The sequence below is a fragment of the Perissodus microlepis genome, chromosome 11 (assembly GCF_051167445.1).
Source record: "Perissodus microlepis isolate ML-2025 ecotype Zambia chromosome 11, ASM5116744v1, whole genome shotgun sequence".
NCBI classification, from domain to species: domain Eukaryota; kingdom Metazoa; phylum Chordata; class Actinopteri; order Cichliformes; family Cichlidae; genus Perissodus; species Perissodus microlepis.
Genome location: NC_140471.1, coordinates 30,465,555 through 30,532,210, shown reverse-complemented (window position 1 = coordinate 30,532,210; position 66,656 = coordinate 30,465,555). Strand labels below are relative to the sequence as shown.

Sequence of the window (66,656 nt, the reverse complement as noted above, 5' to 3'; positions counted from 1 at the left end):
GATATTATTTATTTATTTCTATTTTTTTATATTTATTTCTATTTTTCCCCTCAGTTAGTGAAGTGACTCATATAACTACATATTCACTAAAAGGGCCTCCTGGTTCTGCACATATACTTGAAATTATATTGGGGGGGGGGGGGGGAAGCACAACCTTTGACAAAATCATGACATTAATAAATGAAAATAGCATTAATAATAATTTCAAAAACAAAAGGCTCGCGTGTTAGCTAGCGTGGTCTCTTTCCGTCTTCGTGATATATTATTTCATACTGACAAAAGGAGCAACAGCATGACTTGTTACATAAAAAGGACAGAATGACATTAGCTGCAGCCAGTGAAATCAATTGATCAGACGCGATAAACAGGCGAGCGCAGCAGAATGACCAGGCTGTGCGCACATAATTCATAAGTTGTTCTTGCAATCAGCTGAAGAAGGCTTAACCTGTGGGGTTATGAGAAAGAGAGCATCTCCACCTCAACGCTTCCCCCGCCTCGTCACACCCACACCCTCTCCCCTCCTCCCCCCGGAGAGAAAGGGTTAATTGGAGTAGGAATTTCATCGCACATCTGTCAGATTTTTAAGGCCGTGACGCACTGAAAGCAGAGAGTCAATGTGAGCAAGGGGGAGGAGGAGGAGGAGGAGAAGGAGAAAGAGTTGGTGGTGAGATCGATGAAGTGGCAGGCAGAGGGAAGAGGAGGAGGAGGAGGAAAATCTCACGAGATAATGAAAGAACAAGAAGAGAGCTGCTAGTGTAGAGCAACAAACGAGGCTAGAACGGGACATTTTTTGGAGTGAAAACCAAAGACTGGGAGAAAAACAGGGACGGAAAGACCGAGAGAGGCTCGTTTGTGACCGCAGATGGTTTGTGCTGTCGGGTTTTAGTGAATGTTGCACCCCGGGGCGCAGCGGACCAATTGTGTGAATCTGCAGGCTGCTCGCTGACAGAGTCGGAGAGATGCACAGGACGGACAAGAGTCGCGGACGCGCTCTGAGAAGTGGATAATAAAGGTAGGATTTTGCACGTTTTTGTAAAACCAATACGTGGTGGTGATATATTTTCTGAATCGCCACCATGTGTGATAGTTAGTTTACGTGTCCTACATGTGGAGCGAAAATGCAAAGGAACTGGTCATTTACAGCGCTTCGCATGCGCGCTGTGGGCTGCTTCTGTATCATAACTTTGCATAAGATTAAAAAAATATTACATTCCAAGAGGATATTAGGTTGGAGTGAAAAGTGATATCTGTGTTTTCTGGCGCTTTCCGAGGAGTGTGTGTGGCAGAAAAACAAAAGTGCTTTTTAATTAATTTTTTTTAATTATTTGTTGCACTTGTTGTTGTTTGGGCTACATTTTATTTTCTCTCACTGGGCTGCTTTATTTTTTCTCTGTAACGACTGAAGTTTAAATAAAGCGAATAACAGCGCCTGTCTTGTCTCACGCAGGCACAAAAGCGAGGCTTTTGCCGAGGAACCCAGCTGAGCACCAAAGAGACAAGCAGAGCGCTGATGCACAAGCGAGAATAAAATCTCAGTTAGAGCTCCTAATGTTGTTGCAATCTCGTTTTCCGGGAGTTTGAGGAAGTACTTAACGTTATCAGATAATTAATTAGACACCCTATAAGCCCGGAAATCAATTAATTCACAAATCAATAAATCTATAGTCTGGTGTAACAAGAGACCTTACAGACTGTTGGCCCAGTTGTCCAACAACAATAACAAGAGGAGACCAGCCACACATCACGGCAAGAAATACAACTTTATTTGTTGAAATTAACGATGGATGGGAGTCTAGGGGAGATGTCCCTCCACAGCCACTCTGATCTGGCTCACAGCCAGGATGGCAGGGCTATGCTGCACTCCCGGGACCTTTCAGCTGCTTTCCCCAGGCCTTCCCTTGGGGGCTCCTCCATGTCTCTGGAACCTGAGCCCCGTCCACCAGGCTTCGATCACTCCATGTCAGCACTGGGCTACAGCGGCGACTCCCCATCCAGCTCTGGCAGCACATACACTACCCTGACCCCCCTGCAGCCCTTTGACGACAAGTTCCACCACCACCATCACCATCACCCCTGTCTCCCTGTCAGCAATGTTATTGGTAGCTTTACCCTTATGCGTGAGGATCGAGGCCTCAGCACCAACTTCTACAACCCTTATGGCAAGGAACTGGCCATGTCCCAAAGCCTGTCGCCTCCATCCACAGGATCAGGCCTGGGTTCCTCCATGCATGGCTATGGAAGTCTGGGCAACAGCCCTAATGGTAACGGCAGTCAGATGCTCCCTGGTGGTTATGATGTACATGGAGGGAGCCTTTTCTGCCGAACATCGGATTTTGGCCGAGAGATGTCACCACCAGGCCTAGGAGGAGGTGATGTTTCAGTGGGGCATCAGCTAAATAAAATGGAGACTCACCAGCATGCCCCAGGCCATCACCCACACATCTATAGCCAGCACTACCAGCCTCACCATCACCCGAGCCAGCAGGCCACCAAGATGGGTGACCACCTGCACTCTTCATCGTCTGCTTCATCCTCACCCAGCGAGGGCATGCTGCTGGGCTCACAGGGCAGTGGAGGCAGCACTGGAGAGGAGATCAACACCAGGGATGTGGCCCAAAGGATCATCACTGAGCTGAAGAGGTACAGCATCCCCCAGGCCATCTTTGCTGAGAGGGTTTTGTGTAGGTCACAGGGCACACTGTCTGACCTCCTGAGGAACCCTAAGCCCTGGGGCAAGCTCAAGTCTGGCCGTGAGACCTTTAAAAGGATGTCCCGCTGGCTCCAGGAACCGGAGTTTCAAAGAATGGCCTCGCTCAGGCTGGAGGGTAAGATCTGGCTTTACTCTGTATTTTTTCCACACATACACACATGTATGTTCACACACACACACACACACACACACACACACACACACACACACACACACACACACACACACACACACACACAGGCTCAAACAGAAACCACAACAACAGACACGCTCACTCTCCTTGTTTTCCCCAAACGCCTCCCTTCTCCGTGTCTTCCAAAAAAAATCTCCTCTCCAGCAATCAGTATGCAGCTCAGGTTGATACATGAGTAAAAGCAAAAGCATCATACTGATGTTTCCCTCTTTCCCACTGCTGTGAATGTACAACCGCTGTGTCTGTTGTCTCATCAGCCTGGGTAATAAGAACTTAGCAGCACATTAAGGTCAGTTTGATCAAGAACAGGCCATATGTGCCGTTCCTTTGTTTACTTTGCTCCCAAACAGTTCCTATTGATTTGTACAGTAGCTACAATAAAAAAAAAACCCACAGACATTTGCCCTCCTCTTAAATGAACCATGAAGATCAGTGTGAGCAGCAATTGGCAATTTAATCGCTTTTGAGCCCACAAAATAATTTGCACAGATATGCCATTCTGAAGCGATTGATTAATTTCAGCAGTGATTTATATCTGCTCAGCGCCTGACTCAAGTTGAGTTGGCAAGGTAACTGATGCAAATTAGACTTGAGCTTTTGCCAGACACCTTTTATCAACGTTGTCACTGAGGCAATTACTGCGGAGCTAAATACGAATGTTGTTCAGCTCTAAGGCAGCTCCTTCCAGGTTTCTCACATGTGGAAAAGAAGATGTTGCTGCTTAAGTGAGGTGCATGTAGTCATTAGTGCAGAATCACTCAGTCATATGGAAAATTTGACAACAGTTTTGAAAGTTAATAGAATTTAGTTACAAAGTAAAAAAAAATGTTTTTTCCAATGTAGAACACCAGCTTTCTTCTTTTCCATGATTTGCTACATCTTTTCAGTTAAATAAATATCATAATAATAATATTTCATTGTAATTATTTCTTGCTTTTTATACAGATTTCATGGCAAATTTTAATTATTACTAGTATTATTTTTTAAAGGCACATTACAGTGTGCTGCTTGCCATTTAATATTCTTTGGGGATGTGGATTCAAGACGTGACAGCACGCCGTACAGTGCCGTGTTACAGCGTTGTCCCTCCACAGGGACCTAAGGCCCATCTGATACACGCAGCACAGAAAGAGATCCAAGTGAACGCGGTAATATGAGATGAGCGTAGACGAGTGTGTATCTGCAAGTGGTCGGCTCACTGCGGGGGTCTGTGAGCTGTACGTGTGTGTGAGCCTCCCCACTTGATCACCGCTTCTTTCGTTTCTGTTGGCAGCTCGACTGATTAAGCCGAGCAACACAATAGGGTTCATAGGTAATGATTGTGCGCTCTTGCAATCCCTTCACAATTATTGATCTTTGATTGTTCAACTCTGAGAGCACATGTGTACATCCTCCATTCAGCAAAACGTTAGCGCAATAACAACCAAACCTCTTTTCTAAAGATTAGTTATCTTGGGTTTTGCTCTGTAATTTGACCCAAACGCCGTTTGATTAATCCCATCCCGTGATGTGTGAATGCTTTGTACGCAAAACACCTATTATCTCCCCCACGAAAAGGCAAATCTTCATCATGATAAATCAGCCCTTTGTTCTTTGGAGTAGATTTAATCATCGTTCTTTCTTTATGTGCAGCATCCTTGTTTCTTCATTGTCACAAACACAAACATTATTTTTAACGAGTCAGACCGCCAAGTCCGAGCAGCCGATCAATCAGACTCATAAAAAATTAAAGTCCCTACACAGAGAAGCGTACTAATGTTTGACAATGCTCCTACTCTCTCTCTCTCTCTGCTCTCACACTCTCTGAAATTGCATATTTAGTTCTTGGCAAAGCCACAATTTGGACAGCTCGGCACTTTTCTACATAACCTACTTTCCGAAGGGGGTTGTTGTGTTTTTCCCCCCCTGGCCAACCCCCTTTTGTTTAATTACAAGCCTCTATTGATTTCCATGGGAAAGAGCATCACGCTTTGCCCACACACACCTCGGCCGCATCGGCAAATCGAGACTGGAATTAGAATGCGCGGTGCCTTGTGCTCCCCAGTCTGAAGATAGCTCAAGTGCTCTCTGCTTCACGCCTCAAGTTTTAAGATGATCCTCCTTAATGCAGCACTTGCTTAAATACATAGAAGGCCCTTTAGTGTCAGCCAGAAGCACTATGTTATTTCCATAACGTCTCTTCTATAGAGGGCTGCAGAGCTCTCTCCAAAGCTTGACGCACCGTAATTATAGAATTTAATTGCTGCCATTTTGTATTTTCATATGTCTTTTTTGCAGAAACCTTTTGGTAAAAATGCTGTGATCCCTGGGATTTATCTGCAGTATCTTGTGTGTGTGTGTGTGTGCTGTATGGATTACTGCACTGTATATGAGATGCATCTCCAGCCCAACCTCAGGCTGTGGAGGAGGCAATCAGGATTTAGTCAGAGAAGAAGGCAGGATAAAGACCACACAGCCTTGCTCTGACACTTAAAGTCAAGGAGGGGGGATCAGAGACTATAACTTTAAAGATGATGGCCGAAGCCCTTGACTAAAGGTCTAAATGAATAAGAAAGGTCAATGCGGTTTACGTGTCAGCTCCAGTGCCTGCACCACCCCCACAGTAATGAAAGCCACAAAGCCTTGTCCACCGCTCGCTGCGTACAGTTCACGTTTTGCTAGCGAGGCTCAAAGGTCAAACCCAATGCCATTTGCATATCAGGAATTGCAAACAGGCCGGCGTGACCTTAGCTGTGCAACATCAAACAAACAGGGTTGTTGTTTTTGTTGTGTTGTTTTTTTTTTTTTTTATCTGACTCTTGCAGCTCCCCCCACTCTGGCGCTGAAGGGGTTAACCAGCCTCTGTGGGTCGAGGAGTCTGAGCTGCACAGATTTAATCAATAATTTCTATCAGCCCCTGGCCCAAGAAATCAGCAGGGGGTGGGCTGGGGCTGGGTGGGGGGTGGAGGGGGTGTGGAGGGAGAGGACAGGGAGGGGAGTGGTGGTGGTTGTGAGGGGGGGGGCTGAGACGCCGGGGGGTAGGGAAAGGGCTTTCGATCACGTTTCAGCAACACGAGACAGGGGCATACATCATGATTAGGGGCTGTTCCCACGATCATAAGAAGCCTATAGGGGAATATTTATGTCTCCAAGAGTAGCCCCGGTGCTGGGGATTTATAGCATGGTAATTGTGAGCCTTTTACACATGATTACAGCATAAGGAAGCATTTACTTAATGGTCGGCGTTATGATCGTCAGTAAGGGAGAGAGCTGAGGATAGGATGGCGGCGAGGAGGAGGAGAGCGGCAGGACACGGCAGCTCCTCCAACGAGCCATAAATCCACGCTACAAGCGAGCTAGCCAGCACTATCATGTCATTCCTTTCATTACTACATGAGCTCAGAGTGCACCACTGTATATACATTCCATAGCTGCAGCTCACATCCCAACACCCCCAACCCAGAAATATTGACCGTGGTGATGGTATAACTCATATGAAGAATGCAGCACAAATACTATATGTACATATATATATATATATATATATATATATATATATATATATATATATATATATATATATATATATATATATATATATATAATTTCACTTGTGGTGATATTGACATGTTGCTGACATCTCGGCCTGTTCAGATTTTAATGAGACGTGGTTCGATAACTCTCAGAAATGCAAACGAGCTCTGGATGCCTAAAAGCTAACAGGCCCCTGTAATCTCAAGTTGACAAGAGTGCATCCCTGAGTCAAAACACTTCCTTCAGATAATGATTTTAGAGGAGAATGTTCACAGGGAATTCATGGGGAGATTTATTCATGTCCAGTTGAGTACTTAAGTTTCAGAAACTCAGCTGGATGTTAGAGCAATCAAAGCCAGACGGTGCGAAGTACATACACACACACACACACACCCTTTAGACCTGCGTCTAATTCTGCTGTTGTGATTGCACTCTGTGAAAAAAAAGATGGCGGTGAGGTCACACTTTTTCCTAAAGCGCTCTGCTAATGAGAGAAATTTGCCACTGTGCGTTTGAAGAGTGAAAAGACAGTCATACAGTTAACATCAGCAGCACCCCTCAGTATGTGAGATGTTTCTCAATGGGAAACTGTGAGCCAATCAATTGGACGCGTCAGTGCTGTTGTGAGAGCAAAAGGCAGCATCTGTGTTTTATATAATGTATGTTTGCAGCGTGAGTTGGGTTGTGTTTCTCCGTGTGTTCGGGTGTGAAATATTGGATCTCAAGGTTATTGCAGCTGAAATCTCCATATAATCACATATTTTTTTTTGTCAATAATAGAACTCCATACATATTTCTCTGTGTTTTCTTAATATAATAAAAAAAATCTGCCTGTGCAGCAGGATTATTTCAACCAGCTTCAACACGAATACAGCTTATTCCTCTCTTGCTTGAAAAATGGTGCGTGTTAAATCTCGAAAAGAAAGAAAGAGTTTCTCTTTTCTTGCCAAAAAAATGACACATTTGTTACACTGAGGGCTGTTTTGGTTGGCTAAATGCTCAAAAAGCCCAAAGAGCATGTGTAACCCCGGCATCTTATCTTTCTGAGATCGAGAAAGCTTCTGAAACAGCATGCCAAATAACATGCATATCTAATATCATACCTATTAGAAGAATTCATATTTTATACCCCCCCTGAAAAAAACCCCACTCTCTATATAGGCACTAATCCATCTGTCCTTGCTCATTTGTGTGTGTGTGTATTTGTGTCTTTGTGTTTTTTGTGCACGTACACCAGTGTGCTTACACTTAGAAATGCATTTGATACCATCAGCAAAATAGTCGCCCAGCAACCGCACAGTGCTGATTGAAACCTCTTAAAAGTGTGCATTTAGGTAATTGCACGACTCCCCCAAATATGTTTTAGCCCACTTAAGGCTTCTAAATGCCCTGGGCAATGCCGACTCTGCTTGTTTCACTCACCCCTGACGTAACCTGCCTTTAATAGAAAATAAATTAGTTCCCTCTAAAGTGATTATTACTCACTCACTGCCGCCACATGTAAATGACTTTTATGAGAAACTAATGATGTTGAAGTGTCCACTAAGGGAAAGGAAAGAGTGGAAGTGGAAGGAGATGGTTAGAGAAAAAGAGCGGGATGGAGGGTGGGAGGGAAGGGAGGAGAAGTTGGCTCGGTACACAAAGGCAGAGGTTGGTGTTGTGTTTCCTGTAAATACAGAATTACAGCGTGTTAGAGGTGAAAGGTTCAGCGATGGATATGCAGAGGAACATGCAGCCTGAATTCAAAATGCTCGTCTGATTCTCAAAATGGATCTGAGCTCAGCCCACACGCATCAGGCTATTTTTCTCTCTCACTAAACAAAACTGTTCTTTGCACTCTTTTTTTTTTTTCAAAATAAATTTCAGACTTTTTCGCGAGAAAATATTGATTATATAATTGGGCGGGCTGCCGCAGCTACAGTGGTGTTTAACCCAGACCCCGGGATTTTATTTTGTGGTTGGTGTACGCAAGACTTAGATTAAAAAAAGAATCACCAGAAGACTTAACTGTTACTGTAGATTGGAACTTTGATACTGGACAAATGCTGCTAAAGCTTTTTATCTTCTGAGGACTAAAGATGCAGAAATATACGGATGTTAAGTAAGGGAGAGTCTAGGAGGGACAAAACGTGACATTTGATGTGATAAAAGGTTATATTTCAAATTTTAAGGGAAGAAATTTGATATACATCTATTTTTGTGTTTGAATTCAATTTTTGTTTGGAAGATATTGCCATTATCAGTGCAACACCAGATTTAGTTTGTCTCCAGGCCATATCTATGTAAAAAAATTAGACCATTTTCCAAAATGTAATTAAAGAGAATAATGAAAAACATCATGGAAGACTTCAGGACTTTGGTCTGGATGTAGTTATATGTTTTTTTCTCCCTAGCAGCTTACAGCAGCTCACTGGTAATAAGATGTGATAGGTTGAACATCTTGATTCCTTTACTGCGCAATGAAACAAGTTGCTGATTCATCTCTTTTAACTAATCAAAGTTGCTTAGCTAATCTGTTTTCTTTCAACAAATCCACTTTCCCTCAGCTTAATCCATTTGTCCTAGTTAGCCAGCCAGTCTGTTAGCTAACCTGCTTCCCCTTTCCTTTTTTTAATTTATCTTTTATCCATCTGCCTGCAGCCTGCAAGCGTAAGGAACAGGAGCAGAACAAGCTGGAGCGCAACCAGGGCCCGAAGCGCACCAGGCTGGTGTTCACAGACCTGCAGCGGCGTACGCTTCTGGCCATCTTCAGGGAGAACCACCGCCCAACCAAAGAGCTCCAGGTCACCATTGCCCAGCAGCTGGGCCTGGAGCTCTCCACTGTCAGCAATTTCTTCATGAATGCCCGCCGACGCAACCTCAACAAGTGGGCAGACGAGGGCCGTCCTTCTTCCACCGGTTCCTCGGGCTCCAGCATTTCCTCCTCCGCAGTGTCCTGCAGCACGGCGTGATGCTAGACCGTCGCGGAGGTGCAGTGAGGAGGGCGCTGAGGGAGCAAGGGGGCACATAGACTGGTCTAGGCAGAGATCAGCCGTAATAAATGTCCTCCTCGTTATCAGAAGGAGAGATGGAGCCAGCTATTATAGATGAGTTTATGAAGATGAAGCATTTTTCCCAAACCAAAGTTAATTGCTCCCTTGAAAAGGAAGGGGCAATGCTTAGTGATATGATTGCAAGATGTGAAGTCTTGCCTGTATAGTCAAGGGTGCAAAGATGATTTGACTCAAAGAAGAGTCACACCCTTACATAGACACCATCTCATTGCATTATTTTGATTATGTAGATTAGAGATAATGAGGGTATTGCAAATCAGGAGGAAGCATATTTTGGTGTACCTTCAAATCTTTTCTCATCTCTCCAAACGTGAAGAATCAAGAGGTGTCGTTCGCTCACATCTGGAGAGCTTCATTGTGTAACTTCCTAATCAAGTGATCGCCATCATCCAAAGACATTAATCCTTCCCTGATGTTATTATAGTCCCTTTATTCCTCCAGAATCAAGGTGAACGAGGAAGAAGAGGCATTTTTTTTAAGTCCTCATTTTTTTTTCTTGGAGAACTGAATGCCCTTTTCTTAGCATGTTTCCATGGTAATGGTTCCCAGGACTGTATGGTGTTGTTCCAAGCTTGGAGCCTGGAATAATCAGGAGGGTTCTGTAGCGTCTGTGACTCCCAATTGTCAATCATTTCCCATCAACAGGAGCCTCTTCTGTATTGTGTCAAGACGGTCCCACCTCGAATGAATCAGAGTTTTCAAGGGGGAATCGCGGCACATCTCACCGTATGCCAGGACAGAATCGATAAACACAAGTAGGACACAGAAACAGACTTGTTGGTGCAACCGTCTAGCTTTAAGACTCTCACTGAGCTTCCAAATTAAAGCTCCACAGCCATTTTTTTGGACTCAAAATCAAAAAGAAAAAAAAAACAAAAATACACACACAAAAAAAACGAAAACAAAAACAATTTGAACACAAAGGCTCTCTGGAGAAGGGGTACACCTGACACAATGTATAGTGACATTGTAGTATTTTTTCCACTCATTTCCAAACAACTGTATACTCCTCCATTACAAAATCTTTTTTTTACAGATGTCTAGAAAATGGAGGAATGTGATTCTTTCCAATGTTTTTGTACAGATTTCAAGCACATCGCTCTATTTATAGTAACACGTTGGAAGTGTGGGGCAGTTTGTTTCAGCCCTGCTGACGTACAAGGTCATTTTTTTGGTCCACAAAGGAATGGCTTTAACCATGCCTCCTTATAGCCAATAGATGAATCAAACCAAGAACTTTTCAAATGCAATTAATGATCTGATCAACATATTTATTACTGCATTTGTGTATTTATTGGTTTCCCTTTTTCTTTCCTTTATTTATTTGGTTATTTATTTATGCTATCTATATACTGTAAGTATTTATTTAACAATGCTCTGTATGTCTGTGTGAAACTGAAAACTTTTTGTGATGGGCACTTTTAGCTGTAGAATCCCATCGTAATACCAAAGATTAACATTGCCTCCCTGAATGTACGGCCTGAATCCCTAAACCCAGTACCCGATCCACCCGGATCCAGCTCGACCCACCCAGTGATGTTATGTATCTCTCTATCTTTAAGGCCTGGCCCTTTTTGTTTTCTTTGTTTTGTTGTAGAATTATGGGGAATTCTTTACTCTTGCAAATGTCTCTGCTGTCAGCTCTTAACGCCAAGGCCAAAGCTTGTTTGAATGTTGTGATAATATTTATAATTAATAATACTATCAATAATGACAATAACAATAATAACAAAGATGATGTGGCATCCCATAGGCTCACAAGTTGCTTGTAAAGTTGTGTTCAGACCAATGCCATCTGGCAGAGTGCGTAATGTGTCTGGGGACCCACTTAAAGCACTGTCTAATGTTACGTGAGTCCTTCAGGGTCACGCGCAAACATGCGTACTGTGCATCTGCCTGGGGAAATGCATGGTTATGACCCCCCACCCCGCCCAATCTCCCTCACCTAACCCCTTCCCCAGTGCAGTGCAGACACTACTGTCTATGTCCTTCTCAGTGTGATCTCACCGTCCACCACACGCAAAGGCTTCTGCTAGTTGTCTCAGTTCCAAGACGTTTAGTAGGGTTCACTCCTGACTCCTCCCGTGTTTTCCTCAACTTGAATTGAGATACTGGAGTTTTTTTCTGGGTTTGTTTGCTGTCCAATGTGATTCTTAAAGGGTGTTCCTCATCTTCCGGGGAATTGGATTTATGTACCCGTGGTTTTTAAGGTCTTTTGAAGATTTTTCCTATTCTCGTTTTCTGGGAATCTTTAATTTCTTTTGTAAGATTATTTCGTTTTATGACCTATGCCCTCTGCCATCCAAAGTTCAGTGTTTGAGAAGTCTTAGATTTTGTTGTAAGGCTTGTGGGGCTTGTCCCTGACCCTGTAAGAGCTCCATGGATCTTTCCTAATCATTTGGAGTTTTGGCGTTTGTTCTAGGTCCTCCTTCCTTACCTGGATTTTCCATTCTGAGTAGCGGGTGCTGAAATCAGGAGAAGTCACCCAAGATTTAATTTTGTCACTCTCGACTAAATGCTGCCCAAGTGTGGCAAAGCTAGATTTGCCGTTTTCAACATTGACTCTTTCCCTGTCTCATTTTCTCTCCCTTTTTCTGTCTTTAACGTTGTAAGAGGCGGATTGCCGGGGCCCCCTTCACAGCGTGCACTTGAAAGACGGGTGGTCATGAAAGAGGCCATCGACTTTTTCGTGGACTTCAAAGGGGAGGCTTTTTTCATCCCGTCTCCTCTCTGGGTATCTGGTCTGGGGTCTGCTCTTGGCCAGACCTGTGGGCTTTAGGGGGCATTCAAAAAGGGGTGGGGGGAGATCAGAGAGGAGGCTGAATCATCCAGAATGAGGATGGTGGTAGCAGTGTGTGTGGAGAAGTAGGAGGGGGGTTGTTTGAGGAACAGGAGGTGTTGGAGTAGTGGGGCATAGAGCTAAATTAAACTTTAATGAGCAACAATTGTAAGCATGCTGAAAGCTGCGGGGGGTGGCGGTGGGGTTGTGTGGCTGTGTCTGTACAGCGGTGAAAAAATTAGAAATAAAAGAGCTTGAAGGCTCTTCTGCTGATCTCTGCCCACTGCTGTCATTGTATCAAAGCTGAGGTGACACCTTTCAGGTTTTTCTTTGTCTCTCTGACTGAGAGTCTAAAATGGAGACAGTGCTTTTTGTATTGAGCCACCCTCTGCTCCGTGTCAAGCAGGGAAGCTCTTCCCTTTCTGTACAGAGGGTAGGCGGGAGGGAGGAGTGAATCCAGTTGGCTGCTGCAGGTGATCCGCATTGCCATTTTAGCCTGCGGCACCCCCTAGTGACTTTTCTAGAAACTTGACCCTGAGACAAGCCTGGCAGCCGAGGCCATTGCAGAGCAATTCTTAGGAGCGCGTTAATAATGAAATAGCAGAACTGAAAGCTGACATATACTTTCAGAATAAAAAATTTAAAAAGACCAAAAAAGTACTGTTTTTGATAACGTTTGAACGAAAAAACAACCAAAGATCAATGAGTAACTGCTGAATCATTATGTAATGTAGGTAGTTTTAGCAGTTCCTCATCAGAGCTACCGTAGCACTCAGAGGATTCAAAAAAGCACCAGTGGGGTTCCGTGTGCTGGTTATTTATGTTGCATAAATCAGTATTATGTTGAGCTGGAACTGAGAAACTGACATGAAGCAGTGTCTTCAGATGAAAGTCTTTTGACCCCAGTGTCTCCCCCTCTGTCCCTGTCTTCTCCCGTGTGCGTACATGAAGACTTTACCCATCTACCTCAACTGTGTGAGATGTTGTGTGGCAAAAATGTTCCTTAACCAAAGAATCCATTCTGTCAGGGTGTCTGTCTATCTATCTATCTATCTTGTCTGTTCATCCGTCTCTTCTTCTTCATGCCTTTTACTTCTTCAAACCAAATGTGCTGGAATCAATCTGTGAAGGGGCTGAAGGAACCCCCTGTCCAGCCAAAGCTCAAGTCGAGTATGCTAGTGTCCCATTGATCCATGTTCTGTATATAAATAAAATCATTCTCAAGACCAAAAAAGAAGGAGGTGACAATCCAAGCAAGGAGGATCTTGCTGTAATCAACGTTGTCTGTTCCTTGTTTTCCAAAAGCTAGAATTATGCGAATTGCTGTAATAGAAAAAAAAAAACCCAAATCAAGCACTCATCCTAACATAAAAAAAGATCAGAGGAGACAGAAGCTATTTTTCCACATTTGTAAGCCACCCCTCCCACCTGTTTTTTTTTTTTTTCAAAATGTTTAGTGTAGTTGAAATACTGTTCAATCCCACTGTTGTAAGTAGGAATTAATAAGATCCATACAAAAAGCTTTAAACGGGAAAGAGCTGAGGGAAATATCTGACTGAGTCTGACTTTCCCCAGCTTGGACTCGACCCACCATGCTTTATTGTGCCATTCTTGTCCATGTGTTAGACTTACTAATGAATGTGGCTAACCAACCAAAGGCTTTAAAAAAAGATATACAAAACTTTAAACGTCAATCATGGTGGGACATTTTGTATCAACAACTAAAGAAAATCCCTTTGAATACCTCATGTGAAAATTGTTTGTTGTGATGTTGCACTAAAAAAAATAAAAATGACTCATTTGTAACCCAACACTGCAGTCTGTTGGCTTTATTCTGACCTTGTTCAAGGTGTTAGCAGGAAAGATATCTGGGTTTTAAAGGCCAACACCAATAGCTGCTCTGAAATCTGATTTATTTTTTATTTTGTCCAAAAACAAGAAAATGGCCTGCATTTAAATGGTAAATGGCCTGCATTTGTATAGCGCTTTTCTAGTCCTTAAGGACCCCAAAGCGCTTTACACTACATTCAGTCATTCACCCATTCACACACACATTCACACACTGGCGATAGCAAGCTACATTGTAGCCACAGCTGCCCTGGGGCGCACTGACAGAGGCGAGGCTGCCGGACACAGGCGCCACCGGGCCCTCTGACCACCACCAGTAGGCAAACATGGGGTTAGTATCTTGCCCAAGGATATTTGGCATGCAGCCAGGAGGCAGCCTGGGATCGAACCACCGACCTTCTGATTAGTGGCTGACCTGCTCTGCCACCTGAGCTACAGCCAAGAAAACGCACTTACGAAACCAAGGCTTCCTTTTAAACGTCCTTTTTGTTTAACGAAAATGCTGTATAACATGCACAATTCAGTACCTGATCAGTTAAAACCCTCAACATCCCAGGCATGTTTACATAAATACATATCCCCCTTTTGTCAGGTCTGTGATGGCAGACTGTGTGGGGAGAAGAGAGTGTGGACCCAAATGCAGACTAAAGGCACGGTACTGGACTGCAGTCAAAAATGAAAGTGAGCTTTTTATTTTTGACTGCACAAAATACAACCAAAGCAAAAGGGAGACTAAGATTAAACCAATGAAAACTAAACTGTGAAAAACAACTAAACACAAGATACCTGGAACAAGAAAACCTGAGACTTGAAACATGACGGATGATGAACATGACAAGGATCTGAAGAGGGACAAAGGGACAAACTCACACAATAAAGACACACAAAGGCAGACGAAACAGAACTAACTAAAAGTAATTAAGAACCAGAAATCTAAATGATTAAACCAGGAAACTAAGTAATACCAGAAAAGGACTAAGAAACATAAATCACTACCATCATAAGAAAACAAGGCCAGAAGTCCAAATACATAAACGCAGTAACAGACACAGCACCATGACACCCTTAAATTTAAATATTATAATTCCGTGTTCATTATTTTGTGAATAAGGAACCAGATTTTTGGAAAATGTTTTATTTTTACATTGAGTCTGATTGCATAATATAAGTGTCAACAACAAAGCAGCAGTACATGTTATGTTGTGAATTTAATCTTAATCTCACTCATGTCATAAAATATACAGTAGTCCAGCGCTAAACATGCAGTAAATTCACAACTTTTTACCACAGATATAGAAAGATTTTAATTAAACCTTGTAGCCTTGAACAGATGTCTATACTTCTGGTAACCCCCTGATTTAGTAGTTAACGCTAACCAAAGTAAACATTGGGGGATAAATATTTTTCTTTAACTTGTGAAAAATCAAATCTTTTAAAGCAATTGCTGAACCTTACCTTTCAAGGAGAAAAGTAGTTTGAACTTTGATAAGCGGGTATACCAAAAAACTTTTTGTTCTTATACAAGCACTCACACACAGAGATACACACATTAGCATGTCCACAATGTCGCACGCCAAAGAAAGTCAGTGATTCCTCCTCAAGATATAATTCTTCAAGAGAAGCACCAAAAAGTGTTAGTTTGAAGCTGTAGTTTTTGAAGACTTAATAAAACAAGTCATAAATGATATATTCATTTATATTCATTTTGCAAGAGATTCATTTCAGTTCCCTCTGCAGTTACATGACGGGGTAGCAGGCATCCAGAGCAATGCCACACTGATCATTCTGGTTGCGTGCCATCCGGATGTATCCCTGATCTCCGAAGGAAGTTCCCCAGCTGGAGAGTACAAAATAAATAAATAAAATCTTCTGAGATAATGAATTATCAGCTAAATGTAATTAAATGTTTTAAAACTTCACATTTTGTTATTGATGTATTAAGTCATTCTTATCTTGTTTTTTTGATGTTTTTATTAAAAAAGAAAACAAAAGAAGATAAAACCAGGTCCAGTGGATGATTAAATGCTTGTTCATATGAATTCTAAAAATGAACTGACTTCAGCAGCTGGTACATTTGTTTTTTCATCTTTGAATAAACATTAACAAAACTGTCTTTCTTCCTACTTTTACATCTAACTTAGTATAGTTTATGTTTAAGTATTAACAAAGGACAGGGATGTCATATGAATGGATGTGTCCATTAGTCGAACCTCAGATACAGGAGGAACAATGCATTTTTTGTCCTGGTCGTGGAACACTTGACTCTTGGTCTGCAAAGTCCAATAAGTTGGATTTGTTCCTGGTGGGTGATGGGCTTCGCCAGGGCAGCCCTTAGTCACCTATTCTGTTCATAATTTTTATGGACAGAATTCCTAGGCGTACCCAAGTGGCAGAGGGCTTTCACTTGGGTGGTCTCAGAATGTCATCTCTGCTTTTCGCAGATGATGTGGTTCTGTTGGCTTCATCGGGTGATGGCCTCCAGCTCGCCTTGGAACGGTTCGCAGCTGAGTGTGAAGCTTTGGGAATGAGAATCAGCACCTCCAAATCTGAGGCAATGGTCCTCAGCCAGGAAAAGGGTGGAGTGCCCACTCCGGGTCAGGGACAAGTTTTTGCCCCAAGTGGAGGAGTTCAAGTACTTGTTCACGACTGATGGGAAAAGGGAGTGGGAGATCGACAGATGGATTGGTGCTGCGGCTGAGTGATGCGGACGCTGTATCGGTCTGTTGTGGTAAAGAGAGAGTTGAGTGTAAAAGCAAAGCTCTCAATTTGCCGGTCAGTCTACGTCCCTACCCTCACCTATGGTCACTAGATGTGGGCAGTGACCGAAAGAACGAGATACAAGAGGCAGAAATGGGCTGCCTCCGAAGGGTGGCTAGCCTCCCTCTTATAGGGTGAGAAGTTCAGCCATCCGGGAGGGGCTCAGAGTAGAGCCGCTGCTCCTCCACAACAAAAGGAGCCAGTTGAGGTGGTTCGGGCATCTGACAAGGACGCTACCTGGGTGCCCCCCTGGGTGAGGTGTTCGGGGCATGTCCCACTGGGAGGAGGCCCTGGGGCAGACACAGGACACTCTGGAGAGATTATATCTCTCGGCTGGCCTGGGAATACCTTGGTATTTCCCAGACAAGCTTCTCCGCTTAGGCTCCTGCCCCCATGACCCGCGAAAGAAGAAGATGGATGGTTGTCCAAACATTTGACAGCTATACTATTTTGAAATTGATTTTTTCTTGCATTACATAATTATAAAATGTAATTAAACTGAACTTTAATTTAGTTTAATGACTTCGTCCAATTGCCACACTGTTGACAAAAAATTACATTTTTTAAAACGATTTTTTTTATCACTTTAAGATTACCACTAGTCCTGTCAGGAAAAACTGAACGCCTGAACAGAATGTAACAATCAGTTTTTGCGTGTTGATGATATGTACTTTTTTAAAAACCCTGACTTCTCTCTTTCACTTCTTATTTGTCTTCTAGAGTCCTCCAGAATGCACCACATTAGTGAACAAATGGTGGAAGACAATAGAGCCCTGTCCATGAAATCACTTTGTATATAAAAGCCAGATTCAAGAGAAATCAGTGAAAATGTCTCACCTGTTCTTTACAAGCCAGTAGTCTTGTCCATTCAGAGTGCCGTAGCCCACAGCTAACACAGCGTGATTCACATTCTGAGTGCATGATGGGTCATTATACACTCCTGAAATGATAAGAAGAAATGATCAATCTGATTAAAATTTTCTAAGCAGCCATAAATAATAATTTCCAGGAAAACCGAACTCAAATTTGTCTTCTAAAAAACGAAATAAACTCCTTCATCCTCCAAACATTTTAAAACAGTTTTTCCATTTACTTTGCATCTGATGAGGTGTATCTTACCACTTCTATAGAAACTAAATCTGGGCCGCCTAGCATCAATTCCCACTGAAATGGGTCCAATGGTAGCAAGACCCTGCTTCAGAGCGTTCTCGTCCCCTTCAGGCAGACACTGGTAACTGGAGCAGTTGGCAGCACGGGTTGCTGGGTTGTAGTGGCACTGATCATCCTGAAGTTAAAGAAAAAAATGTTAAAGGATCTGATGCAGTCAGGAAAGAACTTCATATACATTAAAAAAATCTAAAAAGATTCTTGTTTTACAACATACAGGGCTGCCCTAAGGCAGAATTGGAGAATTGGGAGGGGCACCAACGAAATTAAAAATATAAGTTTCACTCCCATTCATTAACTAGGTTTTTGAACTCTGTTAAAATCACTCCTTTAGTCTTGTAGGCTCTCCGTTGATTGGACTGCATCTTACTTCTCAAAGGAATAAGTCAGTGGTGTCATAATTTGCACTTCAGGACAAAAATAAACCTAAAGACTGTTGCAAACTACATAGATATTGTCATAATTTCCATGCTTGATATTTTTGGTCAGGATAGTCACTGAGTATTTCACATTACAAAGTTCTTGTTTTGTTTTTGTTTTTTCATTTTTTTACATTTTCATTTGGTTAAATTAAAAACATCGCCACCCCCGCGAGGCTGGAACAGTCTGTTGAAACGTCTCAGAACTGGCCTCCTCCACACAAACAACAGCGAACTACATAAAGCCTGGAGGACAAACATGTTGTCCGCTCCGATTAATTTATTGTTGCTCCAAAGAGACGTTAACAGCTGACCACAGACAAGTGTGAGTGTTGCTGTCTACAGCCTGAAGGATCGGACTCAACTTCTTGCTGGTGTTTATACACCCACCTAGGTGTCTCATACAGGATTTTGTAAAGCTTGTGTTTAGAGTCCTATGTTTAAATTTTTGTAAAAGTTTTGTAAAAGTTGGCTTGTTGGAACAGAATATACTGATTTCAAATGATTTAAACTCTGTTATTAATTGAATATAATATAAAGACGGTATAAACTAGGATTATATTAGGATTTTATTAAAAACATAACATTTCTTAATTAAAAGTTACAAATTGTTTTTATTTCTACACACACATTTTAAACTAAGACATGTTTTTCTTTATATAATCATAATATAATCCTAGTTTATGTTTATCTTTATGAGCAAAAAATAACTTTGCTACTGTCTACTCCATTTTTGTTGTAAATAATGAATTTTGATATTTGGCCTTCTGTTAACGAAGAAGGAGGTACACTTTATTAATCCCATTGGAAATTAGTCCACTGCATTTAATCATTCACTCAGTGAAGCAACCACCAATACAGTGTCTGGGGAGCGGTGTGTAGAGATGCTGAGGAAGGTAACTTTCTTAGGGGTACTTGCTTCTCATATGTTTAATATTTGTACCTTCCCTACTAACCTGGAGATGGCTGATTAATGAAAGGAGGGTGACAGGGATTGTGATGAATTACTATTTTAACTGAGATTGTGTTTTTGCCTTGGAATTATCACTTAAATAAGTGCTGAATGTTCTTTTAGCACAGAAGTGTGCACATAAGGTCACACATGCATGTATGTTTACTTACACGTCCTGTATATGGGTATGAAGCATCAGAGTCGATTCCGTGGTTGTCGATGACATATTGGAAAGCTCGGTCTATGTAGCCTCCGTTGCAGCCTTCGTTACCATATCTGCCAGAACAATCCACCAGGTTTTGGGGACTGAGATCCACCAGCTTTCCTGTTGTCTTGGCTAACTGACCTTCCAGGGCCCCTGCAACACTGAAGGCCCAGCAAGATCCACAAGCACCCTGAATAAAAAAAACAAAAAAAAACAAACAACTAATGTCATGCTTATATTCTTAAGTCTTCCTCTAAATGTCCACTTTAAGAGCACAGAAGCACTTTTTATAACTCCAATTCCAAAAATATTGGACTGCTGTGTAAAATGTAAATACAAACAGAATGCAATGATTTTCAAATCCAATATTTCATTTATAGTAGAACATAAAAACTATTTCATATTATTTCATGTCAGATATTAGCTCATTCTGCATTTCACGGTAGCAAACGTTGTCTCAAAAAATTTAGGCCACCGACAACCAAAGGCTGGGAAGGCTACAATGAAACAGCTGGAAGAACACTTTGCAAATAATAAGGTTACTGGCAACAGGTCAATAACATGATTGGGCATTAAAAAACATCTTAGAGAGGCAGAGTTTGTCAGAAGTAAAGACTGTCAGGGGTTCACCAATTTTTTTCACCAAAAACTGCTTATATGAACTGTGACATTTTTTTAGAAGAATGTTCCTCAACATAAAATTGTAAAGACTTTGAACATCTCAGTATCCTGTTATCTAACATACATGGTTTATTTTATAATCTTATCATATCATATAAAAAATTAAAAAATATAAATAAATAAAAATGCACTGCTTTAAAACAGTGATGATTGCTATGTTCTAGTGTGAATACAGTACAGGTTTATGAGATTTGCAAATCATTGCGTTCTGTTTTTTTTTTTTTTTTTCAACAGTGTTACACCTTTTTTGGGGTGTAAAACTATGACACAACATAAAAAAATAACAAACAAAAAAACCCCAGAGAACTTTCAGGGTTTAGTAAACGAGAGGCGGTGATCTTCTTCGTAGTAGTAAAAGTGGATATGGTGAAATTCTTCTCGTGCAAACATGAACTGATTCTTCTCAGCAGCACTAATACACAAACCCTGATTTAAATGACCTCTTTTTTTTTACCTGCATCTTGACACTGGTGACATAACCCTTCTCTCTCCAGTCCACAGTGTCTGGTATGCCAGAGCCTGATGCCCCTGCAAAGGGAGATGGCGCCCTCTGGATGCCAGTGGGAGGTTTGAGAGTCGCAAAAAACTGCAGGATCTCTTCTTCTGTCTATGAGGAAGAACACAAATTATGGAATGAGACACAAATATCTGTTACAATCAGCCTTTTCTATCTGAATGCAGAAATTCCAGTTCATTTAATGGATGTAGGATTATTTTGACAGTTTTTTGATGTTGCTTTCAATTAAATAATAAAAAACACTTGACATTTTTAATTCATGAAAATGCTATATTATTATTCAAGTTTTTGTTGATTTTTGCTACAATCATTTTATATATTCCCAAAGACTGGGAACATTTTAAAATATTTTTTTCCCTCAAACTAATCATAAGTATTAATTATTTGTTGATTGTGGATAACCTCTCCAGGACAATAAGAGCCTTTTTAATATTGACGGAATGGAGACAGCAGTCAAAAAAGAGAACAGTTTCAGTTTGCTGCTCCTGCTGTTGCACGAGATCATATGTAAACAAATAACTACCATTTCAGATTTTCATGAGCACATATTGAAAAAATGCCCTGATAACACTCTTGACAGTATGCAAAGTAAAACCAATGTGTTAAAAAAGGTAAACATGTTTCACTGTCCACTTTATATACAGTAATCTGTGTCTGTCCTTTTCAAATCTGATTCCTCTCAGGAATCAGATTTGTTTCTTTTGGTATAGATGAAGTCAATAAATAAACAGAATGGACTCAGTTCTGTCTGAATGCTCAAAAACATTCTCCAACATAGACTAAGGTGAAGCAGGTCACTGACCAGACAACGGTTGAGTTTCCAGTATGCAGTCTGAGTGCTTTGGTTATTCATTAAGTTAGCTCAGGAATATACTGTAGGGTCTTGACTGGAGAATAGATCCTAGTCAGCCTGATGATTATTTGAGCTAAGAGGAGAAATCATCTCATTACTCCAGTCAAGTCTCAAAGACCAGAACCAAAACTCTGCAGCTAATCAGGAAAGAAAGGTTAGAAGAGCCAAAGGGCTAAAGGTAAAGCTTGGTGCTTTACCAGTTAATGTTGCTGATTTACATTCTGCAGAAAGTTAAAGCAAAGGTACCATAATTTATTTTTTGAATATTTGATAGTGTTTTTAAACTCAGTTTAAGTGTTACTACAGCATATTGAAATGTTATGAATGCTAACTGAATAAATTAAGACACCTGAGATAAAATTAGCAATGTGAAACTATACATTTGTGCCCCAACATATGTTTAATATTAGCCTGCTTGACTTGTATTTGTTTTTGTTAGAGGTCTCTAACCTGCATCAATTGATAAAGCACCCAAAAGACACTAAATACAAAATATGAAGACACTGAAACATGAAAACTGACACAGAACATAAAGACAGAGAAAGGGGAACTCAGAAACCATCACCATTAATGAATAAAAATTATCATAAATCAAAAACATTAATGAAGCAAGAGAGTGTCTCACCAGGTCTCCCATGTGATTCATGCCCAGTTCATAGGTGTGAAGTCCCATTGAGGCCTCCAGGTTGTGCACGGTAATCATCTTCAGGTTATTCTCCCACAGCTCCCGGCGGTGAGCATCCTCCACCTCACATAAAGAAAGAGCAGATGAGGTGAAAATGCCATATAAGTTAATTATAACCCTTGTGCAGAGTTTGTACATACAAATATAACACTTTAAAAAAATATTTATTACTACTACTTTTTGTCACATACATCATTTTTGTAGCTCTTCCCATGCGTCTTCTTCCACAGCTCCCAGTGTGCATCCAGTGTGGATTCAAACATGGCTGCTGCCCCGGCACACAGGGAGATGAGCAGCAACAGCAGGCCTGCAAACACACAAACATAGACGATGACACGAGAAGACAGGATGTCACCTGACCTTTGATGAGACTGATGCTCACTAACACACTGAGAAAACAACCTGCCTGGCAGAAAGTTCAGGTTTCCAGTCAGAAACAGACCTTAGTTTCATAAAAACCACACATAAAGACTCTGGCATGACACAGGCCAAAACACTTTCAGTGCTGTTTTACATACTGACAAAAAGAAAACAACAAAAAGATGGAGATAGGCGTTTAGTAACTGTAAAGGGTCAAAAGAGGCCACAATTATTTTTCTAGATACATCCATGGTTATTTTTCCCAAATGAAAAGGCATTTTTTTCCCCACAATTTTACTGTCTCTAATTCTCAGAATGGGGACAAAACACAATTGTAAATATTGGTTTACGTCACTTGTTATCAGATTGCTGGCAATAAATCTAAACCAAACTGATCTAGGTCACCTCTGCGTCTCAGAAACAGGGCATAAACATATCAGCATGTACTAGAATCAACAAAAAGATCTCAAAATACAAAAAGGGAGAGTGTTTGGAAAGTTTTCTTACAATGACTAAGATCAAATATACAAAACTGTAGACATTGAAGTGATTCCACTGAAAACTGCTGTTTGAACTCAGAGTTTAAGCATGTTACCAGGCTGTAATTGGTGCTGATGTTGTCTTCAGGGGTTTTATACCGAGGTGGCTCATTGGCCTCATCTACATAGCAAATAGTGATGTGTCAGTTGCGAACGAAATTGCTCTTTGAGCCGGCTCTTTGAAGTGAACGACGCAAGGCGTGTTTTTTTTTTCTTCTTTCTCTCACCCTCTCTCTCGCACTTTTTTCCGCTTCACTCCGCATGCGAGCCTTGTGCTTGTGCTGGGCAGAGGGGGGAGGGGCGGTAGTTAAACTCGCAGTAGCACAGGAACAGAGCAAGAGGGAAAGAGAGCCAGGGACAACAACGTCACATCAGAAAGGCACAGTGATGGGAATAACGGCGTTACAAGTAACGGCGTTACTTTTTTCAGTAACGAGTAATCTAACTAATTACTATTCCTATCATTACAACGCCGTTAGAGTTACTAACAAGAAAATGCGGTCCGTTACTATTTTTCAACAAACAGACGGTTGAAGCTGTGTTCAGGTTACCGCATCTTATATCAGTTGCACGGGAGTAGCTGTAAGTAATCTGGACGCTACAGCTTTAAGCAGCTGCGCGCCGACGGTAATCACAATCACTGTCTAGCACAACACCTGGAGCTAAGGGGGCAAAACAATCGCATGAGTGCTGCTGTTTGACTGAGGAAGAATAAAGTAGTCGTGGTAAGCCAATCACACGGCCACTTAAAGACAAAGCAACAAGGTGATATATACCAGTTTTTAAATTGTGTTGATAGGCCACGTAAAACCAGAGTCATGATAAACTATATATACGCGTGTTTTTTCCTCAATAGTTTCGTCACGTTTACTGTCTAAGGACAGCGCCAGCAACAAGCACTCTCTGCTTATGAGCAAAAAATAAAAAAACAAAACAAAAAATAGGGGAAGTTTTAGGAGTGACACGGAGAGAGAGAGAGAGAGAGGGAGTTTTGAGATGTGAGAGATTTGTGACGTTTAGTGTGTTTGGGGTGTGTAGTTAATGTGTTGTCTTGTGTAGTTAGTGTGTAGTGTTGTGGATAGTTTTGTGTTGTGTGTCAGAACAATGAGGCGACTGCTGTCTCCAGGTAGACAAAGGAGTGATACACCTGCTGCTGTCAGACCTGCAGGTATCAGGCTGTGATGTTCTCCTTTATAGTGGACAGAAACAATTTTTTGGAGTGGCACAAATAATTTGTGTGGCATCTTATTGAATGCAGAACAGCTGATTGTTCTGTAAATAGTTTGAAATTGTTATTTAAAATCAAGGTAAAAGGTAAATGGATGCAAATAACTTTGTTGTTTGCAAAACTTGTGCATATGATTTTAAAATTGACAATTTATATTTGCATTTAATGTTATGAAATATGATTCGTTAAACATGTTTGTGGTTGTTTCAGTAAAAAATATAACTTTTTCTACTCTGATTTTATGTTTTTTGTCTGATTTTAGATCAATTGTGTTAATACAATATGTCAAAATGAAAACATAACTGTAAATTCAGACATGTGAGGTTGTCCTGAAAAGGATGATACCAAACAAGGCAAAGTAAATAGTTTTTAAAGGTAAAATGTGGAGGGAAAATCAAAAGTAGTTAAAATGGCCAATTATACCCTGGACCCCAGAGGATTAAACGTTTTTTTTTTTTTTTTTTTTTTAAAGTAACGCAGTAGTTACACTCAAGTATTTAATTACTTTTAGAATATTGTAACTCAGTTACTAACTCAGTTACTTTTTTGAAGAAGTAACTAGTAACTATAATTAATTACTTTTTCAAAGTAACTTGCCCAACACTGGAAAGGTATAGTAATCATCCACAATTTTCAGTTGTGGATGATAAAGGATTCAGAAAGTTTATTCATGCAGACCTATATGACAGAGAATGTGGATCTTTTTGTTTTGCATATTTGAATCTAGATTTAATTGTGTTGTAGTTTGCAGTGTTTTGTGTTGTTTCACTTTAAAGCTGAAAGTTTAAATAGTTAAAAGTTGAAATGTAAATAGTTGTTCTTTTGTACTATATGATTTATTTATTACATTTTATGTGGAGTGAATAAATAAAAGTATATTTGCGGTGGCCCCTAGAGACAAAACACGTGCAAACTCCAAAACACAACAGAAGTGCTCCAGGATGCTAGGGGCAGTGTTGAGCTTTTGTTACCTAGTAGCTACACATGCCAAGAAGTACCAAGGACTGGATTTGGTGTGTGGTAGTAACAGGTAAATGAACATTTGTTTTTAAATTATTTGAATATATATGAGTGCTTGTGTATAAATACACAAACAATACACATATGCTTTCAATTGTGTAATTTAAGTGATCTAGGTATCTCTGTTTTGGAAGTTCAGTTAACGCTAGAAATGTGTTTTGGAGTTTGTAAATGCTTCAGAGTTTTTACGTGCTTTTTGGAGTTTGTACAAGCTTTGTCTCTAGGGGCCACCATATATATTTATATGTAAACATATAAATAAATAAAACCACTTTTTTTTAACATTAGTAATTTCTTTTGTGCATAATTTTATATTGTTGTTGATAATAAATTAATTAAAGCAACAAAACAACCTGAAGAGTCGGTTGGGAGCTGAAAGAGCCGGGTTTTTTTAGTGAGGCGAGCCGAAAGAGCCCGTTCTCTAAAAAGAGCCGGAATTCTCATCACTAATAGCAAAAGTCACTTTTAAAAAAACTACTTTTTGCACAGATCACTGTGTCTTTAGGGTCTCTGTGTTAAGCGAAGTCTCAAGTATCACTTCCACATATTTAAGGCTGTGCAAAATTTTCAAAATGACTCCACAGTCACAAGACCTGAAGTGAAACTTATGAACAAGAAAAAAGTACAGCTATGAATATGAAGCTCCACCTGTTATACCTGGTACAGTTCTCAACTGGGAAGAGGAACCTCTTCAAACAATACACACAATACCCTCAGTGTATAACCTAAATTTAATATGATATATATAATATTTTTTAACCAGATTTTATAACTCATCAGGCTTCTGATACTAATGTATGCGATTTAAAGCAATTTAAGTAAGCCATCTACTCCGTTTGTACTTGGACTTTTACCCAAAAGTGATTTTGACTGGCTCTTTTTTCCGCTTCGTTTTGTTACGAGTTTCATAAATACAAATACAAAAACGAAGAATTCCGGTTTTATATTACTTACTAAACAAATGTCACAGCGTAGTTGTACAACATGGTGTAATTACATAAGAATATACTAAAAATACACCGAGTGTGTTTGGATATTTTCTTTTTCTACAATTATTTAACATTATAGACACACCTTACTTCACTGTGATGACATTATAACAAGGTTACAGTGTATTTCTATCGTTGAACACACCTGCAGCCTGAACAAAGAAAAGTCTTTGAAAACTACAAAAACGAAAGTAAAAGCAAACTGAAACATCAAGCGTTTTATGGGGCGATGTCCCCCTTTTTGTTTTACCAGCCATTAATATCTCTACTAAAGCTATTAAAGTATTACTGGAAAGTGTTTCACTTGCCTTGATTAGTCGGACTCATCTTTGCTGCGCGGAAACTCAGTCTGACTGCGTTTCTTTGTTGCTTTTATTTAAGAACAAAGTGTCACATGTTCTCTCGCAGTTCTTCCTCTTTCGAAAGTAAAAGCTACACCGTTTTCCTCACAGTGCAGGAAAGGAATAGTTGAACGCATAAGACATGAAACAGAAGGTAAACAAAAAACACTTATTCAGCGGTTTTCCCAAAAATTGAACCACACAATTGCACACTTTCGGAAAGTATGACAAGTACACACACTCAGCATTTTAATGCACATTAAAAGTGTCTTACTTCCCACATTTAGCCTTTTCATTACACCCTATGAGCAATCAAGTTTTTTAGTTTTAATTTATTGTTATTTATCTTTAGTTCAGTGTAGTTGGGTTTATTTCCAGATTAGGGTTTCCTCGTTATTATTATATGTTTTAGTTTAGCTTCTTATTAGACTGAGAGTTGTGTCTCTGTTTTATATTAGTATGGCAGAGGCAAGATTAAAGTTCAGAATAAACACAACAGAAGCACATCGCTTTGTCAAAGAAGGTATCTCACAGTCATGTTTCATATGCCAGAATTCCTTTCTTGAAATTACAAATATTAACCTTGCTATGAGACTATCATGTGTGCAAATGACAGTTTTCTCTGAGGGTTAGAAATATGGAAAACTTGGAGAATGGAAAATGATATTGTGGCAATCCACTTATTAGAATTTTATATTTAATTCACTGAAACTAATCAGAAAGGTCAGGAAGGTCATTAAAAATCTTGGAAGTTAATTCTGCAGTTACAGGAATAAGTGGTTCTGGACAGAAGTGAAGGTCAAAATAAATATTTGAAAGATCATGAGGTCAGTACGTTTTCAGGCAGTCTGCTGTTGGATGAACACAGAAAACTGAAAGAGGAACAAACCAAATCATGCATTTCAGTCATGAACATATAAGTTCAAGCAATGGTTTCATGGCACTACATGCTTTTATAGAGTAATTCAGCACCATATAAATAATAATCATTAATGCAAACTCCTTGTGGTGCCAACTATGGCCGAAAAAATACAAACGTCACTCATTTTCCTACATGAAAATAGTCATGGGGGTTAGTGTTGGAGTGATGGTGTATGTGTTCATTACTTCAGAAAATATAGAAATATTGCACATTTAGTAGAATTATTAAATTATAAATATACATACAACAGCCACTTTATATACCTGTTAAACCACTCATTAAAACAATGACTGATTATCAGCCAGTCCAATGGCAGCCACTCACTGCATTTAGGCACATAGACAGGTCAAGACAACCTGCTGAAGTTCAAAATTTGAAAATATCCATTGATATTATAGGAAGGAAACAGTAACTCAAAAAAAAAAAAAAATCAGTAATTATAACCAAGGTGTGTAGAAATGTCTTCCAAATCTTTGGATGCACAACATGTCAAACCTTGACGCAGCTGTTATGGCCCGTCTAGGGGCGGCCAGACCACAACATAAGGGTGAGCCATCTTCATCAGACCCCAAGTAGCCATATCACATAACTAGTAAAGTTTGATAATGATTTATACAATATATTGATTTGTTAGATTATTTGACACAGACAAGGAGCTGATTATAGCTTTGGGGTGGACCTAACGCCAAAACAACAAACAAAAGGAGCCTATCTCGAGGATTTAACAAACTTACCTAATCAAAAGAATCAAACCAAATGACAGCAACTTGCCTCCCTAACTACGAAAAACAGGAGAAAACCATCATCAAATAAAAAATATTGTTCAGTACGATGGGTCTCAGTTTCTGCTGCCTCATTCAGATGGTCGGGTCAGAATTTGACTTAAACAACATGAAAAAATGGATTCAATCTGCCTTCTATCAACAGTTCAACCAAGTAGTATTGTAATGGTGTGGGAGATGTTTCCACTTTGTACCACTGAGCAAGTGCCACAGCCTTTTAAGTTCTAAAAGCAAAAGGAGATCCAACCAATTATTAAGTGCACCCAATAAGTATTACAGTGAATGTATGAACTGTGTTTCTTCCAGATACTAACCCCAAGTTGCTCTCCGATGCATCCATCGGAGTATGAATGCGTGTGAATGTAGTTAAAATGCACTAAGTATAGAGACAGTGCTTGTGAGAATGGGTGTGATTGGGTGAATGTGGCATGTTGTATACAGCGCTTTGAGTACTACGGGAGAGTAGAAAAGCACTATATAAGAATCAGTCCATTTACCATTTACCATGTGGGCACAAAGAAACCAAATGAAGCCCTGGCTTCCATTACAACAGTGTTTAAAACTGACATGATTTAATTTAATTTGATTTTATTTTTATAGCGCCAAATCACAATAACAGTCGCCTTAAGGTGCTTTATATTGTAAGATAGATCCTACAATAATACATACAGAGAAAAACCCAAAAATCATATGACCCCCTATGAGCAAGCACTTTGGCGACAGTGGGAAGGAAAAACTCCCTTTTAACAGGAAGAAACCTTCAGCAGAACCAGGCTCAGGGAGGGGCAGCCATCTGCTTCAACCGGTTGGGGTGAGAGAAGCAAAGGACATGATTTCAGTGTAAGCTGCCAGTATTATCCAACATGATCTGACAGCAGCTCATTTACAGTTTTATAGAATGTGAGGCTGTTTAGAAAATCTGGAAATGTAACACACAGGGTTTGAGCATATCATATGATTATGGTTTATGATGTTGTGGTGTATCATTGAATTATTGTACAGTTAAATCCTTTCATCTGACTTACTTTGGTGCCTACATGATGTAGAACCATTGAAAAGTATTTTTGAGTGCATATCCTGATCCTTACATAACTTATTCCCATATTTGTTTGTGTTTTTGTGTGATGACATAAAAAAAATTCCAAATGAGGCATTCAAAATCAAAACGAACTGTTTATTCAATTTCATAGAAAACATCTGCTTACAGTGTAATCATTGGAAAAGTGCAGAACAGAACGACAAGTCCTTGTGATCACAAGAGAAAATAGTTTTATAGATTTATAGGAACTCACACTACCAGCAGGAAAGGAGTAGCTCCCATTGCACAGCAATGTTTCCTGTCTTTTTCACACAGAAAGCAAGTAAAAGTAGGGACTGAAACTATCACTGACTACCAGTCAAATACTGTAAAAAGAAAAAGTATGTTGTGCCATGTAGATATGTAGATTTAACTTGCGACTTCAGCATAAAACAAGCCTGTGTTCTGGCTTAGGTTTATTCAACGGCATGCTCAGAGGTTACAATAAACTGTATGTGTTTCTTTGTTAACCAGAGCACAGCAGAGGTCTGCAGGCATGAGATAACTCCAGGGTTTAAAAGTGTTTTTTGGAATCTAAGACTCAGAAACATTTAATGCCTGTTTTCAGTGAACCTGTTCGGTAACTCCAAATTCCATTTCCTGTTAGAAAAGACTGTGTAAACAAACATATCGTACTGTAGTGGTTGCAGATGTGTTGAAATGGACATTTACTCTGAACATTTCCAAGTGTATATTCGTCTTATAGTAGTCTAAGCAAAGCCCGTTCATTTTCCCTAATCTGTTCACACAATGGGGTAGCTAGCGAGGTTGGTGATGCCGCAGAGGTTGCCACGGTTATGTGCCATCAAGATGTATCCCTTGTTGCCCCATTCCTCACCCCAGCTGTGAAGAAAAGACAAAAGATGGACTTGGAAATGACGGAGACAATGAAATATCACCAGGAGTCAAACAGCATTTCATCTTATCATTTTGACAGATGACATGAAAACAACAACTAACCAACACTTAATTTTAGTGGACATTTGAGCCACCTGATGCCATTCAGAAAAGTGACATGTCCCACCTGTTCTTGACAATCCAGTACTTCTTCCCCTTGGTGTTCACTCCATAGCCTACTGCCAGTACGGCATGATTGACGTCATCTTTGTTACAGTTGGGATCATAGTAAACACCTGGGTTCACAACAGAGAAACAAAGAGCTGCATTAGTGAACAGTGCATAAACTATGTACTTCGCACAATTTTTAATGTTGAATATAACCAGAAAGTTGTTGATGTGTTATGTTTAATTGTTTTACTGGCTTTTTCACACCATTATAACTTAATTTTACTGCTGCCTAATTTAAGGTTTATTGCTCAAAATGAAGGTGTGAACTCCATGTTTAGGTGATTTAATTCATACTTAATGAAGAAATCCTGACTAAACAGGCCCTTAAATTCTAGGATTTTATTCCACACACTTTCCTTCCCTTATATGAAGTAGGTGCAGATAACAATTTCATCTGACCAGACATATGAGAAGTTCACTGACCATGCTTGTAGAACTGGAAGCTGCTCTGTTGTGCATCGATGCCCACAGACACTGGACCAACTTTGTAGAGTGCAACAGCCAGCGCGCGCTCATTACCCACTGGGATCTCCTTGTAGCCTTTGCACTGGGCTGCCATGCCTGATGCATTGTAGCGGCAGGTCTGATCCTGCAGGCAAGACAAAGGAGGAGAAAATGCTAAAAGCGTTTGTTGCCGATTTTAAAAGTGTCAATTCTTGATATTAAAGATTTTCTACTGTGTGTCAGTGTAACACTGATGAAGTGCTAATGAATTAATACATGCTAGGTATTAAGTGAAATATTGGGTTATTATTAGTCAAAAGATTTAGGAATTGCTACTGGAACTGATGGGCAGTAACTAATAAATACACAGACACACAACACAAAATGCTTTTGCAGGTACCATGTATTTAACCAAAACCAAAGGAAAATAACAAGGAAAGAAAATGGAAAACTTAAATAAGCACTCCCGCTGCAGCGGTGCAATTAATCAAAAAACCCAATTGGGGTGTATAAAGACAATTAAATAATCCTATACCTTTTATCAAGCAATATAGATTCTCAAATCAACAAAAAATGCTCCCCCATAAATAACCCACATCAACATCAAAAACACTGGTCCACACTGAAAAGGAGAAAGTCCATGAATTTTATCTATGAATTTTATTTATGAAGTGTCCATTAGAGATATCCAAGCGCTATTGTCCATAAACGGGGGAATGGTGTGCATGAATGTGGAAATCAGTGTGATTGGATAATCTTTGATAACTTCCTACCAGACCAGTGGAAGTGGAAGCTTCAATGCAGAACGACTTCTGCTCCTAGCCGTTCATTGGCTGGCCATCCTTTTTTAAACCCAAAAAGGGTCACCTGGCCTGCATCAAATAAACATGGCCAATAAGAAATCACAAGAATATGAAAATATCAGCCAGTTGAGCTAAATACATTAAGTTATTCTTGTTCCTGTGTACAAAATTTATAGATAGATAAATAAATAATTAAATAAACAGTATATTTTATCAATAAGAATTTAACAAAAAATAGTTCAACTGCTATATACAGATTGTATAGCTTCAAAACATTTGTTATCCAACAAATATTAGTCAACTCAAAACAATCCAATTAGCGTCAGCTGCTAGCACCACAACAGTCCACAGTTCAAACTCACCAATTCCGTTCCGTTCCGTTCGGTGTATGACAACACTATGCGGCTCTTGCTCACAGTAGTTGGTGTCTAAGTCACATAAGGTTATAGTGGCTGTTAAAAAAAATGCATTAGAACGGGAAAGCAAGTGTTTGCCAATACGAACCTCTAACAGCTCTGTCAACTGGCTTGCCTCCACGCGTCTGACCGGAGGAAGCCGGGACACGCTTATGAGCAAAAAATTAAAAAACAAAACAAAAAACGCCCTTTTGTGTTGGTGGAAAAATGTACCATGTCGACCAATCAAAAAATGATATGGCAACATGACATTTGGTTGTTTAGGAGAAGTTTTAGGAGTGACGGCGAGAGAGAGAGAGAGAGAGAAAGAGAGAGGAAGACAGCAGAAAAAGAGAGAGTGAGTACATACATATTAAATGCAGAACACCTGATTGCTATATAAATAGTTTGAAATGGTTATAAAAAAAAGAGGGTAAAATGTAAATGGATGCAAATAACTTTGTTGTTTGAAAAGATTTGTGCATATAACTTTAAAATTGACAATTTATATTTGCATTTAAAGTTATGAAATATGATTCAATAAACATGTTTGCGATTGTTAAAAAATATAACTTTTTCTACTGGGATTTTATGTTTTTTGTCTGATTTAGATCAATTTTATGTCAAAATGAAAGCATAACTGTAAATTCAGAAACGTGAGGTTGTGCTGAAAAGGAAGATACCAAACAAGGCAAAGTACATAGTTTTTTAAAGGTTAATTGTAGAGGTAAAATCAAAAGTGGTTAAAAATGGCCAATTATACACTGGAGCCCAGAGGGTTAAACATTTTTTTTTTTAAGTAACGCAATAGTTATTTTTCAAGTAATTAATTACTTTTAGAATCTTGTAACTCAGTTACTAACTCAGTTACTTTTTTGAAGAAGTAACTAGTAACTATAATTAATTACTTTTTCAAAGTAACTTACCCAACACTGATTTTAATCCAATGGTTATTACTGATTAACCGACAATAAAAACTAATTAATAATTGTAGTATAAATTAATAATCAAAATACTTGCTATGCAAGTTTTGGTACCTTGTGACTCTTCTGTCACAAGAGTCACAAGGTACCACTGATTACTGGGTATTATTTATAACAACTAGGTTTTTGTGAAAAGTCTGCAAAGCTTCTTTGTAAGAGTGCCTTCACAGAACAAACTTCTAGCTTATCTTAAGTACTGGAAGATAATTTAAAAAAGAACAAACACCAACTAAAATATAGTTGTTTATTACTTGGAAAAAAAAACTTGCCTGACTGCTTTGGTCCATCTTGCCTTTATGTGTTCAAGCACCCAGTGATATTAAAATATAAGTGCTTAGTTTATAGAGAATGTGGCACTCACTACATGAAATGAACTGAAGAGAAAGGCTCGGATCAATAAGCTACTTCAAGTTTAGTTGTGTGTTTGGCAGAGTGGGTTGCTCACCTGTCCAACATATGGGTAGGCCGCTTCAGAGTCAATACCTCCATTTTCATTCACATACTGGAAGGCATTGGTCATGTAGCCTCCTCCACAGCCGTCGTTCTCTGTAACACAGTCCACCAGGTTCTGAGGACTGAGGTCAACGAGCTGCCCGGTCTGCTTGGCCAACTGCCCCTCAAGGGCCCCGGCAGAGCTAAAGGCCCAGCAGGAGCCACAGGAGCCCTGTCAGGGGTCAAAGAAAGACTGGTGAGTAAGAGGTTTAGTTTGATATGTACATACCACTGTGACTGGACTGTTGCTGACAACAGTAAGAGGAAACTAAGCCGACATGGAAGCTATAATCAGCAGAAATGTAAGAAACCCAAACCAGACCAGAGTTGGTAGGAAACAGGAATAAATGTGCACATTGTAAGGAAATAAATACCAAGCTGTTGTGATAGGCATTATTGTTTAAGCAAACCAATGTGGGGAGCCTGTTTTTTTCATCAAGATTTATCATATTAAAGAGAATCAAGTTAAACAGATTAAATCAACATCACAGTAAATGCTGTGTCTTCTCCTGTCTGTCCACTGGGAGGCAGACTGACCGCATTGACAAAGAAAGAAAGCCATTTCTGTTTGCTGATCGAAATTCTGTAACTGCTGTGAATTTGGGTTGTAAATAGAATCAGCTGCTGGGCAGTTTGTGGTGTTCAGTAATGTTGAAACAGTGTTAATGACACACAGTGAGAAATGGTCTTTTTTACAGGTCTGGACTGACACATCCAGCGCTAATGAATCACTGACACCGCCATCGTGTTTGGCTTTCACCCAGGAAATAGGGACTTGCTGTAATATAGATGAACGTTTATGTTCAATTTAAATTAAAAGGTTATTCTTGTTAACATGTGTTGGGTGTAACTAATCCCTTCCCCATATGTTATGAACAACCTCCCTGGAGGAGTGCATGATGTAATAAACTAGATTAATGCTTATAGCTCTGAAACACTTACATGTCCACATACATTTGGTTTTAAAGTGCGTCTCATTCCCTAATCAGACGAACATTTATTAGCTTATTATTTTCTTTTTTTGGCTTTCATTTTGAAATGTCTGAGTCTTCACACCTCTAATGCTCTACGTCAGTCTGCTGCTTAGAGATGCCCCAATTAAAAACTTTGTAAATCTGAAATCAGATCGCTGAATGTTGTTAGTGGCTTTGAGCTCAGCGATAACAGAAATTTGCCTGAAACGAAGAAAACATCAGAAACAGAATTCAGTCATCATAAAAGGAGCTCAGGATGAAGCAGCAGAGCTGTTAGTAGGCAGAGACTGCAACCAGTCTGCTGCATAATTCATGAACCAAAGGAACCAAAGCAAGAGCTAAAAAAAAAAAAAAAAAAAAAAAATCCTGTTTATGGCTGTGTGTTCAAATACATCCGCCAGGGGGAGGCAACGTAACACACAATCCCTCAAAGAACGTATGTTTTACTAATTTATGTTATCTGGCCTGTAAATGGCCTGTATTTGTATAGCGCTTTACTAGTTCCTAAGGACCCCAAAGCGCTTTACACATTCAGTCATCCACCCATTCACACACACATTCACACACTGGTGATGGCAAGCTACATTGTAGCCACAGCTACAATGTAGCCACTGTTGAAATACATTCATACAAATATATTCACCAATTGCACCAGATGAATGTTGTTTACATAAATGGTTGTTTAATTTTGCTCTTAACAACCAATTACATCTAATAATGAAGGCCTTTGTTACCAAGTCAATTAACCATGAGAACAGCCTGTTACTTTCAGTGTGCATCTGAGCACTAAGTGGGACTGGTTACATCTTTAAATGTTTAAATAAATGCTGCAAAGATTCAAACTTTTTTCCAAGTTTTTCTGAATCCTTTTTTTTTTTAAGTTAACAGTAAAAAAAAATCTTCACAAATTGTGAATTACATTCAGTCTTTTCAATTTTACACAGGTGGTTGGATGTTACACTCTGGAAATGGAAGGAAGATGAGTGTTATTAACCCTCTGTGGTCCACGGACACGCTGCACCTCCAAATCACATGACTATTTTAAGCTGACATAGCAAAAAGCTGCAGCCACGCTGAGTCTCTATTTCAGCCCACATTGAAAGTTCGGACTTCAAAGTTTTTAAATTTTAATTACAGGCCAGTAAATCCAGAGTTATGATAATATATATAAGCCATGCTTTTTCTAAATACTGTCATCACGTTTTTTTGTGTGTGTGTGTTTTAAGCGTTTTCTAAGGACAGCGCGAAAACAGCAAAGAAAGGAAAAAAAGCCACCTCTTTCCTATCGGTGGAAAAATGTACCATGTCGACCAATTAAAAAAAAGGGATTGGTTGTTTAGGAAGAGGGAAAAGTTTTGGGAGTGACGGTAACGGCAGCGAGACAGAGCGAGCGAGAGAGAGAGTTTTTAGATGTGGGAGATTTGTGACGTTTAGTGTGGAGTGTATACTTAGTGTATTGTGTTGACTTGTGTAGCTGTTCTGTTGTGTAGTCGTTTTGTTTTGTGTGTCAGTGAGGGCACTAATGAATGTCACTAAGGCACATTTGCAACGTAAACACTGTCACTAAGTAGAAAACCAGCGGAGTGATACACCTCCTGTTGTCAGGCCTGCAGGTTTATCCTTGTGCTGTTCTCCTCTGTCTTTTGGTGGACAAACTTTTTTTTTTACTGGCACACATCATTTGTGGGGCATCTTATTGCGAAACCTGATTGTTCTCTCACTTTAGTTTTAGTAATATTTTTAAATGGTTGTAGAAAATGAAAAAAAAAAAAACAGCAGGTGTATTGGCTGCATTTTTAGATAAATAGTTGTATATGTTTACAAAATGTACATTTTATATTTGCATTTCAAGTTAAAGAAAATTTACTCAAAATGTCTGTGTTTTTTTTTTACAGTAAAAAATACTACTAGGATTTTAAGTTCTTTGTGTGATTTCAGATCAGTAATAGTACTATTAATAGTAATAGTAGTACTAATGCAGTATGTCAGTGAAAAAAATAACAAAATTCAGTTGAGCTGAAAAGAATGACACCAAACAAGACAAGGGGAAAAAAATAAAATGAAACAATTTGAGGGTGAAGTACAAACGTAAACTCAAAAGGAGTCAAAAATGGCCGGTTGTATTTCAGACCTCAGTGGGTTAATCCAACAAATGATGAAAAATTAGGTTTAAATTTTTGTTCATGACAGTGCATTTCTGACATTTTGTGTAATTTAAGCATGTAACAATGTGATTGTTTTCTAACAAAAAACAGTGTGAAACTTAAGTTAGACTTGTGTTTGTAAATGAACCGCCCCATGTTGTGTAGCTTTCTGGATTGGGCTACATATTTATTTATTATACAGGCTATACAGTACATAACATCAAAACTCACGTTTTATGTAACTAAAGTGTGTAATTATGTGGGCTACAGACAATAATTAAGTTATAGACTATATTTATATGAAAAACGTGTATACTTACTGCATTTGAATCATTTTAACCATATGTAACCACCTGCATATGTGTGTGTGTGGGCTTTGATTTTGCCACCCCATTTGATTTCTTTGCCACCCTCAAGCCACCCTAAGAAAATTTCTCTAGATCCGCCCCTGCTCACGGGCACACGGGGAATAAACTCAAAAAGCACAGCTTTATTGCTGGAAAACAGATCACAAATAATACAATATTAAACTGGGAAAAACTAAATATAAGGTACACCAGGAAACACAAGGAGACCCACACACAGCATGAGAGAGATCTCAACACCAACACAGAGAAACACAGGGCTTAAATACACTGGGAAATAACGAGGGGAATGAGACACAGAAGGGGAGCACAGCTGAGAGAAATTGGACATAACGAGACCCAAAGGAAGCGAAACTCAATACATTCACGTAGGACACAGACCTTCAAAGTAAAACAGGAAATGTAACAGACACAGACTTGACTAGGGGAGACAGAGCACTAAGAAACACAGAGAACAACAACAAGGAGACACAGAGGGCTAAATACTTAGAAAACTAAAGAGAATACAAGAAAGCCAAACTAAGACACTAGACTAAAGAATAAACTGGGGCAACAAAGAGAACTAAGATAAAAATACAAAAACTCAGAGACACAAGAAACTCAAAACACTGGGTCACCAACCCAGCACCGTGACAAACAGGGGAACTGTTGTGTCCCTCCCACCTGTTTTTTTCAAAATGTTTAGTGTAGCTGAAATACTGTTCAATCCCACTGTTGTAAGTAGAAATTAATAAGATCCATACAAAAAGCTTTAAACGGGAAAGAACTGAGGGAAATATCTGACTGAGTCTAACTTTCCCCAGCTTGACTCGACCCACCATGCTTTATTGTGCCATTCTTGTCCATGTGTTAGACTTACTACAGTTCAGCTCTGAGGTCTTTACACTGGCTGCCTGTCCATCAGAGGATAGACTTTAAAGTTCTGATGCTGGTCTATAAAGCTCTGAATGGTTTAGTACCAAAATACATCAGTGACCTCCTAACCCACTATGAACCTTCCAGATCCCTCAGGTCGTCTGGATCGGGTTTTTTTTTATCAGTTCCCAGAGTCAGAACCAGCCACGGAGAAGCTGCATTCAGCTTTTATGCTCCATATATGTGGAACAAACTCCCAGAAAGCCTCAGATCAGCTGAAACACTCAGTTTACTTAAATCCAGGTTGAAGACTCACCTATTCTCAGCTGCATTTGAGTAAAACACCAAATCCACACTTTTAAGCTTAAATTTCAAAACTTACATTTTAACTACTGATTTCATCTGCTGTTCTGATTTTATGCACTGTTTTTTGTAAATCAATTTTAAATCATGCTTTTTATTTGTTTTTGTTTTTTAAAGTCTCTTTAAACCACTTTGAATCACCTTGTTGTTGAATTGTGCTATATAAATAAACTTGCCTTGCCTTACTAATGAATGTGGCTAACCAACCAAAGGCTTTTTTTATAAAGATATACAAAACTTTAAACGTCAATCATGGTGGGACATTTTGTATCAACAACTAAAGAAAATCTCTTTGAATACCTCATGTGAAAATTGTTTGTTGTGATGTTGCACTAAAAAAAAATTAAAAATGACTAATTTGTAACCCAACACTGCAGTCTGTTGACTTTATTCTGAACTTGTTCAAGGTGTTAGCAGGAAAGATATGTGGGTTTTAAAGACCAACTCCAGCACCAGTAGCTGCTCTGAAATCTGATTTATTTTTTATTTTATCCAAAAACAAGAAAACACCCTTACGAAACCAACTCTTCTTTTTAAACGTTTGTTTAACAAAATGCTGTATAACATGCACAATTCAGTACCTGATCAGTTAAAACCCTCAACCTCCCAGGCATGTTTACATAAATACATATCCCCCTTTTGTCAGGTCTGTGATGGCAGACTGTATGGAGAGTGGACAGAGTGTGGACCCAAATGCAGACTAAAGGCACGGTACTGAACTGCAGTCAAAAATGAAAATGAGCTTTTTATTTTTGACTGCACAAAATACAACCAAAGCAAAAGGGAGACTAAGATTAAACCAACGAAAACTAAACTGCGAAAACTAAACACAAGGTACCTGGAACAAGGAAACCTGAGACCTGAAACATGACGGATGATGAACATGACAAGGATCTGACGAGGGACAAAGGGAGACTCACACAATAAAGACACACAAAGGCAAACGAGAGGGAACAAAAGGGAACTAACTCAAAGTAATTAAGAACCAGAAATCTAAATGATTAAACCAGGAAACTAAATAATACCAGAAAAGGACTAAGAAACATAAATCACTACCATCGTAAGAAAACAAGGCCAGAAGTCCAAAATCATAAATGCTCAGTAACAGACACAGCACCATAACATCTATAAATTTACATATTATAATTCCGTGTCCATTATTTTGTGAATAAGGAACCAGATTTTTGGACAATGTTTTATTTTTATATTGAGTCAGGTTACATAATATCAGTATCAACAACAAAACAGCAGTCAAAAAATATACAATTGTCCAGCGCTAAACATCCGGTAAAGTCACAGCTTTTTACAATAGATATAAACATATTTTTACTGAAACCTTGTAGCCTTGGACAGACGTCTGTACTTCTGGTTACCCCCTGATTTAGTAGTTAATGATAACCACAGTGTTGGAGTGTAATGGAATACATGTACCGCCGTTACGTATTTAAAATACAAAATATGAGTAACTGTATTCCGTTACAGTTACCGTTTAAAAAGGTAGTATTCAGAATACAGTTACTTTGTTGAAATGAATGGATTACACGGCAGTATTTTTCTGTTTCATATGTTAGGCTAAAGAATGTAGCATCATGGGCAGTGTAGTCCGTGCTGCAGGGAGAATGAACTGCCTTCCCCTTTATGTGTCTGTGAGCGCGAGGAGGGAGAAAAAGAGTCGAAAAGTACGAGTTGTCACCGACCAGAAACGGGAGCTGGAAGCATCTAAATATAATAATAACCATCGGAGCCAAAAAGAATGCCTGAGGAGCCCATTTGTAAGTACGCTATTAAGACTCGACTGTACACTGTGTTTGTGTTTTCCTCCGAAACAGTAAGTTCCATTGGAGCAGCCTTTCAACGCCTCTCTCTGTCTCTCGCTAGCAAAGTTGACCCAGACAACAAAGTAAAGCTAGTTTTCAGCTATGAGCCCGACACGGACCCCAACATATTAGCCAGAGGACCCTTTTTTACAGTTCGGAGCCGCGGACCTGTTTTATATACGCGCAGAATTGTTTTCTATACGACATACATAATGTCCATCCTACTGATACTCATTTTATATTAAAATTTAAAAATCCTGTTGGTTTTGGTATGGTGAATAACCTTCACTAATAGTAATAAATCACTAGCAAAAGTACATTCATGTAGTTGTAAAAAATGATAATATATTAAGTAATCCAAAGTATTCAAAATACGTTACTCTCATTGAGTAACGTAAAAGAATACGTTACAAAATGCATTTTGGGGCATGTATTCTGTAATTCGTAGTGGAATACATTTTAAAAGTAACCTTCCCAACACTGGATAACTACAGAAAACATTGGGGATAAATATTTCTCACTAACTTATAAAAAAGAAATATTTTAATGAAATTGCTGAATCTTGACTTTTAAGGAGACTTTTTCGGAAAGCAGCTTGAGCTTTGAGAAGAGGGTCAGAAGAAAAAAAACATACAAAAAAGACTCTTATGCAAGCACTCACACACAGAGATAGAAACATTAGCATTTCCACAATGTCACAAGCCAAAGAAAATATAATGCTTCCTCCTCAAGATATCATTTTTCAAGAGAAGCACCAAAAGGCATTAGTTTGAAGCTGTAGTTTTTGAAGATAAAAAACTACAGCTTCGAGGTGATCATATAAAAAAGGGTCATCATATATGAATTTTTTTTTTTTTTTGCAAGAATTTAATTTCAGTGCACACTGCAGTTACATGACGGGGTAGCAGGGATACAAAGCGATGCCACACTGGTTGCCTGTGTTGCGTGCCATCCGGATGTATCCCTGATCTCCGAAGGTTGTTCCCCAGCTGGAGAGTAAAATAAAAAAAAGAAAAAAATCATTATGAAATAATAGCTCATCGGTGAAATTGAACTGTTTTTAAAACTCCACATGTCATTCAGCAGCTGGTTGCTTTGTTTTAATCTATGAATAAACATTAACAAAGCTGTCTTTCTTCTTCTTCTTCTTCTTCTTCTTTACATTTAACTAGGTGCAGTGCATGGTTAATTATTAATACGGATCGGAAACTTATATACATGGGTATGTCCAAACTTTTGATTGGCTGTATTCTTTTGAAGTCTTGATGTTTCCATGGATTAACTAATGTTTGATTAAACTTTGATTTAATGATGAAGGCCAACTGGTATATTGCAGCCCAACAGTCTGGAGAGTTATTGCTTAAGTTTAAAAAAATATATAATTTAAAGAAATCCACTTTAGTCCTGTCAGCAAAAACTGAAAGTCTGAACAGAATGTAACAATCAGTCTTTGCATGTTAATGATGTGTACTTTCCTAAAAAGCGCTGACTTCTCTCTTTCATTTCCTGTTTGTCTTCTAGAGTCCTCCAGAATGCACCATATAAGTGAACAGATAGTGGAAGACAATAGAAGCCCTGTCTATAAAATCACTTTGTATATATAACCCAGATTCAAGAGAAATCAGTGGAGTGAAAATGTCTCACCTGTTCTTTACGAGCCAGTAGTCTTGTCCATTCAGAGTACCGTAGCCCACTGCCAACACACCGTGATTCACCTCTTGTGTGCATGATGGGTCATTATACACTCCTGAAATGATAAGAAGAATTACCAATCTCATTGTAACATTCCAAAAAGCAAAAAACAATAATTTCCAATAAAGTTTTATTAATTCAAGCTTTTCTCGAAACATCTTCATTCCTCCAAACTTCTCAAAACTATTTCTCCATATTAATAGACAAGAGTACACTTGACACCTGACGAAGTGTATCTTACCACTTCTATAGAAACTAAATCTGGGCCGCCTAGCATCAATTGCCACTGAAATGGGTCCAATGGTAGCAAGGCCCTGCTTCAGAGCGTTCTCGTCCCCTTCAGGCAGAAACTGGTAACTGGAACAGTTGGCAGCACGGGTTGCTGGGTTGTAGTGGCACTGATCATCCTGAAGTTAAAGGACAAAATGTTAAAGGATCTGATGCAGTCAGGAAAAAAATAAAAATCTTAAATTATTCTTGTTTAAAAACATACAAGGCAGGCCTTAGACAGAACTGAACAAACTGGGAGGTAGGACCTCATACCACTAGAAGTGACACCAACCAGCAGAGCAGTCCTTGAGCTTGCTCTACTTGCCCATTCTAATGTGACATTTTACATATGAATGATACTTTGGCAAAGTTGTGGATTATTTTGGATTATGAGCTGCAGTTTTTTTTAAACCACCCCTTTAGTCACCAGACACTGGGAAACAGGCTCTCCCTTGACTGAACTCCACCTCACTCATAATAGAGAAAGTCAGTGGTTTCATAATTTGTACTTCAGGACAAAACTAAACTTAAAGATTTTTTCAAAATACACACATATTGTCATGTCCATATTTAATATTTTTGGTCACTATGCTTATAGAATATTTAACATCAAAAAGTTGCTTTTTCAAATATCTTTTTCTAAAATTAAAAACATCGCCACCCCCGCGAGGCTGGAACAGTCTGTTGAAACGTCTCAGAACTGGCCTCCTCCACACAAACAACAGCGAACTACATAAAGCCTGGAGGACAAACATGTTGTCCGCTCTGATTAATTTATTGTTGCTCCAAAGAGACGTTAACAGCTGACCACAGTGTGAGTGTTGCTGTCTACAGCCTGAAGGATCAGACTCAACTTCTTGCTGGTGTTTATACACCCACCTAGGTGTCTCATACAGGGTTTTGTAAAGCTTGTGTTAGAGTCCTGTGTTTATTTTTTTTTTTGCAAAACTTTGTTCACATTGTATGAACAACAAAAATAAAACAGAATATGATGACTGCAAATCATTTAAACACAATATTTAATTGAAAATTAGACAAAGACAACTTAAACTAACATTATATAAACATTATATTAAAAAATAGTAACATTCCTTAGATTAAAGTTTATGTGTATAATAAAAAATAAAGTAGCTTTGCTCCTGTCTACTCAATTTTTACTGTAAATAATGGAGTCAGATGTTTTGGTTTTACCTTATGAACATTCACCTATTACTAATATTATAGCTGAAAACATCAGTTAAGTACGTAGGTATGTTCTTTTAGCACAAAAGTGTGCTTATAGGGCCACAAAAAGGTTGTGTGTTTACTTACACGTCCTGTATATGGGTATGAAGCATCAGAGTCGATTCCGTGGTTGTCGATGACATACTGGAAAGCTCGGGTCATGAAGCCCCCGTTGCAGCCGTGGTTACCATATTTGCCAGAACAATCCACCAGGTTTTGAGGACTGAGATCCACCAGCTTTCCTGTACTCTTGGCTAACTGGCCTTCCAGGGCCCCTGCAGCACTGAAGGCCCAGCAAGATCCACAAGCACCCTAAGATAAAAAAAAAAAAACAAACCCATAGGATCTAAAATACAAATATGCTTATATTCTCAGTATTCCTCTAAATGTCCATCTTAATAGCACTGATGCACTTTTTTACAATACCAACTACAAAAAAATAGTCCTGCAGTAATTTGCAAATCCCATATTTCGTTCAACATGTCAAATGTTGAAACTGAGACATTTTACAATTTCATGACAAATATGAATTCAATTTTGAATTTCATGGCAGTAAAAGATGTCTCAAAAATGTTGGGATGGAGGCAATGAAAGTTTTGAAAATAATTAGACTAACTAGCAAAAGGTATTTTACACAGCATCCCAACACTTTTGGAATTACGGTTGTAAAACTTTGACCCCAAATTACAGATCTGACTGCACTTGTAGCTGTGACAAAATAAACACGCTGAAACACACTGGTCTGGCAACAAAGGTGTTGTTCATATTAGTTCTGTTGCTTGAGTTTTCCTTTCTAGTCTCTTTCCACACTTCTTAGAAATCCATAAAGAAATCCATCTTGATTTTGATTTAATATATACAATTCATTGATATAATAATAAATAAAGACTGAGTGAAAAATCCCCCTTCAACAATGTTCTTGTAGCTTGTCACTACATCAAACAGAAATAGAATAAATTCCTTGTGCATCATTTCACACATTTCTGTGTTTGGCAGCTCAACGGGCATTTGTAGAGGTGAAGCAAGGGTCCAGTAGGGTTGTAGGAGGTTAAAGAACTCAAGTGACTACATGAGAATGTTTTTTGGTCAGTTGCATTTACCGTGTTGCACAGAACAGAAGCAATGCCAAAATCAATATGTGTGTGTCTCTGGTTAAATGATATTCATCTGCAAAGCAATTTTAGCACAGAAAGTCATATGGATTTAAAATATCCTAAAGTAATGCATATTTTAGCACTAAAAGTTTCTAGAGACAAATAAACTAAAGCTTTGGAATGGACTATTTACATACAGGAAGAAAAGGCAGAACATTAAGACATATATTTCCTTATTTCACCTTAATTTCTTTATATTAATCATCCAAAAACTAAGATAACAAGACAGTTTTGAAAGTATCTAGGTTAAAAAAAACCCTGTAAGACCGTGCTAACCACCTTCTTTGCACCAAAACAAATGGATGTGACAAAATAATTGCTAAACTAGCAACTGTGGTAATGACATCCTGTGTAAACATGAACCTTTTCAAAGAATAAGGAACAGGATGAATGGGGGATATGTTAACACTACTGCCTGTGTGGCTATGAGACATCAAATGTTTTTGCTCTTCTCAGCAGCACTAATACATATACATTGATTTAAATGCCCTCTTTTTTTTTTTTTTACCTGCATCTTGACTTTGGTGACACAACCCTTCTCTCTCCAGTCCATGGTGTCTGGTATGCCAGAACCTGATGCCCCTGCAAAGGGAGACGGCGCCCTCTGGATGTCAGTGGGAGGAGTGAGACTGGCAAAAAACTGCAGGATCTCTTCTTCTGTCTATGAGAAACAAAATGCCAATGATGAAATAAGAAACAAAAGCCAGTCACAGTTGGCAGACAGTTATCAAAGTTTTCAACTTCAATGTGCTTTATAAACTTTCTAAAAGCTTTAATTTTTCATATAAATCTCCCCTATGCAATATTTATATGTTATAATTACCCTGACTTCATTAGAGCCATTTTAATCTGCTATAATTCTAAGTACAAAAACACACAAATTTATGCTGCCCATGTGCAACTATTGTAGTGTTTGTTGATTTTTGCTACAATACTGAACTACTGATAAACACTGATAACTGAATTACATTTTAATATTTTTTTTCCTCAAAGCAAATACAAGCATGTGTCATTTGGCGATTGTTGATAACCTCTCCTGGACAATGAGAACCTTTTTAATATTAGCAGAATGGAGAGAGCAGTCAAAAAAGAGAATAGTTTCAGCTTGCTGTTCCTGCTGTTGCAAGAGGTCATATGTAAATAAATAACTACCATTTCAGATTTTTATGAGCACATATTAAAAATGCCCTGATAACATTCCTGGCAGTATGCAAAATTAAGCTAATGTGTTAAATACAAAATATGAAGACACTGAAACATGAAAACTGACACGGAACATAAAGACGGAGAAAGGAGAACACTGATGAAACGCAATATTAGGAAAACCAGAAACATGAAGTTAACAAAAAACAAAAAACTGAAAACCAGGACTATGGCGACTTCACTATCAGTTCATGTGTTAACACACCCTTTATTTCTTTCAGTGCTTTATGTAAAAACTTAAACACTTTAAAGTTGGTTTAAACTTAAAAAAACAAATAAACTTCTTTTAAAAATGTTGTTGTTATTTCAAAGTCTCCATCATTTAAATCATTTAAGGAAATTTAATGTTTAATTTCATAATCAAACTTTGCATCTAATCCAACTACTAACCAAGCTGCAGGCAGCTGAAGCTGTAAAAACATTGTGGTGCATCAGTGCCGCTCCAAGCACTAACAGGATGTTACACACAACAGGAAGACCAAACATGTCACAAGACAACAAAAAGGCCATGGTGGCTGTCTGTGGCATGAGGTTTTGAGCCAGCATCACTGTGGAAGATTTATGTGGAAAATGATGGTCAAGTGTTTTGACATAACTCTGTTGGGCCTGAACACAAAGACTTTTGAGCCACTTGTAGCCTCAGTTTTCTGCCAGTAATCTATCATCCATCACACACCCAGCTACTCTTCAATATGGATCAGCTTTGATCCTGTTGACCTTTTCAACATCATTAATACAATCACCATTAATGAATAAAAAATATCATAAGTCAAAAACATTAATGAAGCAAGAGAGTGTCTCACCAGGTCTCCCATGTGATTCATGCCCAGTTCATAGGTGTGAAGTCCCATTGAGGTCTCCAGGTTGTGCACGGTAATCATCTTCAGGTTATTCTCCCACAGCTCCCGGCGGTGAGCATCCTCCACCTCACATAAAGAAAGAGCAGATGAGGTAAAAATGCCATATAAGTTAATTATAACCCTTGTGCAGAGTTTGTACATACAAATATAACACTTTAAAAAAATATTTATTACTACTTTTTGTCACATACATCATTTTTGTAGCTCTTTCCATGTGTCTTCTTCCACAGCTCCCAGTGGGCATCCAGTGTGGATTCAAACATGGCTGCTGCCCCGGCACACAGGGAGATGAGCAGCAACAGCAGGCCTGCAAACACACAAACATAGACGATGACACAAGAAGACAGGATGTCACCTGACCTTTGATGAGACTGATGCTCTGAGAAAACAACCTGCCTGGCAAAGAGCTCAAGTTTCCAGTCAGAAACAGACCTTAGTTTCATAAAAACCACACATAGAGACTCTGGCACAACACAGGCCAAAATATTTTCAGAGTTGTGTTACATATTGACAAAAAGAAAACAACAAAAAGATGGAAATCAAAACAAAGAATAGGCGTTTAGTGAAATATGAGCACAACTGAACTTGTTTATGAGAGCCCCTGATATTTAATTCTTCTTATTAAAATCCAACATTTACTCTAAAAGGTTAACAGAAGCCACAACTATTTTCCTAGATTCATACATGGTAATTTTCCCCAAATTAAAAGGCCTTTTTTTCACAATTTCACTGTCTTGATCTGCTTCTCAGTCAGAACGGGGAAAAACATGATTGTAAATATTGGTTTACGTCACTTGTTATCAGAAAGGCTGGCAACAAGCTGAAAAAGGCATACAAGAATCAACAAACAGGCCTCAAAATACAAAAAGGGAGAGTGTTTGCTCAGTTTTCTTACATTGACTAAGAGCAAATATACAAAACTAAAGACAGTGAAGTGATTCCACTGAACACTTCTGTTTGAACTGAGTGTTCAAGCATGTTACCAGATTATAATTGGTGCTGATGTTGTCTCCAGGGGTTTTATACTGAGGTGGCTCATTGGCCTCATCTACATAGCAAAAGTCATTTTTTAAAAAACAACTTTTTGCACAGATCACTGTCTTTATGTCTGAGTGTTAAGAGAAGTCTCAAGTATAACCTCCACATATTTAAGGCTGTGCAAAATTTTCAAAATGACGCCACAGTCACAAGACCTGAAGTGAAACTCATGAACAAGCAAGAAGTACAGCGATGAATATGAAGCTCCACCTGGTACAGTTCGCAGCTGGGGAAAGGACCCTCTTCAAACAACACACACAATACCCTCAGTGTATAACCTAAATGTAATATGATATATATGATATTTTTTAACGAGAATTTATAACTCATCAGGCTTCTCATACTAATGTATGCGATTTAAGTAAGCGATCTATTCAATTTTTACTTGGACTTTTACCCCCAAAGCACTTTGACTGGCTCTTTTTTCCGCTTCGTTTTGTTGTCAGTTTCATAAATACAAATACAAAAACGAAGAATTCCGGTTTTATATTACTTTTAAATTGTTTTACTAAACAAATGTCACAGCGTAGTTGTACAACACAGCCTTCCTGTCTATGGTGTAATTACATAAGGATATACTAAAAATACACCGAGTGTGTTTGGATATTTTCTTTTTCTGCAATTATTTAACATTATAGAAACACCTTACTTCACTGTGATGACATTATAACAAGGTTACAGTGTATTTCTATCGTTGAACACACCTGCAGCCTGAACACAGAAAAGTCTTTGAAAGCTACAAAAACGAAAGTAAACTAAATTATGAAGCGTTTTATGGGGCGATGTCCCCCTTTTTGTTTTACCAGTCAGTAATATCTCTACTAAAGCTATTAAAGTATTACTGGAAAGTGTTTCACTTGCCTTGATTAGTCGGACTCATCTTTGCTGCGCGGAAACTCAGTCTGACTGCGTTTCCTTGTTGCTATTATTTAAGAGCAAAGTGTCACATGTTCTCTCGCAGTTCTTCCTCTTTCGAAAGTAAAAGCTACACCGTTTGCCTCACAGTGCAGGAAAGGAATAGTTGAACGCACAAGACATAAAATAGAAGGTAAACAAAAAACACTTATTCAGAGGTTTTCCCAAAAACTTGAACCACAGAATTGCACATTTTCGGAAAGTATGACAAGTACACACACTCAACATTTTATTGCACATTAAAAGTGTCTTACTTCCCACATTTAGCCTTTTCATTACACCCTATGAGCAATCAAGTTTTTTAGTTTTAATTTATTAAGTTATTTATCTTTAGTTCAGTGTAGTTGGGTTTATTTCCAGATTAGGGTTTCCTCGTTATTATTTTATGTTTTAGTTTAGCTTCTTATTAGACTGAGAGTTGTGTTTCTGTTTTATATTAGTATGGCAGAGGCAAGATTAAAATTCAGAATAAACACAACAGAAGCACATCGCTTTGTCAAAGAAGGTATCTCACAGTCATGTTTCATATGCCAGAATTCCTTTCTTGAAATTACAAATTCGACCAAGCTGACAAAGTTATTTCCTACAATATTTCCTTTGTGTTTTCATTTGATCTCAGTGACTAATATTCTAATATTCTATTATATTCTATTGCCTCAGAATGGCATAAAATCATAATTTTAGCTGTAGCTACCCATATTAACCTTGCTATGAGACTATCATGTGTGCAAATGACAGTTTTCTCTGAGGGTTAGAAATATGGAAAACTTGGAGAATGGAAAATGATATTATGCCAATCCACTTATTAGAATTTTATATTTAATTCACTGAAACTAATCAGAAAGGTCAGGAAGGTCATTAAAAATCTTGGAAGTTAATTCTGCAGTTACAGGAATAAGTGGTTCTGGACAGAAGTGAAGATCAAAATAAATATTTGACCTGTCAGCTCTAAATGAAAGATCATGAGGTCAGTACGTTTTCAGGCAGTCTGCTGTTGGATGAACACAGAAAACTGAAAGAGGAACAAACCAAATCATGCATTTCAGTCATGAACATATAAGTTCAAGCAATGGTTTCATGGCACTACATGCTTTTATAGAGTAATTCAGCACCATATAAATAATAATCATTAATGCAAACTCCTTGTGGTGCCAACTATGGCCGAAAAAATACAAACGTCACTCATTTTCCTACATGAAAATAGTCATGGGGGTTAGTGTTGGAGTGATGGTGTATGTGTTCATTACTTCAGAAAATATAGAAATATTGCACATTTAGTAGAATTATTAAATTATAAATATACATACAACAGCCACTTTATATACCTGTTAAACCACTCATTAAAACAATGACTGATTATCAGCCAGTCCAATGGCAGCCACTCACTGCATTTAGGCACATGGACAGGTCAAGACAACCTGCTGAAGTTCAAAATTTGAAAATATCCATTGATATTATAGGAAGGAAACAGTAACTCAAAAAAAAAAAAAAAAATCAGTAATTATAACCAAGGTGTGTAGAAATGTCTTCCAAATCTTTGGATGCACAACATGTCAAACCTTGACGCAGCTGTTATGGCCCGTCTAGGGGCGGCCAGACCACAACATAAGGGTGAGCCATCTTCATCAGACCCCAAGTAGCCATATCACATAACTAGTAAAGTTTGATAATGATTTATACAATATATTGATTTGTTAGATTATTTGACACAGACAAGGAGCTGATTATAGCTTTGGGGTGGACCTAACGCCAAAACAACAAACAAAAGGAGCCTATCTCGAGGATTTAACAAACTTACCTAATCAAAAGAATCAAACCAAATGACAGCAACTTGCCTCCCTAACTACGAAAAACAGGAGAAAACCATCATCAAATAAAAAATATTGTTCAGTACGATGGGTCTCAGTTTCTGCTGCCTCATTCAGATGGTCGGGTCAGAATTTGACTTAAACAACATGAAAAAATGGATTCAATCTGCCTTCTATCAACAGTTCAACCAAGTAGTATTGTAATGGTGTGGGAGATGTTTCCACTTTGTACCACTGAGCAAGTGCCACAGCCTTTTAAGTTCTAAAAGCAAAAGGAGATCCAACCAATTATTAAGTGCACCCAATAAGTATTACAGTGAATGTATGAACTGTGTTTCTTCCAGATACTAACCCCAAGTTGCTCTCCGATGCATCCATCGGAGTATGAATGCTTGTGAATGTAGTTAAAATGCACTAAGTATAGAGACAGTGCTTGTGAGAATGGGTGTGATTGGGTGAATGTGGCATGTTGTATACAACGCTTTGAGTACTACGGGAGAGTAGAAAAGCACTATATAAGAATCAGTCCATTTACCATTTACCATGTGGGCACAAAGAAACCAAATGAAGCCCTGGCTTCCATTACAACAGTGTTTAAAACTGACATGATTTAATTTAATTTGATTTTATTTATATAGCGCCAAATCACAATAACAGTCGCCTTAAGGTGCTTTATATTGTAAGATAGATCCTACAATAATACATACAGAGAAAAACCCAAAAATCATATGACCCCCTATGAGCAAGCACTTTGGCGACAGTGGGAAGGAAAAAACTCCCTTTTAACAGGAAGAAACCTTCAGCAGAACCAGGCTCAGGGAGGGGCAGCCATCTGCTTCAACCGGTTGGGGTGATAGAAGCAAAGGACATGATTTCAGTGTAAGCTGCCAGTATTATCCAACATGATCTGACAGCAGCTCATTTACAGTTTTATAGAATGTGAGGCTGTTTAGAAAATCTGGAAATGTAACACACAGGGTTTGAGCATATCATATGATTATGGTTTATGATGTTGTGGTGTATCATTGAATTATTGTACAGTTAAATCCTTTCATCTGACTTACTTTGGTGCCCACATGATGTAGAACCATTGAAAAGTATTTTTGAGTGCATATCCTGATCCTTACATCACTTATTCCCATATTTGTTTGTGTTTTTGTGTGATGACATAAAAAAAATTCCAAATGAGGCATTCAAAATCAAAACGAACTGTTTATTCAATTTCATAGAAAACATCGGTTTACAATGTAATCATTGGAAAAGTGCAGAACAGAACGACAAGTCCTTGTGATCACAAGAGAAAATAGTTTTATAGATTTATAGGAACTCACACTACCAGCAGGAAAGGAGTAGCTCCCATTGCACAGCAATGTTTCCTGTCTTTTTCACACAGAAAGCAAGTAAAAGTAGGGACTGAAACTATCACTGACTACCAGTCAAATACTGTAAAAAGAAAAAGTATGTTGTGCCATGTAGATGTGTAGATTTAACTTGCGACTTCAGCATAAAACAAGCCTGTGTTCTGGCTTAGGTTTATTCAACGGCATGCTCAGAGGTTACAATAAACTGTATGTGTTTCTTTGTTAACCAGAGCACAGCAGAGGTCTGCAGGCATGAGATAACTCCAGGGTTTAAAAGTGTTTTTTGGAATCTAAGACTCAGAAACATTTAATGCCTGTTTTCAGTGAACCTGTTCGGTAACTCCAAATTCCATTTCCTGTTAGAAAAGACTGTGTAAACAAACATATTGTACTGTAGTGGTTGCAGATGTGTTGAAATGGACATTTACATTCATTCAGCACCATATAAATAATAATCATTAATGCAAACTCCTTGTGGTGCCAACTATGGCCGAAAAAATACAAACGTCACTCATTTTCCTACATGAATATAGTCATGGGGGTTAGTGTTGGGCTGATGGTGTTCCTTACTTCAAAAAATATAGAAATATTGCACACTTAGTAGAATAATTAAATTATAAATATAAACACAACAGCCACTTTATATACCTGTTAAACCACTCATTAAAACAATGACTGATTATCAGCCAGTCCCATGGCAGCCACTCACTGCATTTAGGCACATAGACAGGTCAAGACAACCTGCTGTTCAAAATTTGAAAATATCCATTGATATTATAGGAAGGAAACAGTAACTCAAAACAATCAGTAATTATAACCAAGGTGTGTAGAAAAGTTTTCCAAATCTTTGTATGCACAACATGTCAAACCTTGATGCAGCTGTTATGGCCCGTCTAGGAGTGGCCAGACCACAACATAAGGGTGAGCCATCTTCATCAGACCCAAGCAGCCACATCACACAACTGGTAAAGTTTGATAATGATTTATTTACAATATATTGATTCGTTAGGTTATTTGACACAAACGAGGAGCTGATTATAGCTTTGGGGTGGACCTAACGCCAAAACAACAAACAAAAGGAGCCTATCTTGAGTATTTACCAAACTTACCTAATCAAAAGAATCAAACCAAATGACAGCAACTTGCCTCCCTAACTACGAAAAACAGGAGAAAACTATCACCAAACAAAAAATATTGTTCGGTGTGATGGATCTCACACTGTAAAAAAAAAAAAATCCTAAAAAACCAGTAATATTACAGCAGCTGGGGCGCCAAAATAATAACAGAAAATAACAGAAAATAACTTTCTCATAAAAATACGGTTATTTTCAGTAATGACAATGCAGTTTGTTGCCCTAATTTTACATGGGATTTTGCCTTTTTCAAGTGCTTTTAAACATAAATTAGGAACATTTTAACGTGATTAAACAATGAAATTACCTATAAACAAGGTCAATGAATGCGGCAATATGAATAATACTTAAATGTACAGAAATATACTGTTAACAGTTGGTTTAAATAATAATAATAATAATGGATGGCATTTATATAGCGCTTTTCGAGACCCTCAAAGCGCATTACAATTCCACTATTCATTCACTCTCACATTCACACACTGGTGGAGGCAAACTACAGTTGTAGCCACAGCTGCCCTGGGGCAGACTGACAGAAGCGAGGCTGCCATATCGCACCATCGGCCCCTCTGGCAAACACCAGTAGGTGGTAGGTGAAGTGTCTTGCCCAAGGACACAACATCCGAGCCGGGGCTCGAACCGGCAACCTTCTGATTACAAGATGAACTGCCAACTCTTGAGCCACGATGGCCCTAAATAACATTATTTGATGCAAAAAAAGTTTATAAGAATCATTTTATATATTTTTCCATAGCATTACATTTGAATTTAAGAGTTTAATCTTTCAAATAACGGACAAATATTTGTGAAATTATGATACATTTGTGAATGTATTTTAACAATCCAAATATGCATATGTACAGACAAATATATTTGAAAAACAAGAAAATTATGTTTTATTACATTTACAGTGATGTTATGTTATTTTACATTTGACATGTAAAATCACAGTCTATTTATGTAAATTTAATGATATTCTTGGAAAACAGTACAAAACTGTAAAATACACAGTAAAATACTTTTATATTACAATTTTTTTACACTGCAGTTTCTGCTGCCGCATTCAGATTGTTGGGTCAGAATTTGACTTAAACAACATGAAATAATGGATTCAATCTGCCTTCTATCAACGCTTCAGCCTAGTGGTGTTGTAATTACAACTTTTTCTCCAATCGATCTTTCTGAGTTAACTTCAATAATTATTCCTCCAAACCATCAACGTGTCTTTTAGACCCCATTCCTGCCATTAATTAATGCTTCAATCTTAAATATGATCAACCTATCTCTAATAATCGGCTATGTACCACAAGCCTTCAAGCTGGCTGTAGTTAAACCTTTACTTAAAAAGCCATCCCTAGACCCAGCTGCTGTCTTAGCTAATTATAGGCCAATCTCCAACTTTCCTTTCATATCAAAAATTCTTGAAAGAGTAGTTGTCAAACAGCTAACAGATCATCTGCAGAGGAATGGCTTATTTGAAGAGTTTCAGTCAGGTTTCAGAGCTCATCACAGCACAGAAACAGCTTTAGTGAAGGTTACAAATGATCTTCTTATTAGAATATTAGCGCCAAATCACAACAACAGTCGCCTTAAGGTGCTTTATATTGTAAGGTAGACCCTACAATAATACATACAGAGAAAAAACCAACAATCATATGACCCCCTATGAGCAAGTACGTTGGCGACAGTGGGAAGGAAAAAACTCCCTTTTAACAGGAAGAAACCTTCAGCAGAACCAGGCTCAGGGAGGGGCAGACATCTGCTTCAACCGGTTGGGGTGATAGAAGCAAAGGACATGATTTCAGTGTAAGCTGCCAGTATTATCCAACATGATCTGACAGCAGCTCATTTACAGTTTTATAGAATGTGAGGCTGTTTAGAAAATCTGGAAATGTAACACACAGGGTTTGAGCATATCATATGATTATGGTTTATGATGTTGTGGTGTATCATTGAATTATTGTACAGTTAAATCCTTTCATCTGACTTACTTTGGTGCCCACATGATGTAGAACCATTGAAAAGTATTTTTGAGTGCATATCCTGATCCTTACATCACTTATTCCCATATTTGTTTGTGTTTTTGTGTGTTGACATAAAAAAAATTCCAAATGAGGCATTCAAATTCAAAATGAACCCTTTATTCAATTTCATAGAAAACATCTGTTTACAATGTAATCATTGTAAAAGTGCAGAACAGAATGACAAGTCCTTGTGATCACAAGAGAAAATAGTTTTATAGATTTATAGGAACTCACACTACCAGCAGGAAAGGAGTAGCTCCCATTGCACAGCAATGTTTCCTGTCTTTTTCACACAGAAAGCAAGTAAAAGTAGGAACTGAAACTATCACTGACTACCAGTCAAATACTGTAAAAAGAAAAAGTATGTTGTGCCATGTAGATATGTAGATTTAACTTGCGACTTCAGCATAAAACAAGCCTGTGTTCTGGCTTAGGTTTATTCAACGGCATGCTCTGAAGTTACAATAAACTGTGTGTGTTTCTTTATTAACCAGAGCACAGCAGAGGTCTGCAGGCATGAGATAACTCCAGGGTTTAAAAGTGTTTTTTAAACCCTTTTTAAGTGTAAGACTCAAAACATTTAATGCCTGTTTTCAGTGAACCTGTTCGTTAACTCCAAATTCCATTTCCTGTTAGAAAAGACTGTGTAAACAAACATATCGTACTGTAGTGGTTGCGGATGTGTTGAAATGAACATTTACTCTGAACATTTGCAAGTGTATATTCGTCTTATAGTAGTCTAAGCAAAGCCCGTTCATTTTCCCTAATCTCTTCACAAGATGGGGTAGCTAGCGAGGTTGGTGATGCCGCAGAGGTTGCCACGGTTACGTGCCATCAGGATGTATCCCTTGTTGCCCCATTCCTCACCCCAGCTGTGAAGAAAAGACAAAAGACGGAGTTAAGATGGAACGATGGAGACAATGAAATATCGCCAGGAGTCAAACAGCATTTCATCTTATCATTTTGACAGATGACATGAAAACAAATCAACAAACAACCAACACTTAATTTTAGTGGACATTTGAGCCACCTGATGCCATTCAGACAAGTGACATGTCCCACCTGTTCTTGACAATCCAGTACTTCTTCCCCTTGGTGTTCACTCCATAGCCTACTGCCAGTACGGCATGATTGACGTCATCTTTGTTACAGTTGGGATCGTAGTAAACACCTGGGTTCACGACAGAGAAAAAAAAAAAGAGTGAGCTGCATTAGTGAACAGTGCATAAACTATGTACCTCGCACACTTTTTAATGTTGAATATAACCAGAAAGTTGTTGATGTGTTATGTTTAATTGTTTTACTAGCTTTTACACACCATTATAACCTAATTTTACTTTTATTTAAGGTTTATTGCTCAAAATGAAGGTGTGAACTCCATGTTTAGGTGATTTAATTCATATTTAATGAAGAAATCCTGACTAAACAGGCCCTTATAAATTCTAGGATTTTATTCCACACACTTTCCTTCCCTTATATGAAGTAGGTGCAGATAACAATTTCATCTGACCAGACATATGAGAAGTTCACTGACCATGCTTGTAGAACTGGAAGCTGCTCTGTGTTGCATCGATGCCCACAGACACTGGACCAACTTTGTAGAGTGCAACAGCCAGCGCGCGCTCATTACCCACTGGGATCTCCTTGTAGCCTTTGCACTGGGCTGCCATGCCTGATGCATTATAGCGGCAGGTCTGATCCTGCAGGAAAGACAAAGGAAGAGAAAATGCTAAAAGCGTTTGTTGCTGATTTTTAAAGTGGCAATTCTTGATATTTAAGATGCTACTTTTCATGTCCTTACCTCACAGTGTAATCATATTTAGGTAGAATATCGAATTTTAATCCAATGGTTATTACTGATTAACCGACAATAAAAGCAAGTTAATAATTTCTGTATAAAATCAATAGTCAAAATACTTGCTATGCAAGGTTTTAGTACCTTGTGACTCTTCTGTCACATGTTATATCACATGATGTGTTTGGTTCAATTCCAACTAGCCAAACAATAGAGAGACGGCAGATTTTCATCATTACCGAGCAGATGTACTTCCTTCTCATATTACCAAATGACTAAAGAGGAAACTATGCTCACACTGTGGGAGAGTTTCCTCTTCATCATTTCTGCTGAATCACCTCCCTCTGGTAAGATGTTTGCAGCTACTTTACTGTCAAAATGGAATGTTTTCTTCCTTGTTGCATGTGGTTGGTGAAGCGTGTGAAGGGGACAAACGTGACACCCTCACAGCCAAGTGAGAACCTCTTCACCATTTTAGTTTCAATATGCATCTGCAGCTAACAGCTGATTACTGGGTATTATTTATAACAACTAGGTTAAAAGACTTTTTGTGAAAGTCTGCAAAGCTTGTTTGTAAGAGTGCCTTACCAGAACAACTTCTAGCTTATCTTAAGTACTGGAAGAGGTGGGGCAATCACTCATTTAAAAAATAACAAGCACCAACTAAATTATACTCGTTTATTACTTTAAAAAACGCTTGACTGCTTTGGACCATATTGCCTTTATGTGTTCAAGCACCCAGTGATATTAAAATATAAGTGCTTAGTTTATAGAGAATGTGGCACTCACTACATGAAATGAACTGAAGTTAATAAGCTACTTCAAGTTTAGTTGTGTGTTTGGCAGAGTGGGTTGCTCACCTGTCCAACATATGGGTAGGCCGCTTCAGAGTCAATACCTCCATTGTCATTCACATACTGGAAGGCATTGGTCATGTAGCCTCCTCCACAGCCGTCGTTCTCTGTAACACAGTCCACCAGGTTCTGAGGACTGAGGTCAACGAGCTGCCCGGTCTGCTTGGCCAACTGCCCCTCAAGGGCCCCGGCAGAGCTAAAGGCCCAGCAGGAGCCACAGGAGCCCTGTCAGGGGTCAAAGAAAGACTGGTGAGTAAGAGGTTTAGTTTGATATGTACATACCACTGTGACTGGACTGTTGCTGACAACAGTAAGAGGAAACTAAGCCGACATGGAAGCTATAATCAGCAGAAATGTAAGAAACCCAGACCAGACCAGAGTTGGTAGGAAACAGGAATAAATGTGCACATTGTAAGGAAATATAAACCCAGCTGTTCTGATCGGCATTATTTGTTAAGCAAACCATTTGCGGAGAGCCTGTTTTTTTCATCAAGATTTATCATATTAAAGAGAATCAAGTTAAACAGATTAAATCAACATCACAGTAAATGCTGTGTCTTCTCCTGTCTGTCCACTGGGAGGCAGACTGTGACCGCATTGACAAAGAAAGAAAGCCATTTCTGTTTGCTGATCGAAATTCTGTAACTGCTGTGAATTTGGGTTGTAAATAGAATCAGCTGCTGGGCAGTTTGTGGTGTTCAGTAATGTTGAAACAGTGTTAATGACACACAGTGAGAAATGGTCTTTTTTACAGGTCTGGACTGACACATCCAGCGCTAATGAATCACTGACACCGCCATCGTGTTTGGCTTTCACCCAGGAAATAGGGACTTGCTGTAATATAGATGAACGTTTATGTTCAATTTAAATTGAACAATTATTCTTGTTAACATGTGTTGGGTGTAACTAATGCTTCTGTGCCTGAATAGGAACGAATCCCTTTCCTGCATATTATGAACAACCTCTCTGGATGAGTGCATGATGTAATAACACTAGGTTAATGCTTATAGCTCTGAAACGCTTACATGTCCACATACATTTGGCTTTAAAGTGCGTCTAGAAGTAGAAGGACCCATTTCAATCTTATTCCCTATTCAGACGAACAATTAATAGCTTAGTATTATCTTTTTTTGGCTTTCATTTTGAAATATCTGAGTCTTCACACCTCTAATGCTCCACCTCACTCTGCTGCTTAGAGATGCCCCAATTAAAAACGTTGTAAATCTGAAATCAGATCGCTGAATGTTTTTTGTGGCTTTGAGCTCAGCGATAACAGAAATTTGCCTGAAACGAAGAAAACATCAGAAACAGAATTCAGTCATCATAAAAGGAGCTCAGGATGAAGCAGCAGAGCTGTTAGTATGCAGAGACTGCAACCAGTCTGCTGCATAATTCATGAACCACAAGCACCAAAGCAAGAGTTTAAAAAAAAATCCTGTTTATGGCTGTGTGTTCAAATACATCCGCCAGGGGGAGACAACGTAACACACAATCCCTCAAATTTATGTTTTACTAATTTATATTATCTATCACAGTTACCTATTTTTGACACACATATAACAATGATTTATATGATAATTTGTTATCAGAATAAAGAAACTGTTGAACATTGTAAAACATTTCCTACAAGTATATTCACCAATTCCACCAGATGAATGTTGTTTACATAAATGGTTGTTTAATTTGCTCTTAACGACCAATTACATCTAATGATGAAGGCCTTTGTTACCAAGTAATTAACCATGAGAACAGCCTGTTACTTTTAGTGTGGATCTGAGCATTAAGTGGGACTGGTTACGTCTTTAAATCTTTAAATAAACGCTGCAAAGATTCAAGCTTTTTTTCAAGTATTTTTCTGAATCCTTTTTCTTTTTTCGAGGTTACAGTAAAAAAAAAAATCTTCACAAATTGTGAATTACATTCAGTCTTTTCAAGGCAACAGGCTGCTGAATGTTTTCATTTAAACTAGAGATGAATATAAAGGTTTTCACCTACACTTACATAAAACTTTTTAAAACTATTCATCTCTGATTTCAGAGGGTTTCAGAAACATGTATTTTGACTTTGTGTAAAACAATGTCAGATATTGCCGCTGAACACAACATAAAATGTGTAACTGAAATCCCAGTTGATGTCATTATTCTTGCCTCTGCCTTCAACAGTAACAGTTCCCCACAGAAATCACGGAGGTTTTGAGTTTCACTCTTAACACTTTTCCTGAAAATAGCCTAGGAACTTTTTCTTAGTTCTCCACAAACTTTTAGACAAACAATCACATGCCAGAGCCCACAGGAATCCTAACTGTAGATTACTCTGCTAAAATCTACAAAAACTTCCTCCAGTAAGAAACCTGCTGTTTCAGATTTGATTTCCAAGAACTGTGACAGAGCAGATTGTCTCTGTCCTCTGTCCTGTTTGGTCTGCCCCGTGTTGCGATATGCTACACTGTACTTGATCACGTTAAATGTTTCCATTACACAAGCTGTGCCCTTGTGCTGCTATCAATTGTGTGTTGACTGACACATTTCATTTGAATGCTATCTCTAAAACACTTGCACTGAATCTATTTATTCCCACATTTCTGATTCATGCTTTTTTTTGTTAAGTGCCTATTTCTTTCTTTATTAAAGGCAGCAGCCACACATGTTTTTTTATGCTCACTTGGTCAGTGAATTGTGGTTGTGAAAAAAAAAAGAGTTAAAGCCGCACTTTAACAATTAAAAAGCTGCTTTCTGAAAACCAACATATGCAGCTAATGATACCAAACAACAACATTTCAGCTGATGATATTAATCCACACTGACAGAAACGAGTCAAATATTATTCAGTTCTCACCTGGTTCTTAACTGAAGTCACCATGCCCTTCTTGCGGTAGTCAACAGATTTGGGAATTTTGGAGGGCATGTCATCCATAGCCAGTGTGAAACTGCGCTCCTGGTTCACCGGGATTTGCAGGCCAGTCATCTTCTCAGCCACCTCCTCTGAGGTCTGCATGAACAGAAACACAGTTAACGTATTATAAATGGTGTTTCACATCGTAGGGATGTTACTGAATGAACATTTGAACAAAGTTGTAGTCGGGGTCATAGGTCATAACATCCAGGCAATGGGATTTTTGAATAATTGAATGAGAGAAAGTGTTCTTGAAAAAGAACCAGAGTGCCGGGGGGAGCTGGAATACAAAAAGATTTTCAAATGTGCATATGACAAACTGCAGACTTAAAGAGAGAGGAGAGAGGGATATAAAGAGGTCAAAGGGAATTCAAATTTGTGATACATTTGTACTTTTTACTGGCTGCCACAATGGAACTTTTTGCTAAATAAAATAAAAAAAATCCCCACTTTGTTATTGTCTGGATTCCCTGGGGCTTTTATTACAGCTGAGTCTAAAAGTAGAAAGATCATTAATGGAAGAAATACAGGCCATCTGTTAATTTCGTTCATTTAATTTAAGTGCTTTCAATCAAAATGGAAAAGCATCCTTCATTTCCCACCACCTGTTATTTCATGAACATGAAATTGGCCATTTGTCAAGAATTCAGATGTGCATACTTGTTCTATCACTAATAAATGAGCTTGAACCCTGCCACGTTGTGCTTCATTTCTGGAGCAGCCTTTTAAAGCCTCTCCGTGTTGATGAAAAAAAAGCCACCATCAGTCACGACCCACGCTGGCATGTCACTGACACCGGCTGATTTAAGGACACCAAGCCCAGTTTCACATCAAGGGGCTGCAGCATGCATTAGTGAATAAAAAAAGCAGAGATGACAAACCGACTGCAGCTGCAAAAAGCCAAAACTGCTGAAGAAAACATGAATGTGACATGCAGGAGCTATTTTTTTACTGTCAAAATTACCCAGACCTTACTCAAACAAGCAAAATATTTGCTGTTCCAGTTTCTCAAAAAGGTGGATTTGATTGTGTCTAGTGTCATACATGAAAGATGTACCAGAAGAAACAAAATATTTAGTACTTGAGTATATTCAAATCCATGTTGGTGTGTTACACACTGCAAGTGACATGTATAAAAAAGAGGGACAGATGGTCTTATAGAGATGTAATGTGCTGGGATCACATACATGTCAAAAACAAGATGTAAAAAAAGTGAACATGGAGTCGTGATTAGGACAGAGACGTGCCAGACTGCATGTCGATCCACAACCAATAAGAGCGTCTGGTTTTTCAGAAACAGGCTTCTGGGACGAGCAGTGTGAGCTATGGTATGTTCACTGACTCTTCTTTTTGTCAGGTTTTAGACAAAGTCTAAACCAGTGTCATTAATTATGATGCACTTCATGGAATAAAAAGTTTTATCTGGTATTTGACAAGATTGTACTCACCATGTCTCCCAGATGGTTCATCCCCATCTCAAAGGAGTGAATGCCCAGCGCGGCCTCCTCGTTGTGAGCCTCAATCATGCGCATATTCTTCTCCCAAATGGCCCTGCGGATCCCCTCCTCACCCTGAGGGGAACAAAAGTACATGTCACTGTACTTAAGTTAAAAAAAAGAGCTCCCTGTCTTACACTTACAAAACAATCCATATTTTTAGAAGCTTTAAAAGTATCACAAATAAATGTTATAGCAGATGTTATAAAGAAGTCATTATCATTTCATTGCTTCCATTATTATTAGAAACAACAGTGACCCTCCTAATATGAACAACAAGAGGACTTTTACTTTCTAGGATGATGATGCAGCCTCACTTTTGAACTGGTGTGAATGGTTTTCAAAAGGCCATCATAACGTATAAAAAATAAAAGAAACACTTTTTCCAGTCTTAAAGTTTGCTTTCCTTGTTTCTACACTCATGCACGAACACCTGACAGCTGAAAGAAACTAATCTAGGCAAACAGGACAAATTTGCATTATAATTAGCAGATTAAAAAAAAGCTTGTCTGTGTTACAGCCCCATTTCATTAATTAGGTCAATTAAACCAGTGCACATTCACACAACAATCTTCCCTACAGATTATACATATGTGGGTTAAAACATTAGTTTGTCCTTTATTCAAATTCCACCACTATGTGTCATCCACGAAAGAGTAATATTATAATATGGAAGTGAGATAGAGCCAAGTGTTTGGTATTGAGAAAATCAAATATGCTCTACTTAGTAGTCTAGGTAATCTCACCAATGATTAGCATAACTATAAGCATTATTTCCATCTTGATATTCATTCCAGTAATGGAAAATGTAAATATGGTAAGGGGACTTTGATTATATTAGATCAGTGAGGCCAATTCAAAGAAGGTTGAAAAGCTCTCCTGTGCATAAATACTGATTAAAATCACCATGAGGTGGAGAGAGAGATGTCTTTTCTGCACACTATGGAAACACATGTTATAAAAACTATATACGCACATTCAGTTCATGAATCAAAGCACATGTAACTATACACACTCATGAAAACTAGACATAAACACACACACACATGCCCCAGCTGTGGAGTGCTGACCTCTAGCTTGAGGTGAAGAGCAGAGGGATAACAGATGCTCAGTGAGCATTCATGGAGTAAATCACAGTCCGCTATGGTTTAAGAGCAAACTGCAAACAACCCCTTCTTCACAGCCAGGAAGAGAAACAGAGTATAGGGAATTTTTTGCTGCAGAGAAACCGAGAAAGACGAGTGGAGGACTTTCCTCTGTTAGAAATTTCTGGCTCTGGTGATATGGCACATAGAAAGCTAATGATAAAACTAAATTATGAAATATGCTAGGATTTTTTTCTCCTCTTTTTTCATAAGATCATTAAATAATAATTTAAATACCCATAGCTGTTGAATTAGTCTTTTAAACTGAAAAGTGTTGAATTATACTAAACAAAAAAACAAAAATTTAAAGTCATTTTAAAGGAGGATCCAAACATCTACTGGTTATGGATGAGAAAGTTGGACTGACAGTAAATTGCATGTCCTGCTTCAGTTTAGCTTCTGTCTGTTTAATTTTCAGCCAAAACAAAGAAGAAGATCAACCAGTGCTGCCATCAAGTAAGGAGGTAAAATTACCAACAGTTTAAACATAACTGATCCGATCATATAAAACAAAATGTTAATTGGGAAGAATATTTGACATGCTTCCCTGTTAATGTTGCCGATGCTTCCTTCTGTGACTCTCTGGCTTTACCTGATCTGCTGTTAGTGTTTCTGCCAAAATAACTGAAACTGGTGGAGCTTCCTTAAAAAGGGCAGCTTAGCCTGCAGACTTACAGAAGCCTGTCTTGGGCTAAGATGTGGAACATGCTGTGTATAAATAAAATATGAGTCTTTGCCACATGTGTACGCAAATGTATTAAACTATGTAAATTATAAATAACTACATGTTGCTGAGACTGGATGAGGTTTTTTTTAAGTCAAACATAGCATTGTGCAGTCATGTCTATTCCTTTTCAAGGAGCAAGTTGCATCAGATAAGGAAAACCAATTATGTTTTGAAACTGTGATATGCACATTTGATGGGAAAGCACATAAAATGGCTAATGTTCAATAGCAAATGTGCATATTTTTTTATTTCATTATTTCATTTTAGAATTAATGTATTCACCAAAGGCTTCACCAACACTGCTCTCAGTTTTGTTTTCAGGTTTAGTGTTTTATTTGTAGAAGTCCTCTTTCAGGAAAATCAGATTTAAAAACCAAACATCTGAGAAGCATCTGCTTTTTAAAAACAAAATCTTTATATTTCCTACCTTATATTTAAGTTTTCTTTGTCCTATTTCTATCTCTTAATTTTATCATTATTTTAACTCTAAAACAATAGTAACACACACTCACCAAGCCATTGTATTCTTTCCTATATGTGCTCGTCCACTCTTCCCACTGGGCATCCAAAGAGGATTCATCAAAACGGCCCAGCGCAGAGGTAGCCAGCAACAGCACACACACAAGTGGCAACATCCTAAAAGAACAAAAAACACCTTCATGTTTTTATTTATACCAAACCCAAAAGTTTTTTTTATTAACAAAGTTTTATTTTTTACATAGAGTTTATAATTAGGGTATGTGTACGCATATTAAATATCTCAGTGTTATCATAATCTCTTAAGGTCCATTTATGGGTGTCCAAGAGAGGAGCTACAGTCAAAATTACCGTTCAGAAACAGAAACAGTTTACCATATGAACTTCCTGGAGAAGCTCAGGTTTGAATCAGGTCACTTCATTTATAACCTTATTGTCTGCACTCGACTGTCATAAGGCTAAAACCTAATCAATCAATCAATCAATCAATCAATCAATCTATCTATCTATCTATCTATCTATCTATCTATCTATCTATCTATCTATCTATCTATCTATCTATCTATCTATCTATCTATCTATCTATCTATCTATCTATGTTTTTTCTGCAGGGATATACTATCATGTGGTTGGTTTCATTATCTCAATCATGCCACAGTGCAAAAAAATAAATAAAAAATGCTAAGTTGCACTTCTTGGGAAACAAACCCTTATGTCATGTTTTGGTTTGAGACAGGAAACTCTCAGGATAATTCTTATGTGATTTTCAACAAATTTCACTTTCATTTTCAGGGTCAGACCAGACAATGCTGGATATAATTTGACAGCAAACGTGAATGACAGGTACAGGATGAAGTCTCAAACACAACTGAACTCCACTGAGAAAATGTTTTCACTCTCGCTCTCATCAGTGATTCAAACATTTCAACTGTGGGTTTTTTAAGTCCAGGCAGTGTGAAATTTTTTCTCTGCCTTTGTTTCTTGGGCTTTCTGAATCCATCTTGTATTTTAATACATTGTGCTTCTAATCTGCATTTGTGGGCTTTGTTTCCAGTAAAGGTCGCTGACCTTGGAGTTTCTCTTAACTAAGAGCAGAAAACAATATTTCCTTTTGTTTTGTTTTGTTTTTCTTTTTGATTCCTGCTTCCTACACTCATGGATTATACACAGCATGGCTTCACCTTTGGGTGAAAATCTATGCTTTAAATAGAGCAATCCCATGATACATGCCAGTAATTCAGCATATGTGCACAATGCTGTGTATGAGTCACAAGACCTCTCCCTGTGGTAGCTCATGTTTTGAAAATAAATTTATATTTTGCATAAAACATTAGCATTCATGACTTTTTTCACATTCCCAGATGTGTGTGTGTTTTGTTTTTTTGTTTTTTTTGCATTGGTATGTCAAACTTTCCAGAACTCAAACTGGCTGCCAGTAAATGTTACGTCTCCCTGCCTTCCTCTTCCAAGAATGACTCTATTAATGTGCAGTTGGGTCAAAATTGTTCTGTAATCCTAATCTTTTTTTAAGACTGATTACTTTCTTAGCTGCAAAAAAGCCATGCATATATTTGAACCAACATTTATGGAAAAATCTCTTTCAAGGTCTTGAAAATCATGTAATTAAGTATGAGCCATGTCAAGTTCAGTTCAGCTGAGTTGTTTTTACTTAAATACTAAAATATCAGAAAGCAGCAGTTCTTTCAAACTGATCTAAAGTTTAAAACAATAAAGTTACAACACGCACAAAAGAGCAAAAAAGATTTTGTGTGTTAGGAGTGTTAGGAGATCAGCAGTAAACAAACTTACCTGAAGTCAAAAAGTCAAAAAAGCTCAGGGAATTCTTCCGAGTTTGACTTGGTCTTCCTCTGCTGCTGAAGTAGGTCAGTGGGCGAGTTTATATCGGCTGAATTTTGAGGAAGTACAACGGGAGCTCCAGGCCTGGGGAGGAGTTTTCTTCTAACATGGAGGGAAATTACATCTGGTTTCACTGAATAAACCGGATGATGTCAGGTGTCAGGTTACAGAGACATGTCTGAAAACTCCACAGAGGATGTTGCACTGCTGCAGTCTGGGTTACTGCTTGAAGAACAACAAAGGTGCTTTGAAAAAAAAAAAGACCTGGAACTTGGCCTTTCTTTACAAGTCTAACACTGATTATCTTTTATAGCAGAACATTGATTTATATACATGACCATGCTTTGTATTTTGTTCAAGAATCAAAGTGACCTTTTAGTCTGCTTTCAAGTTTACTCTAAATCATGAAGAAGAAGAATAATGCTAGGTTAACATAG

At 38.4% G+C, this 66,656-nt stretch overlaps 5 protein-coding genes across 5 annotated transcripts; 1 reads left to right on the top strand and 4 right to left on the bottom strand.

Moving 5' to 3' along the window:
- Positions 1-364: 364 nt before the first annotated feature.
- Positions 365-10,348, top strand: onecutl (one cut domain, family member, like). Its single transcript, XM_084944063.1, has 3 exons — positions 365-1,012; positions 1,448-2,825; positions 9,057-10,348. The coding sequence occupies exons 2-3, from the start codon at positions 1,781-1,783 to the stop codon at positions 9,365-9,367; spliced, it is 1,356 nt and encodes a 451-aa protein (XP_084800189.1). The 5' UTR covers positions 365-1,012; positions 1,448-1,780; the 3' UTR covers positions 9,368-10,348.
- A 3,187-nt stretch (positions 10,349-13,535) lies between these two features.
- LOC146378196 (cathepsin S-like) lies at positions 13,536-26,893 on the bottom strand. Its single transcript, XM_084944064.1, has 8 exons — positions 26,777-26,893; positions 22,524-22,639; positions 22,273-22,395; positions 20,732-20,884; positions 19,562-19,786; positions 17,973-18,138; positions 17,691-17,793; positions 13,536-15,933 (listed from the first exon to the last, which is right to left on the bottom strand). The coding sequence occupies exons 1-8, from the start codon at positions 26,793-26,795 to the stop codon at positions 15,834-15,836; spliced, it is 1,005 nt and encodes a 334-aa protein (XP_084800190.1). The 5' UTR covers positions 26,796-26,893; the 3' UTR covers positions 13,536-15,833.
- Positions 26,894-29,744: 2,851 nt separating this feature from the next.
- Positions 29,745-34,119, bottom strand: LOC146378195 (cathepsin K-like). Its single transcript, XM_084944062.1, has 4 exons — positions 33,730-34,119; positions 31,083-31,248; positions 30,616-30,724; positions 29,745-30,434 (listed from the first exon to the last, which is right to left on the bottom strand). Exons 1-4 carry the CDS (start codon positions 33,802-33,804, stop codon positions 30,335-30,337), a joined length of 450 nt encoding a protein of 149 aa, XP_084800188.1. The 5' UTR covers positions 33,805-34,119; the 3' UTR covers positions 29,745-30,334.
- Positions 34,120-39,204: 5,085 nt separating this feature from the next.
- LOC146378194 (cathepsin S-like) lies at positions 39,205-48,696 on the bottom strand. The gene is made up of 8 exons (XM_084944061.1): positions 48,597-48,696; positions 46,889-47,004; positions 46,641-46,763; positions 45,143-45,295; positions 43,568-43,792; positions 42,228-42,393; positions 41,939-42,041; positions 39,205-41,283 (listed from the first exon to the last, which is right to left on the bottom strand). The coding sequence occupies exons 1-8, from the start codon at positions 48,613-48,615 to the stop codon at positions 41,184-41,186; spliced, it is 1,005 nt and encodes a 334-aa protein (XP_084800187.1). The 5' UTR covers positions 48,616-48,696; the 3' UTR covers positions 39,205-41,183.
- A 6,381-nt stretch (positions 48,697-55,077) lies between these two features.
- ctsk (cathepsin K) lies at positions 55,078-66,274 on the bottom strand. The gene is made up of 8 exons (XM_084944060.1): positions 66,172-66,274; positions 64,398-64,521; positions 61,966-62,088; positions 60,461-60,613; positions 57,632-57,850; positions 56,511-56,676; positions 56,039-56,147; positions 55,078-55,848 (listed from the first exon to the last, which is right to left on the bottom strand). The coding sequence occupies exons 2-8, from the start codon at positions 64,518-64,520 to the stop codon at positions 55,749-55,751; spliced, it is 993 nt and encodes a 330-aa protein (XP_084800186.1). The 5' UTR covers position 64,521; positions 66,172-66,274; the 3' UTR covers positions 55,078-55,748.
- Positions 66,275-66,656: the final 382 nt, after the last annotated feature.

Coding starts and splice junctions, on each gene's coding strand:
- onecutl (XM_084944063.1), top strand. CDS start 1,781: ATGGATGGGAGTCTAGGGGAGATGTCCCTCCACAGCCACTCTGATCTG. Junction 2,826..9,056: donor GGCCTCGCTCAGGCTGGAGG/GTAAGATCTGGC, acceptor ATCTGCCTGCAG/CCTGCAAGCGTAAGGAACAG.
- LOC146378196 (XM_084944064.1), bottom strand. Junction 20,885..22,272: donor TGAATCACATGGGAGACCTG/GTGAGACACTCT, acceptor TCTTCCTCATAG/ACAGAAGAAGAGATCCTGCA. Junction 15,934..17,690: donor TACTGGCTTGTAAAGAACAG/GTGAGACATTTT, acceptor TGTACTCTCCAG/CTGGGGAACTTCCTTCGGAG.
- LOC146378195 (XM_084944062.1), bottom strand. CDS start 33,804: ATGACCAATGCCTTCCAGTATGTGAATGAAAATGGAGGTATTGACTCT. Junction 31,249..33,729: donor CCTACCCATATGTTGGACAG/GTGAGCAACCCA, acceptor TCTTGCCTGCAG/GATCAGACCTGCCGCTACAA. Junction 30,725..31,082: donor CTTCCAGTTCTACAAGCATG/GTCAGTGAACTT, acceptor TTGTGAACCCAG/GTGTTTACTATGATCCCAAC.
- LOC146378194 (XM_084944061.1), bottom strand. Junction 42,394..43,567: donor CATACCCATATACAGGACGT/GTAAGTAAACAC, acceptor CTTTAACTTCAG/GATGATCAGTGCCACTACAA. Junction 41,284..41,938: donor TACTGGCTCGTAAAGAACAG/GTGAGACATTTT, acceptor TTTACTCTCCAG/CTGGGGAACAACCTTCGGAG.
- ctsk (XM_084944060.1), bottom strand. CDS start 64,520: ATGTTGCCACTTGTGTGTGTGCTGTTGCTGGCTACCTCTGCGCTGGGC. Junction 56,677..57,631: donor CCTACCCATATGTTGGACAG/GTGAGCAACCCA, acceptor TCTTTCCTGCAG/GATCAGACCTGCCGCTATAA. Junction 56,148..56,510: donor CTTCCAGTTCTACAAGCATG/GTCAGTGAACTT, acceptor TCGTGAACCCAG/GTGTTTACTACGATCCCAAC.